Below are 53269 nucleotides of genomic sequence, written 5' to 3'. Positions count from 1 at the left end.
AGACAACATCAATGATAGAATGTGTGGGTACAGTATTTGAACATTCTTCGTGACCTATCAAAACTTAGTAAACAAAGATGTGTCACAGAGCTCCATGTCCTTACCAGTGATATAGGGGAGGCCTGGTAGCTGGAGGAGAGAGAGGCCTGGTTAGCTGGGGGACCCGTTGCCGACCCTGTGTGTGGAGATGGAGACCTCTCTGGTGTGGAGGAGTTTTCACTGCTGCTAGTGTAGTCAGGAGAATACATCTGAACACAGACAGAGGAGTAGAAGAAGAGGAGGGTAGAGAGGGATAGAGGAGGGGTAGAGAGAGATAGAGGAGGGTAGAGAGGGATAGAGGAGGGGTAGAGAGGGATAGAGGAGGGGTAGAGAGGGATAGAGGAGGGTAGAGAGGGATAGAGGCGGGGTAGAGAGGGATAGAGGAGGGGTAGAGAGGGATAGAGGAGGGGTAGAGAGGGATAGATGAGGGGTAGAGAGAGATAGAGGGGTAGAAGAGAGATAGAGGAGGGGTAGAGAGGGATAGAGGAGGGGTAGAAGAGAGATAGAGGAGGGGTAGAAGAGAGATAGAGGAGGGGTAGAGAGGGATAGAGGAGGGGTAGAAGAGAGATAGAGGAGGGGTAGAAGAGAGATAGAGGAGGGGTAGAAGAGAGATAGAGGAGGGGTAGAGGAGAGATAGAGGAGGGGTAGAAGAGAGATAGAGGGGGGGGTAGAAGAGAGAGTGGAGGGGTAGAAGAAGGACAGAGGGGGGATAGAGGAAGGGTAGAGGAGGGAGAGAGGAGGGGGGATAGAGAAGGGGGAGGGATAGAGGAGGGGGAAGGATAGAGGAGGGGAGAGGAGGAATAGAGGAGGGGTAGAGGATGGGTAGAGGAGGGACAGAGGAGGGATAGAGGATGGCAGAGGACGAATAGAGGAGGGGGAGAGGAGGGATAGAGGAGGGACAGAGGAGGGGTAGAGGATGAATAGAGGAGGGAGAGAGGAGGGATAGAGGAGGGGGAAAGGAGGGGTAGAGAAGGGATAGAGAAGGGGGAGGGATAGAGGAGGGGTAGAGGAGGGATAGAGGAGGGATAGAGGAGGGGTAGAGGAGGGATAGAGGAGGGGGAGAGGAGGGATGGAAGAGGGGGAGAGGAGGGATGGAGGAGGGATAGAGGTGGGGTAGAGGAGGGATAGAGGAGGGGTAGAGGATGGAGAGAGGAGGAATAGAGGAGGGGTAGAGAAGAGATAGAGAAGGGGTGGAGGAGGGATGGAGGAGGGGGAGGGATAGAGGAGGGATAGAGGAGGGATATGGGAGGAATAGAGGAGGGGTAGAGAAGAGATAGAGGAGGGATAGAGGAGGGGTAGAGAAGAGATAGAGGAGGGATAGAGGAGGGGTAGAGAAGAGATAGAGGAGGGATAGAGGAGGAATAGAGAAGAGATAGAGGAGGGATAGAGGAGGGGTAGAGAAGAGATAGAGGAGGGGTAGAGGAGGGGTAGAGGACCGTGAGTAGTAACTCCATGCATCATTTTAAAAGCACAACTTGTAATTTTTCTGTGTGGGTTTTATAACCACCACCTCAGGCCATGTAGCATGGCTCGTAACCCCAGCTGACTATTATATTATTTTACTGGTTGGACAGACAAAAAGTCCAGCAGCACCGCCCAGGTTCTGGGTTGACAATAATACACAGTGGTGTGTTATAGGGACATTTCCCTATTGGTCATTGTGGCTTCACTTTGAAGTTGTCTTTGTAAGTAGTCCCAGTACATACAGAAGCCAGTGTTTTCCCCAGGGCTGCTCCGGTCTGAGACCATCCTGTAGACGGGTGTCCTGTTGTGTTCTCTGAGCTGTTGGCTGACAGGGAGTGAGATGAAGCAGGGTTGTTACGGTGGAAGGTAGACATAGGAGGAAGACCCCTGTTCACCTCTACAGGCGAGACTGAATGGGGAGAATAGACCTGCAAAGCAATCAAACACATGCACATGTCAAAAGGGGGAGGTGCAACTCAATATTAGAAAGGCGTTCCTAATGTTTTGTTCACTCACTGTATATTTTTACATATTTGTCCCAAACTTTCTTACTTTTTAATATGAGAGCTCTGGTGAGTAAAATGGACTCTGTTTTTATCATATGGCGAATGAACTAAAAACTTACCAGGTGATTGTGTGACGGTTGCAGGTTACTGTAGCTTCCTGATTGGTGGGCTGAAGCCCCTCCCATTGCTCCATAGCCAGCCTGGTTCATTCCATTGGAGTTCCACATGTCAGGTGAACTGTTAATGCCCTGTTGTTCGCCACAGGAGGAGAGGTGTGAGGAGGAGTCAGGGTTGAGGTCGTGGTGACTTGGAGATTGATCGTAAACCTGAGAAGAAGAAGATGGGGGGGGGGGGGGGAAACAGCTAAATTAAAAAGATTGTGAAGTAAACATCTAGAATACACTTTACACTTGTGTGTATAAGGTAGTTGTTGTGGAATTGTTAGGTTAGATTACTCGTTGGTTATTACTGCGCTGTCGGAACTAGAAGCACAAGCATTTCGCTACACTCGCATTAACATCTGCTAACCGTGTGTATGTGACCAATACGATTTGATTTGATTTGATTTAGAATACCCTGGAGGTAGGATGGGAGGGATAGATTGGGATAGATAGATTTCCATGTGGAAAACCCTGCAGAATCATATTGGATACATCCTCTTCAGACAGCATGATCACACCACAGGACCTGACCACAGGACCTCACCACAGGATCACACCACAGGATCTGACTACAGGACCACACCACAGGACGACACCACAGTATCTCACCACAGGACAACACCACAGTATCTCAACACAGTATCACACCACAGGACCTGACCACAGGACCTGACAACAGGACCACACCACAGGATCTGACCACAGGACCTGACAACAGGACCACACCACAGGATCTGACCACAGGATATGACAACAGGACCACACCACAGTATCTCACCACAGGACCACAACACAGTATCACACCACAGTATCACACCACATGATCTGACCACAGGACCTGACAACAGGACCACACCACAGGATCTGACCACAGGATCTGACCACAGGACCACACCACAGTATCTCACCACAGGACCACACCACAGTATTTCACCACAGTATCTCACCACAGTATCACACCACAGGACCTGACCACAGTATCTCACCACAGGACCACACCACAGGACCACACACAGTATCTCACCACAGGACCACACCACAGTATCTCACCACAGTATCTCACCACAGTATCACACCACAGGACCACACCACAGTATATCACGACAGGACCACACCACAGGACCTGACCACACGACCACACCACAGGACCAAACCACAGTATCTCACCACAGGATCTCACCACAGTATCTCACCACAGGACCACACCACAGTATCTCACCACAGTATCACACCACAGTATCACACCACAGGACCACACCACAGTATCTCACCACAGGACCACACCACAGTAACTCACCACAGGATCTCACCACAGGATCTGACCACAGGACCACACCACAGTATCTCACCACAGTATCACACCACAGGACCACACCACAGGACCTGACCACAGGACCACACCACAGTATCTCACCACAGTATCACACCACAGTATCACACCACAGGACCACACCACAGGACCTGACCACAGTATCTCACCACAGTATCACACCACAGGACCACACCACAGGACCTGACCACAGTATCTCACCACAGTATCACACCACAGTATCACACCACAGGACCACACCACAGGACCACACCACAGGACCTGACCACAGTATCTCACCACAGTATCACACCACAGTATCACACCACAGGACCACACCACAGGACCTGACTGCAGGATCTGACCACAGGACCTGACCACAGGACCACACCACAATATCACACCACAGGATCACACCACAGGACCACACCACAATATCACACCACAGGACCACACCACAGTATCACACCACAGGACCACACCACAATATCACACCACAGGACCACACCACAGTATCACACCACAGGACCACACCACAGGACCACACCACAGTATCACACCACAGGACCACATCACAGGACCACACCACAGTATCACACCACAGGACCACACCACAATATCACACCACAGGACCACACCACAGGACCACAGATGTAATGGGGTATGATACTTTGTATCACCTAGAAAAGAACTGCCAGGGAAATTATAATATAATAATACTTTTTATAATAATAAAAAATGAGAATTAACTACAGTATCATTGTAGGATGTCTTACAAATGAAATACCCACCCACCTACACACCCACCATTGTTACCCCGACGACAACGCACTGTAAAGTAGACTGGCCCCTTAAAGACTCTGTTGAACATGATCACACACACCATACACACAACTCCCCTCCCCCCCACACACACACCATACACACAACCAGCTCTAGCCGTAACCTTGGCTGGTACGAGTCCTGTGGTGATAGTGGGAACAGGCCAAATATAGGAGCCCCTGCCGTCGCCAACCCTGCTACACACACACGCACGCACGCACGCACGCACACACACACACACACACACACACTAGCCCTGTCTGAACCTCCGTGGGTAGCATATGGTACAGGATAAAGCCAATTGTCCTCCTTACTATGGGACGGAGCAGGCAACCCGTTAATAACACACACACACACACACACACACACACACACACACACACACACACACACACACACACACACACACGCTCACTCCTTGGATGAAGTATGCGACCCGTTAATAATGGCCACACCCCCGCCCCAGCACACCCTCGCTGTCCCCCGCTGTCCCCCAATAAATCCCCCCCCTCCGACACACACCCCGAAACACGCATACATAAACCGTGAACATGGTGCTCTCTTTTAGTGCCTCATTGATTTACTAACCATCAATAACGGCATCACTAAAGATTAGAGACTCTCCATATGTGAAGAACACAACTGAAGTAAAGCAGACACATAGTATATATGAGACGCGTTCATAGTTCTGTGTTCCGTTAGCATCTCTGATAGCAACAGAAACTAAATAGTTCTGTGTTCCGTTAGCATCTCTGATAGCAACAGAAACTAAATAGTTCTGTGTTCCGTTAGCATCTCTGATAGCAACAGAAACTAAATAGTTCTGTGTTCCGTTAGCATCTCTGATAGCAACAGAAACTAATTAGTTCTGTGTTCCGTTAGCATCTCTGATAGCAACAAAAACTAAGTAGTTCTGTGTTCCGTTAGCATCTCTGATAGCAACAAAAAACTAAATAGTTCTGTGTTCCGTTAGCATCTCTGATAGCAACAAAAAACTAAATAGTTCTGTGTTCCGTTAGCATCTCTGATAGCAACAGAAACTAAATAGTTATGTGTTCCGTTAGCGTCTCTGATAGCAACAAAAACAAATTAGTTCTGTGTTCCGTTAGCATCTCTGATAGCAACAAAAAACGAAATAGTTCTGTGTTCCGTTAGCATCTCTGATAGCAACAAAAACTAAATAGTTCTGTGTTCCGTTAGCATCTCTGATAGCAACAAAAACTAAATAGTTCTGTGTTCCGTTAGCATCTTGATAGCAACAAAAACGAATTAGTTCTGTGTTCCGTTAGCATCTCTGATAGCAACAAAAAACGAAATAGTTCTGTGTTCCGTTAGCATCTCTGATAGCAACAAAAAACTAAATAGTTCTGTGTTCCGTTAGCATCTCTGATAGCAACAAAAATGAAATGGCTGAAATATGTTATGAAGACAATAAAAAGGACAAGACCACATTTTACACTCGAAATGTATACTTTCAATCATACACAGGAAGATTTAAATGAGTGTAATATTGACCAACTATTAAATTTGCCTCTGCTCTATAGTAACACCACATCCAAAATCTAGCCACATGCAATCAATTTGCCCGTCTGCGTCTAGTACAAACGTCTGGTTCTAGTTAGTTACTCTCTCAGAGATCAAAGCAGTCTTTAATTGCGCCTGATAATGATCCGTATAGGGACCAGTGTTAAAACAGACCACGGGTTAAATCAAACAGAGATCAGAGCAGCAATCTGCTTCACGTCAAAAAAAAATGGTAGACGGTAAAAAATGAGAATGATATGTGTTGTGTTCTCAGGTCTGTCTGAAAAGAAAGAGGGATCTTGATCATTAACACAGTGTATTGATCACTGATGCGCGTTCCTGAACTCACTGACCACACAGTCAAGAGTAAAATGATCAATGTCACTTCAGTATGCATTAAAGAACTGCATGATCAAAGAAATCAAAATCATTTGTAAAATCGAAATTCATAAACTTGGGAACTTTCCCCAAATTAACGAATAAACACTGACAACACTGACTGAATAGTCCCAAATCCCACTCACCCTACAGTAATATCCCTTCCCAGACACACACTCAGCCAGATGTGCCCATTCCTAACCCTTAAAACACATGGTTGCGGCAATAACTTTTGAGTAGCTGTAAATCAAAGCGTCTGTTCCTGTACTGGTATATAATGTAGTCTGTATGGACTCCCTGGTGTGAATGGTATAGAATGTAGTCTGTTTGGACTCCCTGGTGTGAATGGTATATAATGTAGTCTGTATGGACTCCCTGGTGTGAATGGTATAGAATGTAGTCTGTTTGGACTCCCTGGTGTGAATGGTATAGAATGTAGTCTGTATGGACTCCCTGGTGTGAATGGTATATAATGTAGTCTGTATGGACTCCCTGGTGTGAATGGTATAGAATGTAGTCTGTATGGACTCCCTGGTGTGAATGGTATATAATGTAGTCTGTATGGACTCCCTGGTGTGAATGGTATAGAATGTAGTCTGTATGGACTCCCTGGTGTGAATGGTATAGAATGTAGTCTGTATGGACTCCCTGGTGTGAATGGTATATAATGTAGTCTGTTTTGACTCCCTGTTGTGAATGGTATAGAATGTAGTCTGTTTTGACTCCCTGGTGTGAATGGTATATAATGTAGTCTGTATGGACTCCCTGGTGTGAATGGTATATAATGTAGTCTGTATGGACTCCCTGGTGTGAATGGTATATAATGTAGTCTGTTTTGACTCCCTGGTGTGAATGGTATATAATGTAGTCTGTATGGACTCCCTGGTGTGAATGGTATATAATGTAGTCTGTATGGACTCCCTGGTGTGAATGGTATAGAATGTAGTCTGTATGGACTCCCTGGTGTGAATGGTATAGAATGTAGTCTGTATGGACTCACTGGTGTGAATGGTATATAATGTAGTCTGTATGGACTCCCTGGTGTGAATGGTATATAATGTAGTCTGTTTTGACTCCCTGGTGTGAATGGTATATAATGTAGTCTGTATGGACTCCCTGGTGTGAATGGTATAGAATGTAGTCTGTATGGACTCCCTGGTGTGAATGGTATATAATGTAGTCTGTATGGACTCCCTGGTGTGAATGGTATATAATGTAGTCTGCATGGACTCCCTGGTGTGAATGGTATATAATGTAGTCTGTATGGACTCCCTGGTGTGAATGGTATATAATGTAGTCTGTTTTGACTCCCTGGTGTGAATGGTATATAATGGAGTCTGTATGGACTCCCTGGTGTGAATGGTATATAATGTAGTCTGTACAAACTCCCTGGTGTGAATGGTATATAATGTAGTCTGTATGGACTCCCTGGTGTGAATGGTATATAATGTAGTCTGTATGGACTCCCTGGTGTGAATGGTATAGAATGTAGTCTGTATGGACTCCCTGTTGTGAATGGTATAGCATGTAGTCTGTACGGACTCCCTGGTGTGAATGGTATATAATGTAGTCTGTATGGACTCCCTGGTGTGAATGGTATATAATGTAGTCTGTATGGACTTCCTGGTGTGAATGGTATAGAATGTAGTCTGTACGGACTCCCTGGTGTGAATGGTATAGAATGTAGTCTGTACGGACTCCCTGGTGTGAATGGTATATAATGTAGTCTGTACGGACTCCCTGGTGTGAATGGTATATAATGTAGTCTGTATGGACTCACTGGTGTGAATGGTATAGAATGTAGTCTGTACGGACTCCCTGGTGTGAATGGTATAGAATGTAGTCTGTTTTGACTCCCTGGTGTGAATGGTATATAATGTAGTCTGTATGGACTCCCTGGTGTGAATGGTATATAATGTAGTCTGTATGGACTCCCTGTTGTGAATGGTATAGAATGTAGTCTGTTTTGACTCCCTGGTGTGAATGGTATATAATGTAGTCTGTTTGGACTTCCTGGTGTGAATGGTATATAATGTAGTCTGTACGGACTCCCTGGTGTGAATGGTATATAATGTAGTCTGTACGGACTCCCTGGTGTGAATGGTATAGCATGTAGTCTGTACGGACTCCCTGGTGTGAATGGTATAGAATGTAGTCTGTACGGACTCCCTGGTGTGAATGGTATATAATGTAGTCTGTATGGACTCCCTGGTGTGAATGGTATAGCATGTAGTCTGTATGGACTCCCTGGTGTGAATGGTATAGCATGTAGTCTGTATGGACTTCCTGGTGTGAATGGTATAGAATGTAGTCTGTATTGACTCCCTGGTGTGAATGGTATATAATGTAGTCTGTATGGACTCCCTGGTGTGATAAATTACAATGAAATAGAAACGCATGAAGGACCAGCTAGTACACACGGTGGATAGAGTAGGTTTCCTTTGATGTGTCAGTACTGTACTATTCTACGATAAGGTTACATTACATTGATAGTGAACATATTGATAATGTATTTAAATTATCGATGCCTTATTCCATGTCTTATGTGTACATGAGTATATCAAGATAACAGAGAGAATATCAAGAAAACGGAGAGTATATCACAATTACGGCGAGTATATCACGATAACGGAGAGTATATCACGATAACGGAGAGTATATCACAATGGCGGAGAGTATATCACGATAACGGAGAGAATATCACAATAACGGAGAGTATATCACAATAACGGAGAGTATATCACGATAACGGAGACAGTATCGCGATAACGGAGAGCACATTACGATAGCAGAGTATATTACGATAACGGAGAGTATATCACGATAGAGGAGAGTATATTACGATAACGGAGAGTGTATCACGATAACTGCGATAACGGAGAGTACATCAATTAAAGAGAACTATGTAGAGACCTCTATAGGACCTTCAAACTCAACTCTGGACCTTCAAGCCAGTTCCAAGGCATTTCATTGTTCCCCCTTCGAATCAGGGACTGATTTAGACCTGGGACATCAGGTGGGTGAAATTGTTAATCAAGTAGAATAGAAAAGCAGCAGGCTCCGGACTTCGTAAGGTAAAAGTTGAATGCCCCCCTGCTAAGGTCAAGAGGAGGAGAGATAATAGGAGAACATCTAATTACATCCAATCATTCACCAAGACAGTATGCAGACCGGTGCATACCTTTTTATCTAGAGTGGGTGCGTACTCACCGATTTGACGTAGCAATACATCAGGTTATTGCTGGTGGTCCCGGCAGAGACAGGATAGGAAGTGCAGTACATGATTCTGTTCCGTTTCAGATTCAGTTCAACACTCCAATAGTTTCCGTAGTGTGTCTGGAAGTCCTGTAGTACCGACTCCAGTAGTCAGTAGTGTCTCAGTATAGACCTGTGAGTCCACAGCTCCAGTCTCTGTTCATATGCTCTGTAGTCAACATACACTCCTCCTCCTCCTTCTCTGACCCATTACCATGCAGCTCGCTTAACTACTCTGTCACAGACAACTTATGCAAATTAGGGCTGGTCCATTCCAGGAATTGGTGAGGGGTGATTTAGGGAGGGATTGGGGAGGTTCCACTACTGCACACACAGTCACAGTCACACACGCTACCTACATATCTAGTACCCCGTTGGTTTAACAGGGTGTCTTTCAAACGATAGGAGTGAGTGAACTTCAAAATAACGGATTAAAAAAGGCAGAGCAGACAGGGATTCAAACACACCCCAACTAAACACACTCCTAACTCTAACCAAACACACCCCAACTAAACACACTCCTATCTCTAACCAATCACACCCCAACTAATCACACTTCTATCTCTAACCAATCACACCCCAACTAAACACACTCCTAACTAAACACACCCCTAACTAAACACACTCTAACCAAACACAACCCAACTAAACACACCCCTACTAAACACACTCCTAACTAAACACACCCTAACAAAACACACCCCAACTAAACACACCCCAACTAAACACACTCCTAACTTAACACACTCCTAACTAAACACAATCCTAACTTAACACACTTCTAACTAAACACACTCCTAACTAAACACACGCCCAACTAAACACACTCCTAACTTAACACACTCCTAACTAAACACACTCCTAACTTAACACACCCCTAACTAAACACACTCTAACCAAACACACTCCTAACTAAACACACGCCCAACTAAACACACTCCTAACTTAACACACTCCTAACAAAACACACCCCAACTAAACACACCCCAACTAAACACACTCCTAACTTAACACACTCCTAACTAAACACAATCCTAACTTAACACACTTCTAACTAAACACACTCCTAACTAAACACACGCCCAACTAAACACACTCCTAACTTAACACACTCCTAACTAAACACACTCCTAACTTAACACACTTCTAACTAAACACACTCCTAGCTAAACACACTTCTAACTAAACACACTCCTAACTAAATGTAACCTGTGTAAAATGGCTAGCTAGTTAGCGGTGGTGCGCGCTAATAGCGTTTCAATCGGTGACGTCACTCGCTCTGAGACCTTGAAGTAGAGGTTCCCCTTGCTCCGCAAGGGCTTATGTGGAGCGATGGATAACTATGCTTCGAGGGTGGCTGTTGTCAATGTGTGCAGAGGGTCCCTGGTTTGAGCCCAGGTAGGGTCGAGGAGAGGGACGGAAGCAATCCTGGTACATAAACACACTCATAACTAAACACACCCTAAAAAAACACCTCTTGTACATTAGTGTCTTCCCTTCTCTCCCTCCCCTGACTGTCTGACCCATATTCCCAAATCAGACAAGCCTGGCGTGAGTTCTTAACTTCTAGGCACGTGCGGCTGGGTAAGTTCGTCCTCACTAAGGCTGTCTGGAGTAGGGATATTCATGAAGTTGCTGTCTGGAGTAGGGATATTCATGAAGTTGCTGTCTGGAGTAGGGATATTCATGAAGTTGCTGTCTGGAGTAGGGATATTCATGAAGTTGCTGTCTGGAGTAAGGTTATTTATAAAGTTGCTGTCTGGAGTAGGGTTATTCATAAAGTTGCTGTCTGGAGTAAGGTTTTTCATGAAGTTGCTGTCTGGAGTAGGGATATTCATGAAGTTGCTGTCTGGAGTAGGGATATTCATGAAGTTGCTGTCTGGAGTAAGGTTATTTATATAGTTGCTGTCTGGATTGGGTGCTAAAGCACTGAGTAAATGCCACCCATCCAAGTGGTTTTCCTGTGATCTCTAATCTCTTTGGCACTTAGTTTTTATTTAAAGTTGATTGAGTTGTCAATTCAACTCGAAATCAACAAAAAAACATGAACCGTGTAATTGGATTAGATGAAATTGGGTGAAATAAATTGGAAATTAAATAAATTGGGAGAAAAAAAAATCGCACAAATTATTTTACGCTGATGGCTTTTTTGTAAATCCAATTTTCCATGTTAATTCAACGTCATCACATTTTTTTTGAAATGACATGGAAACAATGTTGATTCAACCAGTTTGTGCCCTGTGGGTACTGTCTGTATGTTAGCCCAGGCTAGCAAGCAGGTTGACCTACTGTAAAAGCCACTGTAGAAGCCAGAACTACTTTCAGTAACTAAACTACTAGTAACTGAACTACATTTTGCAGTAGATTGGTGAAAGTTGAATTAAATTCAAATTTTGGTAGTGTTTTCAGTAATTAATAACTGTTCTACCATGTAGCGGTGTAGCTAACTACTGGAACTACACACTACTGTTTTACCATGTAGCGGTGTAGCTAACTACTGGAACTACACACTACTGTTTTACCATGTAGCGGTGTAGCTAACTACTGGAACTACACACTACTGTTGTGTTAGCTAATCCAAGTTTATCATTTTAAAAGGCTAGTTGATCATTAGAAAACCCTTTTGAAATTATGTTAGCACAGCTGAAAACTGTTGTTCTGATTAAAGAAGCAATAAAACTGGCCTTCTTTAGGCTAGTTCAGTATCTGGAGCATCAGCATTTGTGGGTTCGATTACAGGCTCAAAATGGCCAAACAGAAATAACTTTCTTCTGAAACTTCTCAGTTTATTCTTGTTCTGAGAAATTAAGGCTATTCCATGAGAGAAATTGCCAAGAAACTGAAGATTTCGTACAACGCTGTGTACTACTCCCTTCACAGAACAGCGCAAACATTACATGCAGCACGAGGTCCACTGTAGCTCTGGTCCAGGGCATTACATGCAGCACGAGGTCCACTGTAGCTCTGGTCCAGGGCATTACATGCAGCACGAGGTCCACTGGACACTCCTCTCCTCTCATGTCCCCTAAACACTGTTCCATTCAAGGTACAGTAAGCCTGTCTATAGCATTATTGCCTTCTCTGGTTTGTGGTTCCTATTCCCTATTAACTACTTGACCAGGGCACATAGCACCCTATTCCCTATATATTGCACTGTTTGACCAGGGCACATAGCACCCTATTCCCGATATATTGCACTACTTGACCAGGGCACATAGCACCCTATTCCTTATATATATAATTTCAGGGTGGAAGAGCTTTAGTTTCAGGGTGGAAGAGCTTTAGTTTCAGGGTGGAGGACAAGAGCTTTAGTTTCAGGGTGGAGGAGCTTTAGTTTCAGGGTGGAGGAGCTTTAGTTTCAGGGTGGAGCTTTAGTTTCAGGGTGGAGGACAAGAGCTTTAGTTTCAGGGTGGAGGACAAGAGCTTTAGTTTCAGGGTGGAGGACAAGGTATTTAGTTTCAGGTTGGAGGACAAGAGCTTTAGTTTCAGGGTGGAGGACAAGGTATTTAGTTTCAGGTTGGAGGACAAGAGCTTTAGTTTCAGGGTGGAGGACAAGGTATTTAGTTTCAGGTTGGAGGACAAGGTATTTAGTTTCAGGGTGGAGGACAAGAGCTTTAGTTTCAGGGTGGAGGACAAGAGCTTTAGTTTCAGGGTGGAGGACAAGGTATTTAGTTTCAGGTTGGAGGACAAGAGCTTTAGTTTCAGGGTGGAGGACAAGAGCTTTAGTTTCAGGGTGGAGGACAAGGGCTTTAGTTTCAGGGTGGAGGACAAGGTATTTCGTTTCAGGGTGGAGGACAAGAGCTTTAGTTTCAGGGTGGAAGAGCTTTAGTTTCAGGGTGGAGGACAAGGTATTTCGTTTCAGGGTGGAGGACAAGAGCTTTAGTTTCAGGGTGGAGGACAAGAGCTTTAGTTTCAGGGTGGAGGACAAGGGCTTTAGTTTCAGGGTGGAGGACAAGGTATTTCGTTTCAGGGTGGAGGACAAGAGCTTTAGTTTCAGGGTGGAAGAGCTTTAGTTTCAGGGTGGAGGACAAGGTATTTCGTTTCAGGGTGGAGGACAAGAGCTTTAGTTTCAGGGTGGAGGACAAGGTATTTCGTTTCAGGGTGGAGGACAAGAGCTTTAGTTTCAGGGTGGAGGACAAGGGCTTTAGTTTCAACTGAATGGGTCCTGAAAGGAGGATAAGTAACAAGATTCTGGGTTTTAAAACGATCTATGTACTGTATATACCGCTGAACGTACGCTTTTATCCAAACAGTGAGTTCAAACATTTTGTCTTAGGTGGAAACGCGGTTATATTTTTATGGGAGACCCTTGGCTATGATGTCACTTCCTTAGCGTAGCCCACACCTTTCTGTTCTCCTGGGAGTGTTTTTAGACGCTGGTTGTTGTGATCTCTCGTGGGAGAGCGGAGGGGAAACTGTGATGTCATCAGCTACGGCACTGCAGGACACACACACGCACACACGCACACACGCACACACACGCGCGCGCGCACGCGCACACACACACACACACACATACACACACGCACGCACACGCACACACACGCACGAGCACACACAGTGCTTCAGGGTGCCCTGTTATGATTGGTGTGGTACCCATGTGTTAGCAGTGCCCTGTAGATGGTTAGAGGGATGGGTTGGGGGGGGTGACGGTGCCCGCCTGTGCTGCACCTGGGTCCCAGCAGGCTGATTGATCAGTTTGGTCATGTGGAAAGTCACCATCTGGTCCCCATGCCGTCCTGGCTCCCCTCTACTCCTTTCTCCTGCTCCTCCTCTCTCCTGCTCCTCTGTCTTTTCTTCTCCTTCTCCTGGTCTATGCCGTCCTGGCTCCCCTCTACTCCTCTCTCCTACTCTCTCTTTTCTTCTAGGGTAGCCTAGTGGTTAGAGCGTTGGACTAGTAACCGGAAGGTTGCAAGTTCAAATCTCCGAGCTGACAATGTTCAAATCTGTCGTTCTGCCCCTGAACAGGCAGTTAACCCACTGTTCCTAGGCCGTCATTGAAAATAAGAATTTGTTCTTAACTGACTTGCCTAGTTAAATAAAGGTGAAACATTTTTTTATCCTGGTCTATGCCGTCCTGGCTCCCCTCTACTCCTCTCCTCTCTCCTACTCTCTCTTTTCTTCTCCTTCTCCTGGTCTATGCCGTCCTGGCTCCCCTCTACTCCTCTCTCCTGCTCCTCCTCTCTCCTACTCTCTCTTTTCTTCTCCTTCTCCTGGTCTATGTCGTCCTGGCTCCCCTCTACTCCTCTCTCCTGCTCCTCCTCTCTCCTACTCTCTCTTTTCTTCTCCTTCTCCTGGTCTATGCAGTCATGGCTCCTCTCTCCTCCTTCTCCTGGTCTCTACGCAGTCCTGGCTATTACTTGCAATATCAGAGTATCACAATACCACAGTATCACAATATCACAATATCAGAGTATCACAATACCACAGTATCACAATATCACAATATCAGAGTATCACAATACCACAGTATCACAATATCACAGTACCACAATATCAGAGTATCACAATATCACAGTATCACAATATCACAGTACCACAATATCACAATATCACAATATCAGAGTACCACAATATCAGAGTATCACAATATCACAGTATCACAATATCACAGTACCACAATATCACAATATCAGAGTATCACAATATCACAGTACCACAATATCACAGTATCACAGTATTAGAGTATCAAAATATCACAGTATCACAATACCATAATATCACAGTATCACAATATCACAGTATCACATTGAAGTGTGTGTTTACTGTAAGGGCACATCTTAATATTATTCATATTTTCCCTTTAGAGGCCCCCTTTTTTAGTTTTAGTTACATATTTTTCTCCCCAGTTGCTCTCCTCCCTATCCTATCCTCTTCCCTCTCCTCTCCTCCCTATCCTATCCTCTTCCCTCTTCTCCCTATCCTATGCTCTTCCCTCTCCTCCCTATCCTATCCTCTTCCCTCTCCTCCCTATCCTATCCTCTTCCCTCTCCTCCCTATCCTATCCTCTTCCCTCTCCTCCCTATCCTATCCTCTACCCTCTCCTCCCTATCCTATCCTCTTCCCTCTCCTCTCCTCCTTATCCTATCATATCCTCTTCCATCTCTTCCCTATCCTATCCTCTTCCCTCTCCTCTCCTCCCTATCCCCTTCCCTCTCCTCTCATCCCTATCCTCTTCCCTCTCCTCTCCTCCCTATCCTCTTCCCTCTCCTCTCCTCTCCTCCCTATCCTATCCTCTTCCCTCTCCTCTCCTCTCCTCTTCTCCCTATCCTCTTCCCTCTCCCTCTCCTCTCCTCCCTATCCTATCCTCTTCCCTCTCCTCTCCTCTCCTCCCTCTCCTATCCTATCCTCTTCCCTCTCCTCTCCTCCCTCTCCTATCCTCTTCCCTCTCCCTCTCCCTCTCCTCTCCTCTCCTCCCTATCCTATCCTCTTCCCTCTCCTCTCCTCCCTATACTATCCTCTTCCCTCTCACTCTCCTCCCTCTCCTATCCTCTTCCCTCTCCCTCTCCCTCTCCCTCTCCTCTCCTCTCCTCCCTATCCTATCCTCTTCCCTCTCCCTCTCCTCTCCTCCCTCTCCTATCCTCTTCCCTCTCCCTCTCCTCTCCTCCCTATCCTATCCTCTTCCCTCTCCCTCTCCTCTCCTCTTCTCCCTATCCTATCCTATCCTCTTCCCTCTTCCCTCTCCCTCTCCTCCCTATCCTATCCTATCCTCTTCTCTCTCCCTCTCCTCTCCTCCCTATCCTATCCTATTCCCTCTCCTATCCTCTTCCCTCTCCTCCTTCCCTCTCATCTCCCTCTCCTCCCTATCATATCCTATCCTCTTCCCTCTCCACTCTTCCCTCTCCTCCTTCCCTCTCCTCTCCCTCTCCTCTCCCTCTCCTCCCTCTCCTCTCCCTCTCCTCCTTCCCTCTACTCTCCCTCTCCTCTCCCTCTCCTCCCTCTCTCCTCCCTCTCCTCTCCCTCTCCTCCCTCTCCTCCTTCCCTCTCCTCTCCCTAATGGCTAATAATACATATCGGAGTGCACCAGGAGTGGCATTCATCATTGTAGACTGTCATAATCAATTACATTTCAACAAAAGGAAAACACAGATATGCAAATAAGAAACCATTAACATTTGCATTTCCTGATTGAATAATCACCTGGTTGTCAAAATACTGTAATGAACAAAGAGTGATGCAAAGGCCAGGATGAGAAGGTTCATATATATTTACTCCTGGGTGGTTTGGCTCAGATGCATGTGTGTGTGTGTGTGTCTGCGTGTGTGTGTCTGTGTGTGTGTGTCTGTGTGTGTGTGTGCGCTCGCGTGCCTGTCACTGCTATCCTATGCACGTCATTCGTTCTACTCTGACCTCATTTCCTGTTTGTCTATATGTCTATATATATATTTTTTATTTATTTATTTTTTGCTTTGTTTGAAGCTGAACCAAATATTTGTAATACACTTCACACTGTGGTGAAACTTTTAAATAAACATAGGAAGGTGTTGTTTGATACATGGCCTGGCGTGACTTGAGTGACTCAACAGTGCGATGCTCCATCTAAATCCTGGAGAACAAGCTAATCCATGGCTGTGTCCCAAAATGGCAACCTATTCCCTACCTAGTGTACTACTTTTGACCTGGGCCCTGGTCAGAAGTAGTTCACTCTATAGAGAATAGGGTGCCATTTTGGGACAAAGCCAGTGCCAGAGGATGAGGATGGTGGGGGTGGGTAAGAGGATCAGAGCAGCAGGTCTAGAGGAAGTGTGTTAGATCCACGTGAGTCCCAGACCGGCTGACCCTTGCACTACACTGACCTCAGTCACTCGGCTAGATACACCTGGTTCAATCTTTTTTAGAAGAACCATTGAGGAAAACAGCTAGAGGTGGTTAAGCTGATCGCGGTGCGTGTCGTGTCATCCCCACTACCTGAAACACCACTTTGACCCCGGTCATTTACTGACCGTTCCAAATTCATTCAATGATTAGCGGATCCCCCTCTTTGGCGGCAGGGTAGCCTAGTGGTTAGAGTGTTGGGCTAGTAACCGGAAGGTTGCTAGTTTAAACCCCCGAGCTGACAAGGTACAAATCTGTCGTTCTGGCCCTGAACAGGCAGTTAACCCACTGTTCCTAGGCCGTCATTGAAAATAAGAATTTGTTCTTAACTGTCTTAAATAAAGGTCAAATTCTCAAAAATGTAATCAAAATACAAATCAGAATTATTATTGTACTGAAACATTTAAAGATTATTGCAGTAAAGAGATAGATCATGTCCTTTAGGATTGTGGCTGAACTTTGCCTCTTTAAGGCAAAACTAATCTCTTGATTAGGATACTATATGTGAACTAAGGTCACAGATTTACCTAGGTAGATCTCTCTAGTAGAACTATTCAGGAAAACAGATTCGACCATTCAGGGGTGGTTAAGCTGACCGTGGTGTCGTGTCGTCCCCACTAACACTACATGAAGCACCACTTTTGACTTCCTAGTGGCTGCATCCCAGTACAAGAAGTCGTCACTGCAGTCCCCGGTTTGAATCCAGGTTGCGTCACATCCGGGCCGTGATTGGGAGTCCCATAGGGAGGCGCACAATTGGCCCAGCGTTGTCTGGGTTTGGCCGGTGTAGGCCGTCATTGTAAATAAGAATTTGTTCTTAACTGACTTGCCTAGTTAAATAAAAGGGTAAATTATTTTTTTTTAATAAATAAAAATGTACTTGTTACCAGGGTTACACATGTGCTGTGTCCCAAATGGCACCCTTATTCCCTATGGGGCCTGGTCCAATGTAGTGCACTACATAGGGAATAGGGTGCCATTTTGGATGCAATCATGCTCAAACTATGGAATTGGTTTTGTTTCATGTTCACAACTGTTTATAAGTAATGAATACGATCATCAATAAACAGAAAGACAGCAAAAAGTGATTTGTTAAACACAAATAGTAATTAATTGACAAGCCTTTTGTAAGTGCTAATAAATGTTTATAAATTATTTGTAACATATCATAAATGTTGTAAATACAAGCCAACCAATTTTGATACATTCTGGAAACACAACTCGTTTTTATAAGGAGGATGGGATCCACCCAAATCATTTGGGTTCCTAGAGATGATGACTTAATGACCCAAGCCCAGCTCAGTTAATCCTTACCGTTGTGTCGCTGAGTTGTATATTATCGCAGGGGCGTTCAAAGATGTAAATGTAAGGAACCTAATTTATGTCCCTCTAACTGCCCTGAATCCTACAGCTATTGTACGCAGTAATCATTAGCCTATAAACCAGAGTAATACTGTTAGCACGGAGATGATGTGCCCTAGTAGGAAGTGCAGCTCACCCTGCACTAACATAAATAACATGAGCATGTCTACTTATACTAAGCTTCCCAGTAAAGCAATGAAAACAATCAAGCATCCCAGAAAAGTGGTTAAAAAAATAGCCCATGTTAAAATATGTAGTTTAAGAAACAAGGTTCATGAAATCATTAATTTGCTAATAACAGATGACATACATATTCTGGCAGCCTCTGAAACTCACTTAGATAATACATTCGATGATACAGTGGTAGCAATACATGGTTATAACATCTACAGAAAAGACAGAAATGCCAAAGGTGGAGGTGCTGCTGTTTATATTCAGAACTACATTCCTGTAAAGCTTAGAGAGGATCTCATGTTAAATACTGTTGAAGTAATATGGCTACAGGTTCGCCTGACTCACCTAAAGCCCATTCTGGTGGGAAGCTGCTATAGTCCACCAAGTGCTAACAGTCAGTATTTGGATAACATGTGTGAAATGCTTGATAATGTATGTGATATCAACAGAGAGGTATATTTTTGGGGTGATTTAAATATTGACTGGCTTTCATCAAGTTGCCTACTCAAGAAAAGAACACAGGGTGAGGAAAAAGCTTCAAACTGTAACTAGTGCCTGCAACCTGGTTCAGGTTATCAGTCAACCTACCAGGGTAGTTGCAAACAGCACAGGAATGAAATCATCAACATGTCTTGATCACATCTTTACTAATGCTACAGAAATGTTCTTTAAAGCAGTTTCCAAATCCATCAGATGTAGTGAGCACAATATACTGTAGTAGCCATAACTAAGAAAACCAGAGTTCCAAAGGCTGGGCCTAATATAGTGTATAAGAGGACAGCCTGGGCCTAATATAGTGTATAAGAGGACAGGCTGCACCTAATATAGTGTATAAGAGGACAGGCTGCACCTAATATAGTGTATAAGAGGACAGGCTGGGCCTAATATAGTGTATAAGAGGACAGGCTGCACCTAATATAGTGTATAAGAGGACAGGCTGCACCTAATATAGTGTATAAGAGGACAGGCTGCACCTAATATAGTGTATAAGAGGACAGGCTGCACCTAATATAGTGTATAAGAGGACAGGCTGCACCTAATATAGTGTATAAGAGGACAGGCTGCACCTAATATAGTGTATAAGAGGACAGGCTGCACCTAATATAGTGTATAAGAGGACAGGCTGGGCCTAATATAGTGTATAAGAGGACAGCCTGGGCCTAATATAGTGTATAAGAGGACAGGCTGCACCTAATATAGTGTATAAGAGGACAGGCTGGGCCTAATATAGTGTATAAGAGGACAGGCTGGGCCTAATATAGTGTATAAGAGGACAGGCTGGGCCTAATATAGTGTATAAGAGGACAGGCTGGGCCTAATATAGTGTATAAGAGGACAGGCTGGGCCTAATAATGTGTATAAGAGGACAGGCTGGGCCTAATATAGTGTATAAGAGGACAGGCTGGGCCTAATATAGTGTATAAGAGGACAGGCTGGGCCTAATATAGTGTATAAGAGGACAGGCTGGGCCTAATAATGTGTATAAGAGGACAGGCTGGGCCTAATATAGTGTATAAGAGGACAGGCTGGGCCTAATATAGTGTATAAGAGGACAGGCTGGGCCTAATATAGTGTATAAGAGGACAGGCTGGGCCTAATATAGTGTATAAGAGGACAGGCTGGGCCTAATAATGTGTATAAGAGGACAGGCTGGGCCTAATAATGTGTATAAGAGGACAGGCTGGGCCTAATATAGTGTATAAGAGGACATACAATACGTTTTGTAGTGATTCCTGTGTTGTTGATGTAAAGAATATTTGTTGGTCTGTGGTGTATAATGAGGAGCAACCAGGCATTGCACTAGACACATTTATGAAATTGCTTATTCCCAGTTTCTAATAAACATGCTCCCATTAAGAAAATTACTGTAATAACTGTTAAATCCCTGTGGATTGATGGAGGAATTTAAAAATGGTATGGTTGAGAGGGATGAGGCAAAAGCAACGGCAAATAAGTCTAGCTGCACATCCGATTGGCAAATGTACTGCCGATTGAGAAATCATGTGATTAAACTGAACAAAAAAATATACAAATATACTATGAAACAAATATATATTATATAAAGAATTATAGTAAAGTTTGGAGCACCTTTTTCATTGTCAAGGTTAGGAAACTTAGGCATGGTATGCCAAAAACAAACGCCGATACTACACATCCAAGTATAACTGATCAAATGATGAAAGACAAGCATTGTCATTTTTATTCCGTAAAGTGAGAATGGAAGAGGTGAAACAATTATTGTTGTCTATCAAAAATGACAAGCCACCGGGGTCTGACAACTTGGATGGAAAATTACTGAGGATAATAGCGGACGATATTGACACTCCTATTTGCCATATCGTCAATCTAAGCCTACTAGAAAGTGTGCGCCCTCAGGCCTGGAGGGAAGCAAAAGTAATTTTGCTACCCAAGAATAGTAAAGCCCCCTTTACTGGCTCAAATAGCCGACCAATCAGCCAGTTACTAACCCTTAGTAAACGTTTGGAGAGACAAAATTGTTTGACCAGATACAATGCTATTTTACTGTTAACAAATTGACATTCAACAAGCACTGCACTTACACAAATGACTGATGATTGGCTGAGAGAAATGTATGATAAAAAGATTGTGGGAGCTGTTTTGTTAGACTTCAGTGCAGATTTTGATATTATCGATCATAGTCTGCTGCTGGAAAAATGTATGTGTTATGGCTTTACACCCTCTGCTATATTGTGGATAAAGAGTTACCTGTCTAACAGAAGACAGAGGGTGTTCTTTAATGGAAGCCTCTCCAACATAATCCAGGTAGAGTCAGGCATTCCCCAGGGCAGCTGTCTAGGCCCCTTCCTTTGTTCAATCTTTACTAATGACATGCCACTGGCCTTGAGTAAAGCCAGAGTGTCAATGTATGCGGATGACTCAACACTATACACGTCAGCTACTACAGCGAGTGAAATCACTGCAACACTTAACAAACAGCTGCAGTTAGTTTCAGAATGGGTGGCAAGGAATAATTTATCCCTAAATATGTATAAAAATAAATAAAAGCATTGTATTTGGGACAAATAATTCACTAAACCCTAAACCTCAACTAAATTTTGTAATAAATAATGTGGAAATTGAGCATGCGAGTGAAATTAAACTGCTTTGATTAAACTGCTTGGAGTAACCCTGGATTGTAAACTGACATTGTCAAAAAAAATTGATACAACAGTAGCTAAAATGGGGAAAATTCTGTCCATAATAAATCAAATCAAATGTTATTTGTCACATACACATGGTTAGCAGATGTTAATGCGAGTGTAGCGAAATCCTTGTGCTTCTAGTTCCGACAATGCAGTAATAACCAACGAGTAATCTAACCTAACAATTCCACAACTACTACCTTATACGCACAAGTGTAAAGGGATAAAGAATATGTACATAAAGATATATGAATGAGTGATGGTACAGAACGGAATAGGCAAGATGCTTCTCTGCATTCTTAACAGCACTATCAACAAGGCAAGTCCTACAGGCTATAGTTTTGTCACACCTGGACTACTGTTCAGTCGTGTGGTCAGGTGCCACAAAGAGGGACCTCGGGAAAATTACAATTGGCTCAGAACAGGGCAGCACGGCTGGCCCTTGGATGTACACAGAGAGCTAATATTAATAATATGCATGTCAATCTCTCCTGGCTCAAAGTGGATGAGAGATTGACTTCATCACTACTTGTTTTTGTAAGAAGTGTTGACATACCAAATGCACAGAGATGTCTGTCTAAACAATTAGCACACAGCTCAGACACCCATGCATACCACAAATGCCACCAAAAGTCTCTTCACAATCCCCAAGTCAAGAACAGACTATGGGAGGCACACAGTACTACATATAGAGAGAGAGAGAGAGAGAGAGAGAGAGAGAGAGAGAGAGAGAGAGAGAGAGAGAGAGAGAGAGAGAGAGAGAGAGAGAGAGAGAGAGAGAGAGAGAGAGAGAGAGAGAGAGAGAGAGAGAGAGAGAGAGAGAGAGAGAGAGAGAGAGAGAGAGAGAGAGAGAGAGATATTTTGGGAAAGCTTCTCTGAAAATATTCACCAAGCTGCCAAATACTTCCCACTGGAAGAAGTCAAGCTGCATTAAAGCTACCCTTAAGAAAAATATAGTTTATTTAAATAAAGTTATCTCCATAGGAAAACATTGGCAGTAGAATGGCCTTACTGAAGAGATCTGTGGCTTTCAATGTGGCACCGTCATAGGATGCCCCGTTTCCAACAAGTCAGTTCGTCAAATGTCTACCCTGCTAGAGCTGCCCCAGTCAACTGTAAGTGTTGTTATTGTGAAGTGGATACGTCTATGAGCAACAACGGCTCATCTGCAAAGTGGTAGGCCACACAAGCTCACAGAACGTGACCGCCGAGTGCTGAAGCACGTAGCGCGTAAAATTGTCTGTCCCTGTATGCAACACCCACTACCGAGTTCAAACCTCGTCTGGAAGCAACGACAGCACAATAGCTGTACGTCGGGAGCTTCATGGCTGAGCAGCCGCACACAAGCCTAAGATCACCATGTGCAATGCCAAGCGTCGGCTGGAGTGGTGTAAAGCTCGCCCCCCATTGGACTCTGGAGCAGTGGAAACGAGCTCTCTGGAGTGATGAATAAAGCCTCGCCATCTGGCAGTCTGACGAACGAACCTTGGCGAATGCCAGGAGAACACTACCTGCCCCAATGCATAGTGCCCTGTACAGTTTGGTGGAGGAGGAATAATGGTCTGGGCTTATTTCCATGTTTCGGGCTAGGCCCCTTAGTTCCAGTGAAGGGAAATCTTAACACTACAGCATACAATTACATTCTATACGATTCTGTGCTTCCAACTTTGTGGCAACAGTTTGGGGAAGGCCCTTCCCTGTTTCAGCATGACAATGCTCCTGTGCACAAAGAAAAGTCCATACAGAAATGGTTTGTCGAGATCGGTGTGGAAATCTTGACTGGCCTGCACAGAGCCCTGACCTCAGACCCATTGAACACCTTTGAGATGAATTAGGATGCTGACTGTGAGCCAGGTCGAATCGCCCAACATCAGTGCCCGACCTCACCACTTGAGGCTGAATGGAAGCAAGTCCCCGCAGCAATGTTCCTACATCTAGTGGAAAGCCTTCCCAGACTGGCTGTTATAGCAGCAAAGGGGGGGACCAACTCCACATTCATGCCCATGATTTTGGAATGAGATGTTCAACATGCAGGTGTCCACATAGTTTTGGTAATGTAGTGTATGTGACGTAATTTTCGCGGACCACTTTTAACTCGTAAGCACTACTACTTTCAGAACTACTGGCTAAAAAGTATACAAAACTACTGAAGATTCTCCGTTACTGAATGGGAACATGCAGTTGAGGGAGATGATTCTGGAAAGTCACAAGACAAAATAACCTACAGTACTAAAGGACTGCTCAGATTAAACTCTCTGCTGGACTTAGATGAGAAATGACAGAAGATTGACAGGGAAGTAAATTCCTTTAGAATAGCTGTGAACGGCCAGGGAGACGGAAATAAATAGTGTGAGAAAACAACAAGAAAAACAACATTTTGGGAGAATTTATATAAATAAATGTAACTCTCATTCAACCAACGGGTGGCTAAAAAAAAACCCACAGGATATTCTCATTTACATAAAACAACCTGGGGGATAAGGGGAGATGAGAGGGAATGAATGAATGAGACATTTGGATGATGAAGTCTTAGGTGGCCATGATTGTATGAGGGTCAGTTGAGGAATGTAGCCATGACACCCGTGCTCTTGAATCTTTTTAGTGACCACATCGTCATCCTACGGCTACGCAGTGCAACGTCAATGTCTCCAATCCCTACCCTTTGGGGCATTGGGGGTCTAATTTGAGGGAAGAGTGCCCCCTACTGGACCTAAATGATAATGACCAGATGGTAAAAACTGCTACACCAGTATTGACAAAACGGTGGTAGTATTGCACAAGTACAATATGTGATTAGCCCAGGCTAGATACAGTGCATTAGGAAAGTATTCATACCCCTTCACTTTTTCCACATTTTGTTATGTTACAGCCTTATTCTAAAATGGATTCAATTGTTTATTTCCCTCATCAACATACACACAATGACACATAATGACAAAGCAAAAACCGGTTTTTAGATATTATATATATATATATTTTTATACTTTACATAAGTATTCAGACCCTTTACTCAGTACTTTGTTGAAGCACCTTTGGCAGCGGTTATGACACTACAAGCTTGGCACAGGAGGTGGCAGGTTAGCCTTGTGGTTAGAGCGTTGGACTAGTAACCAGAAGGTTGCAAGTTCAAATCCCCGAGCTGACAAAGCACACATCTGTCGTTCTGCCCTTGAACAAGGCCATTATTGAACTAGGCTGTTTTGAAAATAAGAATTTTTAACTGAAATCATTTTTTTTTTAAACAAATCCATTAATCTTTCCCTCAATCTTGACTAGTATACCAAGTCTCTGCCTTGAAAAATGCTACCACCACCATGCTTCACCGTAGGGTGGTGACAGGTTTCCTCCAGACGTGACGCTTGGCATTCAGGCCAAAAAATTCACTCTTGGTTTCATCAGACCAGAGAATCTTGTTTCTCATGGTTTGAGAGTCTTTAGGTGCCTTTTGGCAAACTCCAAGCGGGTTGTCATGTGCCTTATATGAGGAGTGGCTTCCGTCTGGCCACTCTACAATAAAGGCCTGATTGGTGGAGTGCTGGAAGGTTCCCCCATCCCCACAGAAGAACTCTTGAGCTCTGTCAGAGTGACCATCGGGTTCTTGGTGGCCCTTCTCTCCGTTTGGCCGGGCAGCCAGCTCTAGGAAGAGTCTTGGTGGTTCCAAAGTTCTTTTACTTAAGAATGATAGAGGCAACGGTGTTCTTGGAGACCTTCAATGCTGCAGAAATGTTTTGGTACCCTTCCCCAGATCTGTACCTCTACACAATCCTGTCTCAGAGCTCTATGGACAATTCCTTCGACCTCATGGCTTAGTTTTTGTTCTGACATGCACTATCAACAGTGGGACCTTATATAGACAGGTGTGTGCCTTTCCAAATCATGTCCAATCAATTGAATTTACCACAGGTGGACTCCAATCAAGTTGTAGAAACATCTCAAGGATGATCAATGGAAACAGGATGCACCTGAGCTCAATTCCGAGTCTCATAGCAAAGGGTCTTAATACTTATGTAAATAACGTATTTCTGTTTTTTATTTTTAGTACATTTGCAAAAATGTCTAAAAACCTGTTTTTGCTTAGTCATTATAGGGTATTGTGGGAAGATTGATGAGGAACACATTTAATGTAATACATTTTAGAATAAAGATGTAACGTTACAACGTTTTGGAAAAAGTCAAGGAGTCTGAATACTTTTCCCGAATGTTCTGTATGTACTGACTATCTAGTCACAGTGTGATACATGATGCATTACAGTGAAAATGTAATATTTTTTGCAAGAATAACCTACATTGTTTTTACATTCAATAAATGATATTCATTATATTATGAAACCATTTCGGAAACTGCTTGAGCAGTTTATTTTTCGTAAGTTATCGGTCTCAACTGGAGCTGACAGTTCAAATACTGTAAATAGCGTTTATTATGTTAGTTACTAATATACTGCTGTTACACTGTTGCTACACTGCTATTACACTGTTGTTGTTGTTGTTATTATCATCAATTTGATATAGAAACATGAATCTAATGTATCTAAACTGATATTGCAGCTTCATTTACATTCCATCAATGTGATTGCGCGTGCGCATCTACAGCCTGCAAGCAGCATTGCCTTCCGTAGCCTGCAGCAGGCGTGCTCGCTGTTTGCAGCAGTGCCCAGCCTCTCTCTGCGAAATAATGCTTTTTGTATTCCCGCATGCCGTTTGTTTTCTTTTATAAAATGTCAAGTGCAGACAAGTCATAGTCGTAACCGTCATGGTCTATCGTCGATCCAGTAGGTTGACCTAGCTCATACGATCCTCATCATCAAACGGTGGGTACTCGGCTCTGGCGTCATGCATGCACTACCACAGCCGGGGAACCAACGTTATATCAAGGTATAAACAGGATGAGGCCTATTTGTTAGACCCCGACCAACCCACCTCCGCTCAACGAGAATATCATCGTGATGGCCGATGATGATGATCAACAACAACCTGGTCAGCTGAAGCCCAACTCGGGATTGGGCTCTCTTCCAACGTTAGTACCAGGACTACAGGGCCCCGAGGCCAATGCGTTGCAGTACAAAATAAAGAATTCAATTTGGTAAGATATATATTAATGCGTTCAATGGTCAATGCACACTCACCCCACACACTCCACTTGACTAGTTTATAAATTAGCTACGGTGCTGCACAGCTACAAAATGATGACAGCTCGGGGTCTCGCCTGTCTTCTACCTTAACTCACGCCTTCTCGTTTAGGTCTTCGATTCGTTTGCTAATCAATATGTAGCTAGCTAATAGCTAACTACATTGGTGTGTATTTAAGTAGCTAACCGTTAGCTAGTAGTAGAATATGAATTGAGTTTAGGTTCGCTAGCTAGCTAATTTTGGTTGTCTGTCCTTGTTGCTGGGGCTGGCTGTGAAATAATTGCTGCTAGCTAGTTAGCCGAGCTTGCTAGACAATTTACCAGACATATTGAAAAATGTATTGCTCTTTAACTACACAAGCTATGTAGCCTGCTAGCTACATCATGACAGTTAGCTACATGGTTATAATTATGTATGCATAGCCAAAGGAGGCCCAATGAGTCCTATGTACTGACACTCGTCTATTATCAATAACAGGTAAATACATACATACATCTGCAAATATGATTATAGTCAGCCAAAGGTAGAGGTCCCTGACACAAATGATCCATAATGTCATTGAATACAGTCTTTGTGTATAACATGTACTGTTCCATATTCTTGGTAATGAGACCTGTCAAAAAAATTTACATTCCTAGATCCAAATGCACTGCATTGTGGAGATCTGAAAGGATTTGATATGATATAAATCTACCATGGCAAGGTGGAATATTCACCACATTGCACCTGTTAAGGCTGGGCGATATGCCCAAAATATCATATCAAGGTATGTTTAATATTTTTGACAGTATGATGGTATTTTATGTTTTTTTGAATAATAAAAAGTTCTAATTATTCTTTATGAGTAGTGCCTAGTGTGACATCACATACATTCTAAGTGATTTCAATGGGGGTCTTCTCCATTCTGTTTGGTTTATACTGTTCAATTCAACTTCAACCCAAAATAATTTTCTGTATTTCCATCCATTTCTGACACATTGGTGCGGCTGGCTTCTGGGTTAAGGGGGAAGTGTGTCAAGAAGCAGTGCGGCTTGGCAGGGTCGCGTTTCGGACGACACATGGCTATCTACCTTTGACTCTCCCAAGTCTGAATGGAAGTTGCATCGAAGGGGCAAGACTGTAACTACCAATTAGATATCACGAAATTGCAGAGAAAAAGGGGGTAAAATATAGATATAAATTATAGTGGGCACTTTGAATACAGCATTTGACATGACAATGAATGAAAATGCCAGGGAGGAGTTATTGTTACAGGGCATGAACCAAAGTGTTGGTCAGTGTTTCCTAAGGGACCCTATAATCTCTGGCTACATTAAATGTTTCATCATGTAGCCAATATATTCATGCTTTGCCTATTCCTCTTTGATTTAAAATATACTGTTGCACAAGCAACATGCTGATTTAGGCCTACACCATCACTGGTATCAGGCTAGCTACGTTTGCTCTGACTCAGTATATCTTATTAGCTAGCTAGCCAGCTAACTAACGATTAGCGGCTAACACGATTTACCTAAAATTGGCTAAGAAAAGACAAGCTAGCCGTTTGCAGATGTAAGAAACACAAACTAATAGTGTAATTATAGAACGCTGGTGGATTTATATTAAGAAGTAAAGTGGAAGCAGCATCGTTGCCTTCAACATTGTTGCATGTGCTGCATTGAACATGCAGATTGAACGCAAGTGTCTCGTGGTCAAGCAACAACAAATGCGCTGCTTGAGTGGCGGGGGGCGGGGCTAGGTTTGTGTGGAAGGCGGCACGGATAGAGAAAGAGAACGGAGAGGGATGACTCAGGTAACGGTGTAAAATATATATATATATATATATGTATGTTACACATGGCATATGACATTTAACAAACCAAAACATTCAAATACAGTTATAGAAGGTAAAGTGAAAACCCAAACCGGTCCGTGCATCAATAGCGGGACAAGGTAAACAATGTTATACCGCCCAGCCCTAGCACCTATCAGTTCAACACAGGTGCATAGGTTGTAGGTAGGCCATGGGAGAAAGAGGTCCATTTGAGATGCATACAACATTTTGTTATGTGAGATTGAGGACTTTTGAGAACATGTTATGCTGCTGTCTTGTTCCCCCTCCGTAAATATCTCCCATTCTTTCTCTCTTTCTCTCTCTCATTGTAGCAAATCTGTACAATCAAAAGTGGACAACATATTGGTGAGTAGAGTTGTTATTAATATATCGGCTTTGATGCGGCGTGAAAAACCACAGTTCAGCTTTTAGTTAAAGGTGCTCATGTACCGGTGTGCACCAATTTTTAGCAATCGCTATTGACTTCCTCGTGTGTTTGTGAAGAATATGTCTCAGATATTACTGTCTTTCAGTAACACTTTATTTAAATGCTGCAGGTATGATGCTTTATAACTGGATATAAGCATGTATGAACCTTCATAGCTTATAAGGCTTCATAAGCCTTATAAGCTATCCAGGGTTGGGGGTCAATTCCGTTTAAATTCCAATTCAGAAAGTACACTGAAATTCCAATTCTCTTCAATGCTTTTCAATAAGGACCATTTGGAATTGGAATTTTGTTTACTTTCTGGATTCACTGGAATCGAAATGGAATTGACCCCAACCCTGAAGGGATCACTGGCTTTATTACGATGTAGCTACCTTGTCTGTGTCAACATTGAGAGCATGGCAGAGTGTCTGTCTGTCTGTTCACCCTCCTATCTCTGTCTGTTTTAGCGCTGGACTGATGTCGTCATGCAGTCTAAACATGAAGTGCGTCATAATACCCATAATGCCTAGCGGTCAAACAGGGAAATGGTTCCAATCATTTTTCCCAAAGCGGATTTTAGAAACACTTAAAATAAGGGCCGTGTTTCGTGTAGGCTCACCCTGGCATGACATTTTGATAAACATTTAAATCTATCTAGGACAAGGTGACTTTTATCAATATATTAGGTTCTATTTACTCTCAGATTTGAAAATGCAAATTAGCATCACGGTAGACACCACCAGGGTAGCCTAGTGGTTAGAGCATTGGACTAGTAACAGAAAGGTTGCAAGTTCAAATCCCTGAGCTGACAATCTGTCGTTCTGCCCCTGAACAGGCAGTTAACCCACTGTTCCATAGGCCGTCATTGAAAATAAGAATTTGTTCTTAACTGACTTGCCTAGTAAAAACTTGCCTAGTAAAAACTACTACAAGCTCCTGCACGTCATCTCTAGCTGACATCTTTGCTAACAGGTGTTGTGTCAATTTAAAACTTGCACAAGACAGTTCCTTACATTGACAATTCTGTGGAGTTTAGCCAACTTATTAATTACTAAATTTAGCTAACATAGTTCATCCAGAGATTCTTACCTTTGCCTCGATTCAACTGTCTCGTCCAGACTATCATGGCATTTGTAGTTCTTTATCATAGCCACTTTATCAGCTAATTCGTTTTTTTTTGTGGGGGGGTAAATACAGGAAAATATATTGATAAAAGTCACCTTTTCCTAGAGAGATTTACAAGGTTATCAAAACGTCAGCCTACACGAAACACGGCCCTTATTTTAAGTGTTTCTAAAATCCTCTTAAAAATTAAGGGTGGATAAAAGCTATTGGAACCATTACTTTTGTTTGACCCCTGGGTTTAGTGGGTAATTAGACTCTATTTATTTAACTAGCTGACATCTGACGTCAGTTAAGAACAAATTCTTATTTTCAATGACAGTGGGTTAACTGCCTGTTCAGGGGCCGAACGACAGATTTGTACCTTGTCAGCTCGGGGGTTTGAACTTGCAACCTTCCAGTTACTAGTCCAACGCTCTAACCACTAGGCTACCCTGCCGCCCCTGTCATGTCCATATTAGGACCCAATTAATATGTAAGGTTAGACCTACTTGTGTCAATCATAACAGAATGAAAGCAGACTATAGCTAGCCTATACTGTTAGAAAAGACAGTGGCAGGCGGAAGCTAACAAGCACATGGCATGCTGGTAGTGGTGGAGTCCAGTAAATTGTTTTTTTTTTATTCTCCGCTGATTGGCTGACAACTCTCACCTCGTTTATAAGTATGGGTTCCCCTAGCAACAAAGAGGCAAATAGAAGAGGAAGAGGTGAGATGAATTCCATTATTAGAAGCCAATTGAAAAGGAGCTAGGGTGGAGTCTGTTGTGATGTGGAAATCAAAGACGTGTTGTCAGTGTGCCCGCTGACAGCATCTCTATATGCAACATGCGTAGTGTTTTTTGTTGTTGTTGATTATCATAATATCTAGGCTACATTTACATTACATTTGAGTCATTAGGAAGCACTCTTATCCAGAGCGACTTGGCTACAATCAGGTACATTCAACTAAGGTAGGTAACTAACTGGCAGTGACAGAGAAGCGGATTCCATGGTTCCCATGGTCACAGAGATAAAAACATGTTTTGATGGGACAGACATAGTATGTTTCCCCTCTCTCTCTCTTATACCGCGCTCTGTACATTTTACAGCAAGATGTTGAGAAGTTTACAGACATCGAGAAACTCTACCTCTACCTTAAGTTGCCTTCTGGTCCCAACAATGGCATTGATAAAAGGTAACGTCTTCCCCCCTTTTCTCTGATTTAGTTGTATTTGATTAGACAATTCAAAATACATCAAATATTACATCAAGCGACAGATACAGTTGGCCTTCAGAAATTATTCATAACCCCGTGACTTATTCCAGATTTTGTTGTGTTGCAGCTTGAATTCAAAATGGATTTAAAAAAAAAATGTTCTCTCTCTAACCCACCTATAACACATTACCTCATAATGACAGTGAAAACACATGTATTGAAAATGAAATACAGAAATATCTAAATTCACAACTCTGAGTGAATTCTTTTTTAGAAGAACGTTAGGCAGCAATTACAGCTGTGAATTTTTCTGGGTAAGTCTATATAGCTTTGCACACTGAGAGTGCACAATATTTGCACATTATTCTTAAAAAAAAAAAATTCAAGCTCTTGTCAAGTTGTTGATCATTGCTAGTCAGCAATTTTCAAGTCTTGACATAGAATTTCAAGACAATTTTAGTCATAACTGTAACTCGGCCACTCAGGAACATTCAATGTCGTCTCGGTAACCAACTCCAGTATATATTTGGCCTTGTGTTTTAGGTTATTGTCCTGCCGAAAGGTGAATTTGCCTCCCAGACTGAACCAGGTTTTCCTCTGGGATTTTGCCTGTGCCTGTCTATTCCATGTATTGTTATCCTAAAAACCTCCCAAGTCCTTTACGATGAAAAGCATACCCATAACATGATGCAGCCACCACCATGCTTGAAAATATGAAGAGTGGTACTCAGTGATGTGTTGTGTTGGATTTGCCTCAAACGTAACGCTTTGTATTCAGGACATAAAGTTAATTTATTTGCCATATTTTTTGCAGTTTTACTTTAGTGCCTTATTGCAAACAGGATGCATGTTTTGGAATATTTGTATTGTGACCAGGCTTCCTTCATTTAACTCTGTTATTTAGGTTATTATTGTGGAGTAACTACAATGTTGTTGATCCGTCCTCAGTTTTCTCCTATCACAGCCATTAAACTCTAACTGTTTTCAAATCACCATTGGCCTCATGGTGAAATCCCTGAGCGGTTTCCTTCCTCTCTGGCAACTGAGTTAGGAAGGATGCCTGTATCTTTGTAGTGACTGGGTGTATTGATACACCATCCAAAGTGTAATTAGTAACTTCACCATCCTCAAAGGGATGTTCAATGTTTGCTTATTACATTTTTAACCATCTACCAATAGATACCCTTCTTTGCGAGGCATTGGATAACCTCCATAGTGTTTCTGGTTGAATGTGTGTTTTCGCTGCTCGACTGAAGGACCTTTCAGATAATTTGTATGTGTGGGGTACAAAGATGAGGTTGTCATGTATTGTCATGTTGTGTCTTGTTTCTGTCCTTTCCCTTCACCCTGTCTCCCTCTGCTGGTCGTTATTAGGTTACCTTTTCTCCCCCTCTTTCCCCCAGCTGTTCCTTGTCTCCTCCTAACTACCTCGTCACCCCTTTTCCCACCTGTTCCCTTTTTCCCTCTGATTAGTCCTCTATATCTCTCTCTGTTTTTGTTTCTGTCTTTGTCGGATTCTTGTTTGTGTTTTTCATGCCTGAACCAGACTATCGTCATGTTTGCTGCAACCTTGTCCTGTCGGAATCTGCCGGTCCATCTGAGCCTACGTATGTTTTGTTATTAAAGAAGCTCTGTTTACGTTAATTCGCTTTTGGGTCCTCATTCACGCACCGTAACAGAAGAATCCGACCAAGAATGGACCCAGCGACTTCGGATCCTCTCCACTCAGCCGTCGAGATCCAGAGAGCGATGCTAGGCAGACACGAGCAGGAATTGTCTGCTGCTCGACATGCCGTTGAGACCCTGGCCACCCAAGTCTCCAACCTCACAGAACAGGTTCACCATCTCCGCCTCGATCCACCGGCCACTTCCAGGGCTTTCGAATCTCCGGAGCCCAGAATCAATAACCCGCCGTGTTACTCTGGGGAGCCCACTGAATGCCGCTCGTTCCTCACCCAGTGTGATATTGTGTTTTCTCTCCAGCCCAACACTTACTCCAGGAGCACTGCTCGTGTCGCCTACGTCATATCTCTCCTTACTGGACGGGCTCGTGAGTGGGGCACGGCAATCTGGGAGGCAAGGGCTGAGTGTACTAACCAGTATCAGGACTTTAAGGAGGAGATGATACGGGTTTTTGATCGATCTGTTTTTGGGGAGGAGGCTTCCAGGGTCCTGTCTTCCCTATGTCAAGGTAATCGATCCATAACAGACTACTCTATTGAGTTTCGCACTCTTGCTGCCTCCAGTGGCTGGAACGAGCCGGCTTTGCTCGCTCGTTTTCTGGAGGGTCTCCGCGCAGAGGTAAAGGATGAGATTCTCTCCCGGGAGGTTCCTTCCAGCGTGGATTCCTTGATTGAACTCGCTATTCGCATTAAGCGACGGGTTGAACTTCGTCACCGAGCTCGTGGAAAGGAGCTCGCGTTCTCCGTTGCCCCCCTCTCCGCATCACTACCATCTTCCTCTGCCGGCTCGGGTGCTGAGCCTATGCAGCTGGGAGGTATCCGCATCTCGACTAAGGAGAGGGAACGGAGAATCACCAACCGCCTCTGTCTCTATTGCGGTTCTGCTGGTCATTTTGTCACTTCATGTCCAGTAAAAGCCAGAGCTCATCAGTAAGCGGAGGGCTACTGGTGAGCGCTACTACTCCTGTCTCTCCTTCAAGATCCTGCACTACCTTGTCGGTCCATCTACGCTGGACCGGTTCGTCAGCTTCCTGCAGTGCCTTAATAGACTCTGGGGCGGAGGGCTGTTTTATGGACGAGACCTGGGCTCGGGAACATGACATTCCTCTCAGACAGTTAAGGGAGTCCACGGCCTTGTTCGCCCTGGATGGTAGTCCTCTCCCCAGGATTCAGCGTGAGACGCTACCTTTAACCCTCACTGTTTCTGGTAATCATAGCGAAACCATTTCTTTTTTAATTTTTCGTTCACCTTTTACACCTGTTGTTTTGGGCCATCCCTGGCTAGTTTGTCATAATCCTTCCATTAATTGGTCTAGTAATTCTATCCTCTCCTGGAACGTCTTTTGTCATGTGAAATGTTTAATGTCTGCTATCCCTCCTGTTTCCTCTGTCTCTTCTTCACAGGAGGAGCCTGGTGATTTGACAGGGGTGCCGGAGGAATATCACGATCTGCGCACGGTGTTCAGTCGGTCCACGGCCACCTCTCTTCCCCCACACCGGTCGTATGATTGTAGTATTGATCTCCTTCCGGGAACCACTCCCCCCCGGGGTAGACTATACTCTCTGTCGGCTCCCGAACGTAAGGCTCTCGAAGATTATTTGTCTGTAGCTCTTGCCGCCGGTACCATAGTCCCCTCCTCCTCTCCCGCCGGAGCGGGGTTTTTTTTTGTTAAGAAGAAGGACGGGTCTCTGCGCCCCTGCATAGATTATCGAGGGCTGAATGACATAACAGTGAAGAATCGTTATCCGCTTCCTCTTATGTCTTCAGCCTTCGAGATCCTGCAGGGAGCCAGGTTTTTCACTAAGTTGGACCTTCGTAACGCTTACCATCTCGTGCGCATCAGGGAGGGGGACGAGTGGAAGACGGCGTTTAACACTCCGTTAGGGCACTTTGAATACCGGGTTCTTCCTTTCGGCCTCGCTAACGCTCCAGCTGTCTTTCAGGCATTAGTCAATGATGTCCTGAGAGACATGCTGAACATCTTTGTTTTCGTTTACCTTGACGATATCCTGATTTTTTCACCGTCACTCCAGATTCATGTTCAGCACGTTCGACGTGTCCTCCAGCGCCTTTTAGAGAATTGTCTTTTTGTGAAGGCTGAGAAGTGCTCTTTTCATGCCTCCTCCGTCACATTTCTCGGTTCTGTTATTTCCGCTGAAGGCATTAAGATGGATCCCGCTAAGGTCCAAGCTGTCATTGATTGGCCCGTCCCTAAGTCACGCGTCGAGCTGCAGCGCTTTCTCGGCTTCGCGAACTTCTATCGTCGTTTCATCCGTAATTTCGGTCAGGTGGCAGCTCCTCTCACAGCCCTTACTTCTGTCAAGACGTGCTTTAAGTGGTCCGTTTCCGCCCAGGGAGCTTTTGATCTCCTCAAGAATCGTTTTACATCCGCACCTATCCTTGTTACACCTGACGTCACTAGACAGTTCGTTGTCGAGGTTGACGCGTCAGAGGTGGGCGTGGGAGCCATTCTTTCTCAGCGCTCCCTCTCTGACGAGAAGGTCCACCCTTGCGCGTATTTTTCTCATCGCCTGTCGCCGTCGGAACGTAACTATGATGTGGGAAATCGCGAACTGCTCGCCATCCGCTTAGCCCTAGGCGAATGGCGACAGTGGTTGGAGGGGGCGACCGTTCCTTTTGTCGTTTGGACTGACCATAGGAACCTTGAGTACATCCGTTCTGCCAAACGACTTAATGCGCGTCAGGCGCGCTGGGCGCTGTTTTTCGCTCGTTTCGAGTTCGTGATTTCTTATCGTCCGGGCTCTAAGAACACCAAGCCTGATGCTTTATCTCGTCTCTTCAGTTCTTCAGTAGCCTCCACTGACCCCGAGGGGATTCTCCCTGAGGGGCGTGTTGTCGGGTTGACTGTCTGGGGAATTGAGAGGCAGGTAAAGCAAGCACTCACTCAAACTCCGTCGCCGCGCGCTTGTCCTAGGAACCTTCTTTTCGTTCCCGTTCCTACTCGTCTGGCCGTTCTTCAGTGGGCTCACTCTGCCAAGTTAGCCGGCCATCCTGGCGTTCGGGGTACGCTTGCTTCCATTCGCCAGCGTTTTTGGTGGCCCACCCGGGAGCATGACACGCGTCGCTTCGTGGCTGCTTGTTCAGTCTGCGCGCAGACTAAGTCCGGTAACTCCCCTCCTGCCGGCCGTCTCAGGCCGCTTCCCATTCCCTCTCGACCGTGGTCTCACATCGCCTTAGATTTTGTCACCGGACTGCCTTCGTCAGCGGGGAAGACTGTTATTCTTACGGTTGTCGACAGGTTCTCTAAGGCGGCTCATTTTATTCCCCTTGCTAAGCTTCCTTCTGCTAAAGAGACGGCACAAATCATCATCGAGAATGTTTTCAGAATTCATGGCCTTCCGTCAGACGTCGTTTCGGACAGAGGTCCGCAATTCACGTCTCAATTTTGGAGGGAGTTTTGCCGTTTGATTGGGGCTTCCGTCAGTCTCTCTTCCGGCTTTCACCCCCAGTCTAACGGTCAAGCAGCACGGGCCAATCAGACTATTGGTCGCATCTTACGCAGTCTTTCTTTTCGCAACCCTGCGTCTTGGTCAGAACAGCTCCCCTGGGCAGAATACGCCCACAACTCGCTTCCTTCGTCTGCGACCGGGCTATCTCCTTTTCAGAGTAGCCTCGGGTACCAGCCTCCGCTGTTCTCATCTCAGTTCGCCGAGTCCAGCGTCCCCTCCGCTCAGGCTTTTGTCCAACGTTGCGAGCGCACCTGGAAGAGGGTCAGGTCTGCACTTTGCCGTTATAGGGCGCAGACTGTGAGGGCTGCTAATAAGCGTAGAACTAAGAGTCCTAGATATTGTCGCGGTCAGAGAGTTTGGCTCTCCACTCAGAACCTTCCCCTTAAGACCGCTTCTCGCAAGTTGACCCCGCGGTTCATTGGTCCGTTCCGTATTTCTCAGATCATTAATCCTGTCGCAGTTCGACTTCTTCTTCCGCGATATCTTCGTCGCGTCCACCCGGTCTTCCATGTCTCCTGTATCAAGCCCGTTCTTCGCGCCCCCGCTCGTCTCCCCCCCCCCCCCATCCTTGTCGAGGGCGCACCCATCTACAGGGTCCGTAGGATTTTGGACATGCGTCCTCGGGGCCGTGGTCATCAGTACCTAGTAGATTGGGAGGGGTACGGTCCTGAGGAGAGGAGTTGGGTTCCCTCTCGGGACGTGCTGGACCGTGCGCTGATCGAGGATTTCCTCCGTTGCCGCCAGGTTTCCTCCTCGAGTGCGCCAGGAGGCGCTCGGTGAGTGGGGGGGTACTGTCATGTATTGTCATGTTGTGTCTTGTTTCTGTCCTTTCCCTTCACCCTGTCTCCCTCTGCTGGTCGTTATTAGGTTACCTTTTCTCCCCCTCTTTCCCCCAGCTGTTCCTTGTCTCCTCCTAACTACCTCGTCACCCCTTTTCCCACCTGTTCCCTTTTTCCCTCTGATTAGTCCTCTATATCTCTCTCTGTTTTTGTTTCTGTCTTTGTCGGATTCTTGTTTGTGTTTTTCATGCCTGAACCAGACTATCGTCATGTTTGCTGCAACCTTGTCCTGTCCTGTCGGAATCTGCCGGTCCATCTGAGCCTACGTATGTTTTGTTATTAAAGAAGCTCTGTTTACGTTAATTCGCTTTTGGGTCCTCATTCACGCACCGTAACAGAGGTAGTCATTCAAAAGTCCATCCAACTTATGGGACTTGTTAAAGCACATTTTTACTCCTGAACTTATTTAGGTTTGCCATAACAAAGGGATTGAATACTTGTTGACTCAAGACATTTTCAGCTTTTCATTTTTAATTAATTTGTAAAAAAAAAATATCTAAAAAAGGTAATTCCACTTTCACATTGTGGGGTATTGTGTGTCGGCCAATGACACACAATCTAAATGGAATCCATTTTAAATTCAGGCTGTAACAACAACAACATGTGGGAAAAGTCAAAGGGGTGTGAATACTTATTCTGTATCTCATTGTCGTTTGTAACCTATATTATTATTATTATTGCTGTGTTGATTGTGGTGACTTTCAATTTGTCTTGGATTAAAAAAAAACATTTGTGACCTGATAGTATAATTTTTACCTCAGCTGTTTTTTTTTTCATCACAGGCTGTATTCATATTTCGGTGCATTTGAAAAGAAAGCGTCTACAATTCCTTTTGCATCAAAATTCACCACTTCGTTCTCGGTCTTGTGATCTTATGCTGATGTCCGTTAATATAATTGTTTAATTGTATCATTAATGAAGCGATACTAGTATAGTGATTGATTTGCTATTATACCCTGTTTTCTATGTCCTTAATTGTATTTAAAAAAAAAAATGTTAATCTCTTGTCTGTCTACCCGTCACCGCAACCCTCCAACACTGCAACATCACTAGGACTGAGAATCAGAGAGCCTCCACTCCTGGACTATGGTTACTACATTACACACACACACAATTTATTGCAAGAAATCAAAATAAAATCGGAGACTATTGTTTCGCCACTAACCAGTTTGTGTCGTTGTAACTTGAAACCGTTTCAGTGACCAGAGTGGCATGTCGTCCAGCCGAACACAGCAGATGTACGCTTTCAACTGGATCCGCAATCACCTAGAGGAGCACCCTGAGACATCACTGCCTAAGCAAGAGGTGTACGACGAGTACAAGTGAGTATGACCTGTACATAGATTCCCGGAGTCAAAAGACAATAAGCAGGTCATCCTGAATCCTCCAACTAGGATTTCTGGAAATGGGAATTTATTTATTTTGAAACCCTACCCTACGTTCTCAGTACAGAATTTCCATTGAAAGTGCTTTCTAGACTTAGGTTTAAACTGTGTCTGGGAAAGCAGCCCTTGAGTGGAGTATTAGCAGTAGTAGTAGTAGCATTAGTAGTAGTAGCAGTAGCAGCAGTATTAGTAGTACTAGTATTAGTAGTTGTAGTAGTGGCAGTAGTAGTAGTAGCGGTAGTAGTAGTAGCGGCAGTAGTAGTAGTAGCGGCAGTAGTAGTAGCAGCGTTAGTAGTAGTAGTTGCGGTAGTAGTAGTATTAGCGGTAGTAGTATCAGCGGTAGTAGTAGTAGTAGTAGTGGCAGTAGTAGTAGTAGCGGCAGTAGTAGTAGCAGCGGTAGTAGTAGTAGCAGCGGTAGTAGTAGTAGTAGCGGTAGTAGTAGTAGCAGCGGTAGTAGTACTAGTATTGGTAGTAGTAGCAGTAGCAGCAGTATTAGTAGTACTAGTATTAGTAGTAGTATTAGTAGTAGTTGTAGTAGTGGTAGTAGTAGTAGCGGCAGTAGTAGTAGTAGCGGCAGTAGTAGTAGCAGCGTTAGTAGTAGTAGTTGCGGTAGTAGTAGTATTAGCGGTAGTAGTATCAGCGGTAGTAGTAGTAGCACCGGTAGTAGTAGTAGTATTAGTAGTAGTAGTAGTAGTTGTAGTCGTGGTAGTAGTAGTAGTAGCAGTAGTAGTTGTAGTAGCAGCAGCATTAGTAGCAGTAGTAGTTGTAGTAGCAGCAGCATTAGTAGCAGTAGTAGTACTTGCAGTGGTTGTGTTAGCAGTAGTAGTAGCAGTACTTGCAGTAGTAGTGGTTGTGGTTGTAGTAGTAGTAGTTGTAGTAGTAGCAGCAGCAGCAGTAGTAGTAGTAGTAGCAGCAGTAGTCGTAGTAGCACTAGCATTAGTAGTAGCAGCAGAAGTAGTATTAGTTGCAGTAGTAGTAGTAGCAGCAGTAGTAGTAGTAGCATTAGCAGCAGTAGTATTAGTAGCAGTAGGATTAGCAGCAGTAGTATTAGTAGCAGTAGGATTAGCAGCAGTAGTATTAGTAGCAGTAGTAGTAGCAGCAGTAGTAGTAGTAGTAGCATTAGCAGCAGTAGTATTAGTAGCAGTAGGATTAGCAGCAGTAGTAGTAGCATTAGCAGTAGTATTAGTAGCAGTAGCATTAGTAGTAGTAGCAGTTGCATTAGCAGTAGTAGTTAGTAGTAGCAGCAGTATTAGTAGCGGTATTAGCAGTTGTAGCAGCAGTAGTAGTTAGTAGTAGGTAATGTTAGTAGCAGTAGCAGTGATAGTAGCAGTAGTAGTAGTAGTTAGAGGTAGGTAATGTTAATAGTAGCAGTAGTAGTAGTAGTTACTAGTAGTTAATGTTAATAGTAGCAGTAGTAGTAGTAGTTAGAGGTAGGTAATGTTAGTAGCAGTAGCAGTGTTAGTAGCAGCAGTAGTAGTTACTAGTAGGTAATGTTAATAGTAGCAGCAGTAGTAGTTAGTAGTAGGTAATGTTAATAGTAGCAGTAGTAGTAGTAGTTAGTAGTAGGTAATGTTAATAGTAGCAGTAGTAGTAGTAGTTACTAGTAGTTAATGTTAATAGTAGCAGTAGTAGTAGTAGTAGTTACTAGTAGTTAATGTTAATAGTAGCAGTAGTAGTAGTAGTTACTAGTAGTTAATGTTAATAGTAGCAGTAGTAGTAGTAGTTACTAGTAGTTAATGTTAATAGTAGCAGTAGTAGTAGTAGTTACTAGTAGTTAATGTTAATAGTAGCAGTAGTAGTAGTAGTTACTAGTAGTTAATGTTAATAGTAGCAGTAGTAGTAGTAGTTACTAGTAGTTAATGTTAATAGTAGCAGTAGTAGTAGTTACTAGTAGTTAATGTTAATAGTAGCAGTAGTAGTAGTAGTTAGTAGTAGTTACTGTTAATAGTAGCAGTAGTAGTAGTAGTTAGTAGTAGTTACTGTTAATAGTAGTAGTAGTAGTAGTGGTTACTAGTAGTTAATGTTAATAGTAGCAGTAGTAGTAGTAGTTACTAGTAGTTAATGTTAATAGTAGCAGTAGTAGTAGTAGTTATTAGTAGTTACTGTTAATAGTAGTAGTAGTAGTAGTAGTTACTAGTAGTTAATGTTAATAGTAGCAGTAGTAGTAGTAGTTAGTAGTAGGTAATGTTAATAGTAGCAGTAGTAGTAGTAGTTACTAGTAGTTAATGTTAATAGTAGCAGTAGCAGTAGTAGTTACTAGTAGTTAATGTTAATAGTAGCAGTAGTAGTAGTAGTTACTAGTAGTTAATGTTAATAGTGGCAGTAGCAGTAGTAGTTACTAGTAGTTAATGTTAATAGTAGCAGTAGTAGTTAGTAGTAGGTCATGTTAATAGTAGCAGTAGTAGTAGTAGTTACTAGTAGTTAATGTTAATAGTAGCAGTAGCAGTAGTAGTTACTAGTAGTTAATGTTAATAGTAGCAGTAGTAGTAGTAGTTAGTAGTAGGTAATGTTAATAGTAGCAGTAGTAGTAGTAGTTACTAGTAGTTAATGTTAATAGTAGCAGTAGCAGTAGTAGTTACTAGTAGTTAATGTTAATAGTAGCAGTAGTAGTAGTAGTTAGTAGTAGTTAATGTTAATAGTAGCAGTAGTAGTAGTAGTTACTAGTAGTTAATGTTAATAGTAGCAGTAGTAGTAGTAGTTACTAGTAGTTAATGTTAATAGTAGCAGTAGTAGTAGTAGTTACTAGTAGTTAATGTTAATAGTAGCAGTAGCAGTAGTAGTTACTAGTAGTTAATGTTAATAGTAGCAGTAGTAGTAGTAGTTAGTAGTAGTTAATGTTAATAGTAGCAGTAGTAGTAGTAGTTACTAGTAGTTAATGTTAATAGTAGCAGTAGTAGTAGTAGTTACTAGTAGTTAATGTTAATAGTAGCAGTAGTAGTAGTAGTTAGAGGTAGCAGCAGCTGTATTTAGTAATAGCTGTTCATAGTAGCAGTTAGTAGTTAAAAAGGGGGATTTGTTTACACATTATTCACTAGAGAATCATCTAACTTTAGTGTGTTTCTTTCTGTTAACTGTTCAGATCAATCAAATGTATTTTATAAAGCCCTTTTCACATCAGCAGTGCAGTGGCAGAAATACAGTGGCTAGGAATGACATGTACAGTATTGTGATAATACATGTACATATTAGTGGAGGACGGCTCATAATAATGTCTGTAACGGAGCAAATGGAATGGCACCAGACACCTGGAAACCATGGAAACCATGTGTTTGATGTATTTGATACCATTCCACTGATTCCGCTCCAGCCATTACCACGAGCCCGTCCTCCCTAATTAAGGGAGCCTCCTGTACTACAGATTGTATTGTCATAATGCATGTTTATCATGTTGTGAATATGTTTCAGGAGCTACTGTGACAGTCTTGCCTACCACCCACTGAGTGCTGCAGACTTTGGAAAGATCATGAAGAACGTCTTTCCCAACATGAAGGCTCGCCGCCTGGGCATGAGAGGCAAATCTAAATACTGTTATAGTGGACTGAGGAAGAAAGCTTTTGTTCACATGCCTTCTCTGCCCAACCTGGACTTACAAAAATCAGATGACGGGGTGAGTTCATCAGGGTTGGGGTCAGTTCCATTTCATCAGGGTTGGGGTCAGTTCCATTTCATCAGAGTTGGGGTCAGTTCCATTTCATCAGAGTTGGGGTCAGTTCTATTTCATCGGAGTTGGGGTCAGTTCCATTTCAATTCAGTCAAATCAGGAAGTAAACTGAAATTCTAATTCCAAATCTCATTGAAAAGCAAGTTTAGGAAAATTGGAATTTCAGTTTAGATCTGAATTGAAATGGAATTGACCCAAGTAGATCCACCCTAACCCCAGACAGGATATCAGATCTGAAGGACCTTTTCCCTACTAACCCTCTTCCCTCATCTCCCCCCCAGTGTGAGTTAATGGAGCCGTCGTCGGGCCAGTCTCCCAGTGCGGAGGATGAGATGCGCTCAGCGGCCTGTGGCTTGGTGTGTGAGTGGGCTCAGAAGGTCCTCAGCAGACAGTTTGATGCCGTGGAGGACTTGGCTCGCTTCCTGCTCAACAGTCACTACATAGGAACCAAGTCCATGGCTGCCCTCACCGTCATGACTGGGGCTCCCACAGGTAGGCATGGCTAATGGGGATGGTGGTATGGGAGGTACAGGTAGGCATGGCTAATGAGGATGGTGGTATGGAAGGTACAGGTAGGCATGGCTAATGGGGATGGTGGTATGGGAGGTACAGGTAGGCATGGCTAATGAGGATGGTGGTATGGAAGGTACAGGTAGGCATGGCTAATGGTGATGGTGGTAAGGATGACCGCAGTCAATGTGGCTCAACTGTCAACATGGGGCTCACCTGTCAACAGGGGACTCCGCTGTCAACAGGGGGCTCACCTGTCAACAGGTGGCTCAGTTGTCAACAGGGGGCTCAGCTGTCAACAGGGGGCTCAGCTGTCAACAGGGGGCTCAGCTGTCAACAGGGGGCTCAGCTGTCAACAGGGGGCTCAGCTGTCAACAGGGGCTCAGCTGTCAACAGGGGCTCAGCTGTCAACAAGGGGCTCAGCTGTCAACAGGGACTGAGCTGTTAACAGGGGACTCAGCTGTCAACAGGGGCTCAACTGTCTTGCTCATGTATCAGGCTCCAGTTGAAGATGTAATGTTTTGGGTGACGGAGTCTAACGCCAGTTCTGAAGATTCAAAAAACGTTTTAAACTCTCAGGTGTGTTGACTCTGAAAAGTATTGGTTACTTCTCATCTGTATGTCTCACCAGGTCTAAAGACGCCCACGCCAACCTCTGCGTTCGTGCCCACGTCCGAGGCCTCGTCCTTCCAGCCGCAGGTGAAGACGCTGGCCTCTCCCTCGGTAGACGCCAAGCAGCAGCTCCAGAGAAAGATCCAGAAGAAACAGCAGGAGCAGAAGCTCCAGTCCCCCCTGCCTGGAGAGGCCCAGGGACAGAACCAGGCCAGGAGGACCGAGGCCAGCACCCCAGGGCCAGCTATCCCTTGTGGAAGTCCTGCTCTGCTCTCACCACAACCTACCATTGGTATAGTGGTGGCAGCTGTCTCCAGTCCCATCACGGTAAGAAGGGGTTATTAACACACACACACACACAGACACACACACACACACACACACACACACACACACACACACACACACACACACACAGTTGAAATCGGAAGTTTACATACACCATAGCCAAATACATTTAAACTCAGTTTTTCACAATTCCTGACATTTAATCCTAGTAATAAATCCCTGTCTTAGGTCAGTTAGCATCACCACTTGAGAATGTGAAATGTCAGAATAATAGTAGAGAGAATGATTTATTTCAGCGTTAATTTCTTTCATCACATTCTCAGTGGGTCAGAAGTTTACATACACTCAATTGGTATTTGGTAGCATTGCCTATAAATTGTTTAACTTGGGACAAATGTTTCGAGTTGCCTTGCACAAGCTTCCCACATAAGTTGGGTGCATTTTGGCCCATTCCTCCTGACAGAGCTGGTGTAACTGAGTCAGGTTCGTAGGCCTCCTTGCTCGCACGCGCTTTTTCAGTTCTGCCCACACATTTTCTATAGGATTGAGGTCATGTCTTTATGATGGCCACTCCAATACCTTGACTTTATTGCCCTTAAGCCATTTTGCCACAACTTTGGATGTATGCTTGGGGTCATTGTCCATTTGGAAGACCAATTTGTGACCAAGCTTTAACTTCCTGACTGATGTCTTGAGATGTTACTTCAATATATCCACATAATTTTCCTCCCTCATGATGCCATTAATTTTGTGAAGTGAACCAGTCCCTCCTGCAGCAAAGCACCCCCACAACATGATGCTGCCACCCCCGTGCTTCACGGTTGGGATGGTGTTCTTCACCTTGCAAGCATCCCCCTTTCTCCTCCAAACATAACGATGGTCATTATGGCCAAACAGTTCTATTTTTTGTATCATCAGACCAGAGGACATTTCTCCAAAAAAGTATGATCTTTGTCCCCATGTGCAGTTGCAAACCGTAGTCTGGCTTTTTAATGGTGGTTTTGGAGCAGTGGCTTCTTCCTTGCTGAGCGGCCTTTCAGGTTATGTCGATATAGGACTCGTTTTACTGTGGATATAGATACTTTTGTACCTGTTTCCTCCAGCATCTTCACAAGGTCCTTTGCTGTTGTTCTGGGATTGATTTGCACTTTTCACACCAAAGTACGTTCAACTCTAGGAGACAGAACGCGTCTCCTTCCTGAGCAGTATGACGGCTGCGTGGTCCCATGGTGTTTATACCTGCGTACTATTGTTTGTACAGATGAACGTGGTACCTTCAGGCGTTTGGAAATTGCTCCCAAGATGAACCAGACTTGTGGAGGTCTACACTTTTTTTTCTGAGGTCTTGGCTGATTTCTTTTGATTTTCCCATGATGTCAAGCAAAGAGGCACTGAGTTTGAAGGTAGTCCTTGAAATACATCCACAGGTACACCTCCAATTGACTCAAATGATGTCAATTATCCTAACAGAAGCTTCTAAAGCCATGACATAATTTTCTGGAATTTTCCAAGCTGTTTAAAGGCACAGTCAACTTAGTGTATGTAAACTTCTGACCCACTGGAATTGTGATACACTGAATTATAAGTGAAATCATCTTTCTGTAAACAATTGTTGGAAAAATTACTTGTGTCATGCACAAAGTAGCTGTCCTAACCGACTTGCCAAAACTAGAGTTTGTTAACAAGACATTTGTGGAGTGGTTGAAAAACAAGTTTTAAATTACTCCAACCTAAGTGTATGTAAACTTCCCACTTCAACTGTACGCACACAGATCAGACAAGATTGATAACTGTTAGTCCAGGTTTGGCCAGTGTAGGTCGTCATTGTAAATAATAATTTGTTTTTAACCGACTTGCCTCGTTAAATAAAGGTTATAAACACTACGTAGTCAAAAAAAAAGACACAGAAATAAACCAGATAAGTGTTTTTCCTATAAGTATTTTTCGTGTTTAATGCTAATAGTCATAATTCCCTAATCGAACATGTTCCACCGTGTCCGTTTCCCCCCCCTGCAGGTCCAGAGGAGCAGACAGCTGATGACTTCCCCTAGCCCAGTGGGATCCGCCGAGGGGAAGGTCCTGCCAACGGTCAACTTCCAGGTGGTCACCCACACCCAGTCTCTGACCCACAGGCAGTCCCCGAAGACTCCCCAAAACATCTCAGCCAGCCCCGTGGGCGACCGCCTGGCCAGGCACAGGTAACAACCATAATAATAAGGAAGTATAAACTATACCGTCAGAACCAAAACCTAAGGTTAGGCATAGAGTTCAAATTAAGTAAGGTTAAGGTTCAGGAACAAGGGTTAAGTTGGGTATAGTTTCAGCGGGGTTAAGGTAAGGTTTAGGGCAATGCGCTATTGTTCTGCTGGTTAAATTGACACTGTCTAATAGACATTAATTAACACGAAATCTGTAGTTTGTGTTAATCTATTTCCATCTCCTGGAACCACAGGTACCCCCAGATCCTCCCCAAGCCCTCAGCCACGGGGGCCATCACCCTGCGTTCGCCCCCCACCCTGCTCATCACAAACAGCCCCATGAAGACCCACCACGTTGTCAAGATGACCGCCATCTCCCTGGCCCCTAGCAACACTCTCAGTACCAGCAGTAACAGTATGGTCCTCAGGCCAGCTTCGGCCGGGGTGGGAACCACCACCACCACCACCACCTTTACCACCATCGCTGCCCTAGAGGAGGTTCAGCAACAGGGACAGAGCCAGGGAGGCCCCCCAGCCCCAGCCACCCCCCAGTCCCCTGCAGCATGGCCTGGCGCCCCACCCTCCACCCCTATTCCCACAGTGGTCCCTGAGGCCATCATCACTGATAATACCCCGGGCTGTAACTCTGATAAACGGAGCACCATAAAGCAGTCCCCCTGTGGGGCCAAAGGTCCAGAGAGAGCCACCAAGTACCGGGCGGCCAGCGAACCCTCGCTTATGGTCAAATGCTCACCAGGACCTGACAGAGTGACCGCTAGGACCAAAAGCGTCTCATTCTCCTCCACCTCTCCTCCAGCTGCTGCCACCAATGCAGCGATCAAGTGGGCGGGGCCTCAGCAGGACAGCAATAAGAGCATCATCGCCACCACCTGTCATCAAGAAAGTCCTTTGTATCTGACTGTTGCTCCCTCGGCCAATCAAAATACTCCTAACGTCAGCGGAATGTCCTCCTCGTCCAATGGCTCGTCGGCTGTTACCTTATTGTCCCCTAAAGACTCCTCGTTTGGGGTCAAGAGCCCCAGGAAGCGGGCCGGCCCCGGGCTGGATTCCTCCCACGTCATCCCTGTGAAGCGCGTCTTCATCTCCCAGCAGCCTTTGAGTGTGACCTTTGACCCCAAACCATGGGTTCCAGCTAGACCTGGCACTCCTGCCAGACCTGAGAGTGCCCCCTGTCGAGTGACAGTGAAACAACACCTAATGCCCACGAAGATCCTGGCGCTGTCCGACTCGCCTGTCACGAACGCAGACATCTCCTCCCTCTCTTCCTCGCAGGCTGTCGTCAGTGTGAAGCCACAGGTCTCCTCGTTGCTGGTAGTGAAACGCGAAGACCCGTCCTCTCGAGGACTAACACTAAGCACTGTCAGCAGTCACACCAGCAGCACTGCAGCCCCTGATAGCACCACCACCACAGTGTCTGAGCAGCAGCAACACTCTGGGGCCTCTGTCTCTGTGATGGCGGTAGGAGCACAGCATCAATCTGAGGCCTCTGTCTCTGTGATGGCGGTAGGAGCACAGCATCAATCTGAAGCCTCTGTTTCTGCGATGGCGGTAGGAGCACAGCATCAATCTGAGGCCTCTGTCTCTGTGATGGCGGTAGGAGCACAGCATCAATCTGAGGCCTCTGTCTCAGCGATGGCGGTAGGAGCACAGCAACAATCTGAGGCCTCTGTCTCTGTGATGGCGGTAGGAGCACAGTGTCAATCTGAGGCCTCTGTCTCTGTGATGGCGGTAGGATCACAGCAACAATCTGAGGCCTCTGTCTCTGTGATCGGGGATATAAAGAGCACAATGTGGGAGGAGTCAGCTGCGGGGCAGCCGGAAGAGCTGCAGAAACAGACCTTCAGTCAGAATGTGAGTCTATAGCTGTGTTCGAATACCCATACTGTGTACTACATACTTAATGCGTATATACTACATACTATTAGTATACTGTAAACGAACGGTATCCTTTCAGTTGAGCGTACTAGCGGTTCGTCGGTCTACCGGACGTTAATGCTGTTGCTATGCAACTTATTGCTAGCTTGTTAGCATAACAAATTACTAGCTAGACATTTTACGACTTCATTTTTACAAATTTACAAACACTCAACACCCGTTGAATATGGCTGGTGTCAGTAAACGTTTGCAAAAAAGCGTAATTAAATTGTTGCTAGCAGCACAGTTACAGTCACCAACGCTCTAGGTAACATAACAACTGCCTAACCAGCTCTGCTAGGGTGGGTTAAATGGTCAGAGAGAGGTGTTCTCTCATTTGTGTCTGGAAGAAGCTAGCATGCTAGCCAACGTTATAAAGTTAGCTTGGGTGCTTGACTGCCTGTTGTGAGGTCAGAAAACTCGGATCAACCCTACTCTTCGGCCAGATTTACAAACGGACAATCTGACAACGCTCTGATTTTACTAACGCAGGCCTGAATTTACGAACACACCCTTAGTAGCCAACTAACGTTAGGTAGCTAGCTAACATACCGGTACATACTACTGTAATGCGTTTCGTAAGGCTAGCATAGCTAACAAATTGTCAGCCAACATAATGTGTAAGGTAACTTATTTGAAAACTTATTTAAAGCAATTGAATTTCTATCCGTTCTCGTCAGTCTGCATATTTTCCGCCATTTTCTTCAAATCTGAAAACATTGTGAAGCCACGCCCATTTTTTATGAAGAATTGCATTATGGGCCCTAAAAGCACGGAAATAGTGTCCACTGCTTGTGTCCTTCGTATTTTGGTGAATGTAGGAGGACATCCGGGAACTTTTGGCATACTAACTACATCCGCTCTTTGACCAATAAGCATACTACAAACTCAATGTATGTCACAAATAGTACTTAGGTTAGTGCAATTAGTATGAGTATTCCAACACAGTTTATATGTGTGGCCCCTCTATGTCTATGTATAGTGCTAATTGTTTTTAAATAGATAAGAGTTTAGAAAAGTTAATATTTTAACACCGGACACCGATTTTAAAATGTAACGCACCATTTTTAATCATCCTCTTGCCTACCTCATTTGAACACACACTTGTATATATATTTTTGTTCTACTGTATTATTGCCTGTATGTTTTGTTTATTCCACGTGTAACTCCGTGTTGTTGTTTTGTGTCGCACTGCTTTAGCTTTATCTTGGCCATGGTCGCAGTTGTAAATGAGAACTTGTTCTCAACTAGCTTACCTGGTTAAATAAAGGTGTTCTCAACTAGCCTACCTGGTTAAATAAAGGTGAAATAAATAAATAATCCTTGTAGGGTAATGTCAATGAAACATTGTCCCTCCTCTGATGGTCAATAAAGTTCTATTCTGATTTTTTCAATTCTAGATACCAGCAGACCACACCAAGCAGCAGGCCCTGGGCTCCACCATGAACCAACACCAACTCCCAAACATCATGTCCCAGACCTCAGACTCCTCTGATCAGTTATCTGGCCTTCACCAGGAGATGGTGGACTTTGCCTCCTCAGCCTCCCAGCACGGCTCCACCATGGACTACTTCTCCTTTAACGATGACGATATGACCCAGGACAGCATAGTGGAGGAACTGGTTCAGATGGAGGAACAGATGAAGCTGAAGGGCCTCCAGCCGTTGTTCAGTAGCTGTGTGGATAATATCTCTCTCCAGGGACAGCCTGGGGGCCCCCAGGGGTCCATCCTCAACACTCACCACCAGGGGGATAGTTCCTCTTTCTACCAGTCTGCCCATAGCAGCACAACCCCCATCCAGACTCCCACCCCGACTCCCACCCCGACTCCAACCCCGACCCCCACCGAGATGACTCTCGGTGGGCACGGGCTGACCAGAGAGAGCCCCTGTTGCCATCACAGCATGGCCCCTATCACGCCCGTGGAGGGGCCTCTAGGAGGCCGACACACCCCTATAAGCGCTCTGTCTAACTGTTCTAGCGGCATTCCGCCCAGCCCTGTGGAGTGCAGGAACCCGTTTGCCTTCACCCCTATCAACTCCAGCATGGCAGGGGGTTACCACGATGCCTCCGTGGTGTCTGTCTCCTCCAGTCCCATCAAGCCCATGCAGAGACCCATGGCCACGCACCCAGATAAGGCTAAACTGGAGTGGATCAACAACCGCTACAACAGTAGTGGTACTGAAGCTACTGGAGGAGTCGGAGCAGGGCCAGGGTCTGGGTTATCCATCTCTAACCACAGCCTTGGTGGACTCCTGCCTAGTTACCAGGATCTAGTGGATGACCATTTCCGTAAGCCGCACGCCTTCGCTGTTCCGGGCCACAGTGGCCAGTCTTTCCAGTCTCAGTCCAGACTGCAGGATGGCGAACACTTCTCTCCCATCTCCCCGGTGCAACAGCAGATGACCAGCGTGTCGACCACGCCCACCAACACTCCAACCAAACAGGATGAGAGATTTGCTGTGCCCGCCCCTTTAGACAACAAGGGCGGAGCCTCATCGTCGGGGGGCGGGACGTTCCGTTGCCGTAGCGTCAGCCCCGCCGTGCGCCAGAGGACCTTCAGCGGCACTGGCACAACCACTCAATTGGTCGTCTCCCCTTTCAGCTCCCCCATGACCTCCTCCGAGATACTCAGCTTCCTGTCCAATAGCCAATCGGTGGGCAGTAACCTCCACAGCATGGCCCAGCGCAGCCAATCGGTGCCCTTAAACATCATGATGCAGAGCGTTGTGGAGATGGAGCTGCTTCCTGTAGAGATGCAGGCCATCCAGGGACAGAACCAGAGTAATGCCAATAAGATCACCAACGTCCTCTTGAGTAAGATGGACTCTGGCGTGGACGACACAGTCAGGGGCCTGGGCATCAACAACTTCCCCTCCAACTACACTGCCCGCATGAACCTCACCCAGATGCTGGAGACCCAGTCTCAGAGCCAGGCCACCAATGGGAGCTTCACAACCGGAAGGGGAGGAGGTAACACCCACCAATCCCACCTTCAGCTGCAGACCGTCAGCTCCAGCCCTGCCTCCTTCGACCTCCAGCAGCATGGGGGCTACCTCACCAGCGCTGGAGGAGGCGGGGGTGGGGTGAGCTTCTCCTCTGGAGACAACCAAGCACAATCAGGTCCTGGTGAGAATGTGGATCTGGAGCTCCAGCAGATCCAGGGCCTCCAAGAGCTCCAGACCCAGACCCAGCTCCAATCCCAGGCTAGACTGCTCCAGAGTCCCCAGCTCCAGGGTGGGCTCCAGCTTCTCCAGACCCAGACCCAGCTCCAATCCCAGGCTAGACTGCTCCAAAGCCCCCAGCTCCAGGGTGGGCTCCAGCTTCTCCAGACCCAGACCCAGCTCCAATCCCAGGCTAGACTGCTCCAGAGTCCCCATCCCCAGCTCCAGCTTCTCCAGACCCAGTCCCAGGTACTCCTCCAGCCCACCCCCACCCAGCAGCAGCAGGACGATGACGCCCAGCAACAGCTAGACTTCAACAACACTGTTAAAGACCTGTTAGGTGACGACGGCCTCAACGTTGACGCTGAAGGCCTCAACCCCAGCTCTCAACTGGTCGGTCAGGTGGCGTCAGAGCTTAATGCCGCCGTGGTGTCCGACTTCACCAATGACATCAGGTTGACCTCCGACCTTTCCAACAGCATCACTGACCTGAACACACTGGACGCCAACCTCCTGTTCAATCCGTCCAATCAGCAGCAAGAACAGTACGAAGACGCCACACTGGAAGAGCTGAAGAACGATCCTCTGTTTCAGCAGATATGTAGTGATACTGTGAACTCCTCGTTCGACTGGCTAGAGAGCAAAGACCAGCCTACTACCGTAGAGATGTTGGGCTAATGTTGTTATTGGACGCATCCCAAATGGATGCTCATTCTCTACATAGTGCACTACTTTTCATCAGGGTCCATAGGGTCGACCCATAGAGCCTGGTCAAACGAAGTGCACTAAATATAGGGAATAGGATGCCATTTCAAATGCAAACCAGTATTTTTAAATAAGTATTTATGGTTTTCGTTTTGTTGTCTTTTGTTTTGAACTGTGAGTAATTTGTATACAGTGTATTTGGGAAAATATTCAGACCCCTTCACTTTTTACACAGTTTGTTACGTTACATTCATTCTTATTCTAAAATGGATTCCATTGTTTTTTCCCCCTCCATCAATTTACACACAATACCCCATAATGACATCACAATACCCCATAATGACATCACAATAACCCATAATGACAAAGAAAAAACAGTTTTTTTGAAATGTTTGCAAAAAAATTATTTACATTTTTTTTAAATACCAAAATATTTCATTTACATAAGTATTCAGACCCTTTACTCAGTACTTTGTTGAAGCACCTTTGGCAGCGATTACAGCCTTGAGTCTTCTTGGGTATGAAACTACAAGTATGGCACACCTGTATTAGGGGAGTTTCTCCCATTCTTCTCAGCAGATCCTCTCAAGCTCTGTCAGGCTGGATGGGGATCGTTGCGGCACAGCTATTTTCAGGTCTCTCCAGAGGTGTTCTCTCGGATTTAAGTCCAAGCTCTGGCTGGGCCACTCAAGGACATTCAGAGACTTGTCCCCTAAGCCACTCCTGCGTTGTCTTGGCTCTGTGCTTAGGGTCATTGTCCCATTGGAAGGTGAACCTTCGCCCCAGTCTGAGGTCCTGATCGCTCTGGAGCAGGTTTTCATCAAGGATCTCTGTACTTTGCTCTGTTCATCTTTCCCTCGATCCTGACTAGTCTCCCAGTCGCTGCCTCTGAAAAACGACCAACAGCATGATGCTGCCACCACCATGCTTCACCGTAGAGATGGTGGAGCTTTCCTCCAAACGTGACGCTTGGCATTCAGGCCAAAGAGTTCAATCTTGGTTTCATCAGACCATAGAATCTTATTTTTCATGGTCTGCGTCCTTTAGGTGCCTTTTGGCAAACTCCAAGCGGGCTGTTATGTGCCTTTTACTGAGGAGTGGCTTCCGTCTGGCCATTCTACCATAAAGGCCTGATTGGTGGAGTGCTGCAGAGAAAGT

At 44.8% G+C, this 53269-nt stretch overlaps 2 protein-coding genes across 3 annotated transcripts in view; one reads left to right on the top strand and one right to left on the bottom strand.

Annotated features, from left to right (window-relative positions):
- Positions 1 to 9660, bottom strand: part of LOC110522709 (transcription factor 12-like) — a 17555-nt gene extending 7895 nt beyond the window's left edge. For both annotated transcript variants that reach the window (XM_036968795.1, XM_036968796.1), the window contains exons 1-4: positions 9414 to 9660; positions 2129 to 2335; positions 1746 to 1931; positions 105 to 248 (exon numbers count right to left, since the gene is read on the bottom strand). In XM_036968795.1, the coding sequence (XP_036824690.1) occupies positions 105 to 248; positions 1746 to 1931; positions 2129 to 2335; positions 9414 to 9485 (609 nt within the window). In that variant the 5' untranslated portion in view covers positions 9486 to 9660. The remainder of the gene's footprint in view (positions 1 to 104; positions 249 to 1745; positions 1932 to 2128; positions 2336 to 9413) is intronic.
- Positions 9661 to 26591: 16931 nt separating this feature from the next.
- On the top strand, positions 26592 to 52419 carry LOC110521207 (DNA-binding protein RFX7). Its single transcript, XM_036968422.1, has 11 exons — positions 26592 to 27053; positions 29246 to 29279; positions 31555 to 31640; positions 38707 to 38742; positions 38853 to 38975; positions 42444 to 42645; positions 42981 to 43191; positions 43841 to 44148; positions 46126 to 46307; positions 46562 to 48179; positions 49643 to 52419. The coding sequence occupies exons 1-11, from the start codon at positions 26917 to 26919 to the stop codon at positions 52082 to 52084; spliced, it is 5379 nt and encodes a 1792-aa protein (XP_036824317.1). The 5' UTR covers positions 26592 to 26916; the 3' UTR covers positions 52085 to 52419.
- Positions 52420 to 53269: the final 850 nt, after the last annotated feature.

Source organism: Oncorhynchus mykiss, chromosome 30 (genome assembly GCF_013265735.2).
Source record: "Oncorhynchus mykiss isolate Arlee chromosome 30, USDA_OmykA_1.1, whole genome shotgun sequence".
NCBI classification, from domain to species: Eukaryota; Metazoa; Chordata; class Actinopteri; order Salmoniformes; family Salmonidae; genus Oncorhynchus; species Oncorhynchus mykiss.
The sequence above is the reverse complement of the archived record's forward strand: the minus strand, read 5'-3'. Positions and strand labels throughout refer to the sequence as shown.

What these genes read in the sequence shown, in the direction of transcription:
- LOC110521207 (XM_036968422.1), top strand. Translation starts at nt 26,917, where the DNA reads ATGGCCGATGATGATGATCAACAACAACCTGGTCAGCTGAAGCCCAAC. An exon ending in GAGGTGTACGACGAGTACAA is followed by an intron (nt 38,976 to 42,443) that starts GTGAGTATGACC and finishes AATATGTTTCAG; the next exon opens with GAGCTACTGTGACAGTCTTG. An exon ending in GACCGCCTGGCCAGGCACAG is followed by an intron (nt 46,308 to 46,561) that starts GTAACAACCATA and finishes CTGGAACCACAG; the next exon opens with GTACCCCCAGATCCTCCCCA.